Source organism: Mirounga leonina, unplaced genomic scaffold, assembly GCF_011800145.1.
Source record: "Mirounga leonina isolate KUSES-001 unplaced genomic scaffold, KU_Mleo_1.0 Mir_173, whole genome shotgun sequence".
Taxonomy (NCBI): domain Eukaryota; kingdom Metazoa; phylum Chordata; class Mammalia; order Carnivora; family Phocidae; genus Mirounga; species Mirounga leonina.
In genome coordinates this window covers 14,360,725-14,432,813 of record NW_023270447.1, presented here as the reverse complement: position 1 = coordinate 14,432,813, position 72,089 = coordinate 14,360,725, and positions in this window count along the sequence as shown.

The window sequence follows — 72,089 nt, the reverse complement described above, 5'->3', positions numbered from 1 at the left end:
AATAACTTTTCCTGACATTTCATTACATTATAATGATAATATCATAAACAATTTTCAGTTTTTGAGGCTTTTCCAAATCTACATTGACCCCAGTCAAAATAGGTCCTTTTCCATTTTGATTACCTCCTCCTTATTTTCAGAAACCTCAAAAGCCAAGCATCTGCCAGAAGAAGCCCAGAGCGCTTGGGCAAATATGCATTTCCATTAAAAGGAAAAGACAACATAAACTGAGAGAAGCTGCAAAACATATTACATTTAGTCCAGCGGCCCTGCCCTATTTTTCTGGCGCCCTGATGCACAGTGCCTACCTGGTCCTTCCATATTTCTCTGGGACACTGAAGCAGGGCATAATTTTCTGTGTCCCTTCAAGTACAGAATTATTCCCATTACAATGAATTTAATTGCTGAAATAGAAGTGGTAGACAGCCCAGCTGTAATCTGCTATCTTGCTAAAGGAAGCCAGTTTCAGGAATATCTCTCAATGGCTTAGGCATTATATTTCATTCCTCTCCTCCTACCCAGTCCATAGACAGTCTTTCTCCCAAGCTATGCCAAGAGACATTTGTATCACAAGATAGCAGGCTCAGCTGCAGGAATTTGCTACAATACCTTCATTTTTATCATAGCAGTGATTTTACAGCCCCTCTTCTTTTCCTAGAAGTGCATGTACATTTTCAGTGTTGTGCTTAGTTAAAAATAATTGTGGAATGAGCTCAAAGCAAAGAAAGTAGAAGGTGTGATTTGCATGCACAAAATTCTTCTTAGAAGCATCAAAACTCGTGGAGGAAGGCTGTGCTCACTCTATCAAGTGTTTCTCGTCATGCCAGTTCAATAAACTAGAAAATGCAGTCATCTTACTTTCAAAAATAATGAGAGCGACAATAATATATTTTTAAAAAAACAAAACAAAACAAAAGCCCCGGCTCAATTCTCTCTTTGGCTACGTTTGTCAGTTTTCTAACTAGCCTCAGTGGCAATTAGCACAAAGCACTTTCTATTCGGATGAGATATCACTGTGGTGGAAAACACGAGGAAACGTGAAAAGCGTTAAGACAGTGTTGGGCAAGTAGGGTGAACTGCTGCAGAGAGAGCAGCCCAGGCAGCTTGTTATTATGAAATGTCCCTGGGTGCGATAGAACAGTCAAACAAAGGGTATTCCTTTTCTTTCTTAATTAACAACTTGAAGATAAATAATTTTCCTCTTAAGCTCAAATCAGGATCAAGCAAAAACTGCTGTGTCCTTTGACATCCCAAAGCTGCTGCATGAAGCATCTCAGACAGCCATTTTTTTAAACCTCCTTCTGATTTATTAACTTAAGATAAATGGCTTTGCTATCATAACCTGTCAGTGCCATGCAATGAAAAGGAAATCAGTGGTGGTAACCATGTGCAGAGCTGCTCGGCATTGCCAGCCTTAGATACTGGGGTCCAACTTTCTGTAACTCTGCCTCCCTCTACAGTAAACAGCCCACCAGCACGTTCCTCATTCATTAACTTTCTAAAGACATCTGTCTTTGCAGAATCTCTGAGGCAGCCGAACATGATGTAGGAAATAAAAGAATCCTGCCCACCTCATGCACAAAGAGAGAGGGCAAAAAAGCAGTGCTTGGTGGAAGCAGTAGTACTCTGTATGGCAGCTTCAGCAGACTAGCTAGCAAAGATGCCCCTCATGAAGATTCAAGGAAAAGCGTTTCTCTCTCTGTTTTTCAGTTCTTTGAATTCGGCTCATTTCCCTTGAGTATGAGTCACCTCTGGAGGCAGACAATGAGGCACGATTTATTAATAACAGCAATAATAAAGAAGAAGGAAATCCCCCTCCTAAGATAACACTCTATGTCTAGCCTCATACTCTTCTGTCAATAAGCTTGCAATGTATTTACATATAATGACTCATCAACACACCTGCCAGTCTCCTTTTGGATTTAGCAAAAAAAAAAAAAAAACCCTCAGAATCCAGCATGGTACTTAGACAAAAATAGATGATTTTGTTGGGATTTTCATTCAGAAGGTAGATCATTCTATAAGCCCTTGTATGTCATTTGCAATATTTATAACAATATTTATAGGAATACAATCTCAATGTATGTGGGGAGATTTTTTTCACTTACCATAGAATTTGTGGTCTTTTTCTTGTCTGTCATAACTGGATATCATGAAATGTTATCTATAAAAATGGACTGCCAGACTGTGCGCAATTTTTTTTCTTTTATCACCTGCAGTTTCTGAGGTCTTCCCAGCAGGTGGTTAGCCAGAGGCTTTGAGCTTCCCCAAGGTAGTATGTAAAGGGGAAACATGTTCCCTTTTAAGAAAGGTATTCCTTCTTCAGAGATATGGCTGCCATCTACAGTCAATAGCTTCATAGCAAGGGTTTCATAGTCTATGCTCACCTCTGGTGATTTCTCATATTTGTTAGCCAAATGATCCAGAAGGTGAACTTAGAGAGAAACAACCCACTCTGGCTTGTCTGACCTCTGCAATAGTCTATCAACATGATTGACCCTATCTCAGTCTTTTTTTTTTTTTTTTTTTTTTAGAGAGAGAGAGAGAATGGTCGGGGGAGAGGGCAGAGAGAGAGAAAGTGACAGAGTCTTAAGCAGGCTCCTAGCCCAGGGCAGAACCCAATACAGGGCTCGAACTCACAACCCTGAGATCATGACCTGAGCCAAAATCAAAAGTCGGACACTTAACTGACTGTGCCACCCAAGCGCCCCGACCTTATCTCAGTCTTACTGATGCTATTCTTCACATCAAAAAGATGCTGATTGCCATATGTAGCATTTGTTCTAAAGCAGTAAAAGCAGGAAGGACCAAGTTTTACCTGAAGCACTGGTTTTCAGAGATGTCATAATTTTTACTAATGTTGATTGCAATGATGTTTCCTAGATTTGTAATGAGATTTCAATGCTGACAAAATCTCTGTCTTGGGCCCCTACTTCAATCATTAGCATAATGTCCATTTGATGCCTCCATGGTTGACAAGGGCAGTGAAGAAGTTAGTAACCCTGTCAATAGTCACTCGCTTTTTTCTTCAGTCTGTCCCTTTTAGTAGCATAATTAATGACAAGTTACTTGACTCATCTGAGGTCTATATTCCTCTTCTGTTAAACATAGGAAGTGTTTGTGTGGATTGAATGAAGCAGTGTGTGCAAAAATATTTCAAACGCTACACGATGCCTTATAAATGACAGGCATTATAAAGGTTTATTTGAGAAAATTAATTAATGCATTCCTTAGAATTAAGCCAACCACAATACTGATTAATATGCTAAGAATAGCATAATGATAAGCCTCAAGTTAGGAGTACTGCCTTTAGGGTCCCTCTCCCTGGGTTCAAATCTTGGCTCCTTCGGTTCAAATAGGTGACAGTGGACAATTTCCTTAACATCTCTGTGTGTCAGTCTTCTCAGCTATAAGGTGATGCTAATTAAAGCATCTGTCTTAAAGGGCAATTTAGAGACTTAATAGTTGATATATCTGAAGTAGTTAGAATATTTTCTGGCATAGAGTAAGTGCTCATTGAAAGTTAGCTATTAACCTCATCATTGTCATCATCTGAGGTGATATTTGAAGTATGAATACGAATGATGAAGTTATTTATGGGAGAGCATTGATTTCACCCTGGGTTTATTCCTCTATGCTTTCTGGAACAGAGTAGCTGCATGTATTATTACATTACTACTATGTTTATTAACTATTTTTATCCCCACATGAGACACTTGAGGCTTAGACAAGAATGTTGTTAATTGCAACAGAATTCCAGAATATCTTTCTTCTAATAATGTAAATCTCTTTCTTTTCAAAACTCACTAGCTTAAATATGAGCCTCTATAACCCTGTGTTCCCTAGTCAAATTCTATAATTCAGCAAGACCAATCTACAAAGAATTTAGGTATATGGAATCTCCACCTCTGACCATGAAATCTATGGTTAAAACAATGTATCTTGTTTTGGCATTATAGTCTTGATAATGTTCAGTAAATATTATTCCTGAATAATTAACCATCCAGTTTCTTTCAATAGCTATAACTACCCAATTTGGGAATAAGTTAGGACTTCTCCTTAGCCCAAGCTGAATTTAAGCTGGCCAAAATCATGAGCATCTTTTCTTCACTTCTTGACTTTCTTCAAATCAAGGCATACTTTGCTGAAGCTATCTGACATATGTTTATACTCCTCCTGGTACAATAAGATAAAAAAACCAAACTGACTTTAAAATCTTGCTTTTTGAGACTATATAAAGCTCTAAGACATGTTCATGATGTGGCATAAGATGGGAAAAAATCAAGTAAAATAATATTGTAGTACTGTAAAAATCATTTTAATCGAAAAAGTACTTATGATAGACATTAAAATGATAGCAGTGATCAACTGAGTTCCAAGGTCTGAAGCATTTTTATTCTTTTCCTCACACATGACAATAATTTCAAATTTTCCCTTAAAAAATATGAATTACTATTATTATCTGGAACAGAAAACACACAAATGACAACAACCATAATAAAATATTTTTCCAGTTTAGCTGAAAAAAGTAAAGAAAAAAAAATGAAAACTCCACAGGTGAAAAAAGGGTTCTGAAGAGGTTAAGATTTTCAAAGGAACGTTCCTGGGGAAAGTGCAATTTAGGATTTGGAGAAGCTTTCAGGTATTACTTGAATCGAGAAGAGGAAAACATTTAAAAGGAGAAATGGAGACTTGGAGAAGAGACTAAAGTTAACAAGGGTGTAAAAATACCCAGAGACAGACTTGGCTCACCTCAATCTCCCATCTTTTCCTCTTATTACATTCTCTAACCATGCATAATACTACCATGCTTTGCAAAACAAGATTCTTCACTGCCCAGGCTATAAGACCTGTTTCTCTTTGCCTTTAACCTCTAGGACTGGGCCCTGGTTCTGGGTTCCACTTTGCCAGGCCTACCCTACCCCTTCCTTTGTATATTCAGAGGGCCACCCGAGATCACCAGCTCTTCAAAGGCAGAAATAGCTTCTTTATCTTTCTCACTCCCCGCTGGGTTCTCCCAGGTATCCTGAGTATTGGAGAGTTTCAGTTAATAGAAATTCTAAGCCACAGTTGGTGGACCGTACCTATGGAAGCAAAGGTGTAATAAGAACAATGTGAAAGAGAGGGAAGGAGAGCAATGCCATTTCATTAATCCTTCATTAAACGGATTGGTTGATTCCCCACCAGGTACAAAGCACTGCAGTAGGTGGTGTAGGGAATATAAGAGGGATAAGGGCAGTTTTGTTTGGGTAAGACAAAGTAAGTTCCCAGAGGATCAATCTTCTCATAGATAACAACTATAAACTCTGAACAAAAATTGCAAAAAATATGCGAAGGCACTGGAGACTGAACAAAAGTAACAGATTTTGGGGAGGGAGCCAAAACTAAAAATGACACCACATAGGGTACTTTTTCCCATTTCTGCAGTTTTCACCCAAGTGTGGTCTATGGTGGGTGCACATGCTGAAGTTCCGATAGAAACTGGCCATCTTTCTGACCTGAAGAGCACAGAGTCTAGGGCAACTCGTGCTGCTGGCAATTGAGAGTGTATCCTTAAAAGGAGAGAGCTGGAGCAGGAGAGACCCTGATTCTGTGTACAAAACCTGCCACAGCCCCTGACTGTGGCCCCTGACAGGGCCCCTGGGCCCTGCATGCACAGAGTGGATCACAGACAGCCCAGGTAGGGGAAAATTCAAAAGGGCCTCAATTTGAGCTCCTAGCCATATTAGGCAAGACAAAATTAGCAGGTAGAGGAACAGGGCTGTGGCTGTTCCCTTCACATCTCTGTGTAGGCAGAGATGGAGTATGTTCCTTCTCCAAGAAGGGGATGCATTCTAAGAGACACAATCCCAGGGACTGAGCTACAGCAGGTCATCTTAAGGGAGAAGGAATACCTCATTTCTCACTTGAATGTCTGCTTATGTAATGGATTTTCTAATCACACTTCTGTGTGAGCAAGGGAGAAGTTGGAGAGAAAAGACCAGCAACATGAGGGGGCAGTGTGGAGAGGCTATACTCTCTGTGTTTGGCATGAACACATAGATGAGTTGGGTGAATAAATTTCCTGAGGATCAATAGTCAGGCTTGAGCTATTTTGCTGGTACCATGCCCACAAATGCTACTGACAAGCAAGAGACTAAAGTGGGTACACATCGAGTGGTCAAGACTAAGGAGGATGCCAAGAAGAGGCCATGTGGGAGCACATCTTATGCCCCTACAAGGAGCCAGCACTAAATGTCTGTCATGTACCAGGCATCATCAGCCAATTAAAATCTCAGAGGCCTGGGTGGCTCAGTCAGTTAAGCGTCTGACTTTTGATTTTGGCTCAGGTCATGATCTCAGGGTCCTGGGATTGAGCCCCAGTTCAGGCTCCATGCTCAGAGGGGAGTCTGCTCCTCTCCTTCTTCCTCTGCCCGCAACTCCCCACCCTCTGCCAGCACAATTGTGTACATGCACACTCTCTCTCTCTAAAATAAACAAATCTTTAAAAATAAATAAAATAAAATCTCAGAGCAGCATCAGTTAAGAAAAAAGTCTATTTAACCCCCTTCCTTCTTCATCCAACCTTAGCCTCAACTACCTGAGGATTGAAGGCCTTAAGACAGACAAGCAGCAGGAGTATGAGAATAGCCTGTGCTCTGCTCCCTGTTACAAACCCTTGAGCTAGGAGTGAGGCCTGAGCTTTGATGAGAGGAAGAGCTTTTGTGAAGACAAGCAGGCATGTTCAGGAGTTCAAATTATCCTGCAAGCTGTCTTGAGGTTGCCTGATAATAATGAGCTAACAGGTACTGGGGGTTCCCCTCTCCCCTCCCCAAGGAAAAGCTGCCTTCCAACTCAACTTCTCATGGGACCACAGTCTCCAGATGCGGAGAGCTGGCATTTTCCAACATTCCCCTAAACACCTGCTACCAAAGCTAAGCTTGGTGCCTGAGCCCCAGATGTTTATTCACCCCAGTAAAGCCATGTGTACAATTGTCCTATTAGAAGAGAGAACAACAGAGGGTCTCTCTCTTCCTGGAGTAGTCCCACAGTGAATCTAGCAATGCCCTATCTCAAACATGCCTCTTTTTCAGTAGGATACTAAAAAAAAAAAAAAAAAAAAAAAGGGGATATATCCATCTGCTGAAACTTATCTCTGAGTTTCTACCCAAACCAAGACATGGCAAAGGGAGACACAACATAGTACAACAAGTAGTTGGAGACAAAATAAAAGCATCCTACAGGTTACTCCTGTAGATGGGGTCTGCTTGGATGGAGAGCACCTGACTGGGTGCCTATGAAGTTGCCATGGATTGTTTTAGGATTTAAGAAGTCCCAATCAAAGAGATTAAGAAACCTTGAAATTACACATCCACAGGTGAGGGGCTGAAACTTCCATGTAAATGAGTTTTAGTAAAAACAACAGATAACCTTAGGATTATTTTTGTTTCAATGTGCAGGGTGGTTGTGATGGGAATCGGAGGACAGAGGAGTCAGGGCAAGGGAGAATGACTGCCACGGTAAAAAGACCTTGAGGATGTGAATTTGGACAATGTGACCCTGATGGAGAGGACAAGCAGGAGAGGGCTACAAAGACCAAAATCCAGCTGGCTGATTTCACACAGCTCTGCTCAGTTTATCTCCATCCCCAGGCTGTCCCCTGTCCCAAGACAAAGAGAAGCTGTGGGCAAAAGTCTGTTTTACTCTCCATATCCTCAATACTCTCTTTTTAAATGGCTACAATGATCTCAGCAAAAGAATTTACTTAACCATATTAGTAACATCTTCAATGATTCAGTTTTAATATTGTCAGTGAAATAGCTGCAATGAAAACAAATTATGTTTTTCCATTCATAGCTTCATTCATATCTTTTAAAGTGTTAACTTTTATCAGCCTTGTCTTATTTCAAAATTAATTCATGTTTATGGTATAGTATCTAGGAAATTCGAGTGCAGGGCAAGTGCACATTTGTGTAGTTCCCCACGGTGGCTCCAGGATCCAGTTTGGTGCAGCACAGAGGGTGGGAAACCACCCGTGATTTCCTTACTAATCGATAACTACCTTTACTTTTTGAGATCTAGTTTTCCAGTCACATGTGTGTAATACACACACAAATAAGTGCACGTATGTGTGTGTAAAATGTGTTTACATCATTTTACAAAGCATAAAGTCAGAGGAGTCTTATAGGACACCTGTGGGAAACGCCGTATGAGGATGAGACAAAACTTTGGGACCACTGCTCTTACTAGTCCCAACATTTGACCTTTCCACAGCAGCTGAAAAGGGACTTTTGCAAAACACTTATTTAAACCTCCCCTCCTTTTTGGAGTATCCTGTTCTTTTGCTTTTATTTCTGTGTATGAATTAGAGAGAATTAGAGAGAAACATCTCTTTATGTATAAATAAGATTAAAAGTAGTTGTAACTACATTTCAATATGTGCCCTGAATTTTTCCACCTGGGAAAAGTAAGAAAAAAATTAAAATGCCTCCTTCTCTTACTAGACTGTTCACTAAATGGTCTTTAGGCTTTCCTGTAGGCTGTAGATGAGGCCTCTCTAGCATCAGTCTCCAAACACAGACTGAGAAAACACCACCTGGGGGCAGGAATATTCAGGCAGTTGAAGATTTCCCCTTTCAAGGACAGCAGATCATCCCTCTAACTGTCCAGGGAAATAATGAATACACTGTGGTACATTTATACATTTGGATACACCAGTTAAAAAAGACACTTGAGTTCCACTTAGCAACATGGATAAAATCCCAAATGTAGAATTTTAAGACAAAAGGCAAGTTGCAGAACTAGAGAGGTGCAGTATAATACCACGTATATAAAGCTTAAAAACAAAAATGTGAACTATACCTTTTGTGAATACATTCATTTGCAGTAAAAATTTAAAATATGCATCAGAATGATACAGACAAATTCAGGGAGATGCATTAGCTTCGGGAGAAAAGGAAATGACATCACAAGGGGCACAAGACGATTTGAATTCAATCTGTGATGCCTTGGTCCTTAAGCAGAGTCCATATACTCAAAATCATTTTTGGTGCCTGGACTATTACATAATTTAAAAAAAATAGATGATATAATTGACATCTGCAGATACTTGAAGATCTGGCATGCTCATGATGGAAAGTATCCCATGACTTGTGAGCAAAGCTATTATAAAGGCAATTTTTAGGTTATTCTTTGGGAAAACCTAAGAGGGCTATGTAAAAAGTGAACAGAGTCTCCTATTTGGCTAAAGATTGAAATGGAGCTAAGGCTTTCAGGAGTAGCAAACCCCAGTGGAAACAGAGCTTATTTGTTTTTGTTTTAAGAATAAACATTTCTTTTTCCTGTAAAATTCCTAGGATGTATCCTGATAGAGCTTTACATTATTTTACATTAGCATTACTTTCATTATTCTTCCTTCACTGTGTTTCCCTGGAAGCCCTTCAACCCTCCTCAAGTTCAGCTTCTTAGACTGGATTTCCTGCTTCTTCCCTTTCACACTGCCATCTGGCACTGCCCCGCCTCATTGGAAATGCTACTCAGATTCCCTTCCCAGCTGCACTACTGTCCCCGTCTGTGTCAGCTGGAAAGACTCACTGGTACCCCTGTGAGATTCGGAGTTCCCCTGTCTGGAGATACTCAAAAACAGGTAGACGGTTGGGCAGCTAGAGAAGGGAGTCTAGCAGAATCTGGCACAGAGGAACAGACAACCTCTGTGTATTTATTTCTATATTCACCCAGTCCAGAAAAGCTTTGGTGTTTACTTTGTGCAAAGCACCTTACTTGTTCAGTTTCTATAGTTCTAGGCTATGTCTTTGCAAATGTGTCTCTGTTTTCACAAAAATGGGGATCAGGACACAAAGGGAGAAGAAACTTATTTAAGTAAACAACAGGCAGGCAGGCTGGCCGTGGTCTGCAGACCCATCACTTTCAGTCTCGTTGCCAAGAGCACTAGGAGAGTCGCAGGAACATTTTGGAGATAATGGTTAAATTGACAGACTCATAGATGTCTCACCATGGAAGAGACCCTAGAGGTCATCTAATTCAAATACTTCATTTTACAGATGAGGAAACAAAAGGGAGGTTCAGTGGCTAACTGATTGCAGAATCTATTCGCAGATAGAGTATTTCCTTTCCAACCTTGAAGGTTATGTTCCTGAAAATCCCCATGGGAAGGAGAAATTATGTTTGAGGAACTTATGACCTTTAGAGGAAAACAGTTTGGGGAGTAAGATACTGAGTGAATCTGAAAAGTTATATAATTGTTTTACATTTACTAACATGAAATAACACAGATGCCATTGATATTCACTTTATTTTATGCTCAACAAATTTGTAATGATGAGTCCCTTAAAACTGACTTTTATTTACTTTTCAGAATTCTTTATTACCAACTCTGTATTTCCTTTTTGCAAATAATAGTTACAATGGATAATTTTCTGTTTCAAGTCCCATGGTCTTTACCTTCCTGTGCCTTTGATATGGTCATTCTTATGGTCTCTCTTACCTTGACTGCACAACAACCCCATTTCTTCCTGATTCTTCTCCCCCTCTTTTAGCTGTTCCTTCTCTGTTGCACTTTAACTGTAGCTACACACCAAATTATCACCTAGACTTTCACCTCCTCTCACTGTTTGGTTTCCCTATCACTACTTGATAATTAGGGCCTGTCAAACTTTCTGAATCCCTTTCTGATCTGTGTTTTCCCCTCTATTCCTGCTGCTACTGCCTTGATTCAGGATACGATCATCTCTCACCTGGATCACTACAGTAATCTCCTTACTGATTGTTGCTAGTTTTGCCTCTCTCAAATGCATGATCTGCAATGTAGTCTGAGTAACATTTTTCTTAGGACTTCCTACAGCTTTCAGTGGTGCCATACTGCCTACAGAACACTATCCAAACTCTTGTACCCTTTGCTCCAGCTCTCTTAATGTATTGAATCTATTTAATGTTGCCTAATGCACTAGGATTATTGTCATCTTTTTTTTTTTTTTTGGTGACTTTGTCAACAGATGGTTCTTCATCAAATGCCCTTGACTCTGCCCCATTTCTCCTCCCATGCACCACCACCAGATTGGTGAACACCTCTTTTTCTTCAAAGACTCTGCTCAACCATCACCTTTCCTTGAAGGTACCACACACTACTCTCTTTCTGCATACTTCATTGAGAAGAATAGGGCTTTCTACCCAGAAATCTGAAAGCTTCTATCCACAATTCCTATTGTCTCCTTCCCTCTTTACAACTGAATGTGTCTTCTTTTCATCAAAGGCCCGTCCCTCCTTTGTGCTTAGGATTCCATTCCTCTCAACTTCTCAGGAACTTAAAGGCTTCTGTCATACCTTCTCTATGAATTATTCTCTCTGAATCATTCCCACCAGCATATAACATAATCTAGTATAACTGTCCTAAAAATAAAATTAAAAAGTTCTGTATCAATCCATATCTCCTTCCAGCTACCATCCCATTCTTCTATTTCACAATAAAACCCCATAAAACAGTTATATATACACAGTGCCTTCACTTTTTTCACTTCATGCCCACTTTGTAATTCACTTGAAACTAGTATTCATCCTCACAACCCGATTGGTCACTGATAGCCTCCATATTCTGAAACCCACATTTTTACCTCAGAACTTTCAACAACATTCAATAATTGACCTATTCTTCTCTCAAAGTTCTGTCTGTTCTCAGCTTACATGATTCCATATTTTCCCGTTTATTCCCTGCTTCTCTACCCATTCCTTCTAAGTCCTCTTTGCATCTCCTCTATCATATCTCTAAAACTGATTTTTTTTTTAGTACTCTGATCTAAACTCCAAGATGTTATCCATCTTCATGACTTAAAATACTATTTTCAAGCCAACAACGCTTACATTTGTATCTCTAGTTCTAACCTTTCCTCTGACCTCTTGACTGATATAGCTATCTATGTAACACACTTTCATGGTTGCTTCATGGTCAACTCACATAAATATATCCAAGACCCAGTTTTTATTTGCCTCTGAAAACCTCCTTCCATCTTCCCTGTCTTTGGCACCATCAACTACCTGGTTGTTCAGACATGAAACCTGGGAGTCACTCATAATTCCTCCCTGTCTCTCTTCCTCTACATCTAATTGATCACTAAGTCCCATCATCTCTGTCTTCTAAATGTATTTCAAGGTCACCTTCACCATCACAACTTCACTGTCCAAGTTATCATGTTCTTAAACTTCGCTGCTGCAATACCCCCAAACTTATCTCCATGCACACAGAACATAGCCATGCCCATCCCTAATTGATTCTCTACATAACCACAGGAAGTCTTTCTTGAAACACAGATCTCAGCATGACACTCCTCACGTAAAATCTCACTTTGCACTTTGTCTTAAGTCCAGGCTTACTGATGTGGCTATAAGCCTTGCTGGTCAACCTCCTATCCAGATCCCCAAGCTAAGCCTACACAAAAGTTTTCCCTCACTTCCCACACTTTAGACTCACTGACTCCTGATATTTTCTCAAGCAAGTTGGTTTCTTTCTCATCTCAATCCTTCACACAGTGTCTCCTTTGCTTAGAACTCCATTCTCCCTGTTCTCACAAAGGACTTAATATGTCCCTTAGGTCCTGGCTTAATGTCATCTTTTCAGAGAAATCTTCCCTGGTGACTTAACTTTGTCAATTTCCCATTCATTCTTTATCTCTGTGTCCTGTTTGTTTCTGTAATTTATAATTATGTATTTATCTACTCATTTTGTTGCTATTTTTCTTGCTATTTCTTCAACTTGGCTCTGTAGAAGGCTCTGCATAATTGACCAAAATATATCCAGTGCCTGTCAGAGTGCTTGTCACCTAGTAGCACTAAATAATTATTTGTTGAATAACTTAATGATTTTTGCAGTCATATAAGTGTTTTTTTTTTGATTGACTGAAAATAGATTGCCTGAGGTGACATGTAGGATCAAAGAGTGAGGCGCAGAAGATAGCACCACTTTGGGATAAAATTTCACTTCAAAGTCAGCAATACTTCAAGAAACAGTTACCAGCATTCCTGGGACTATTATGCCATTATCTACTCTAGCCTACTTTGGCACATTAGCATCTCTACTTACTGACCTTTTGCATAAGAATAGAATAGAAAGTGGCTTGAAACCATGAATACCTGAAGTTTGACATTTAAAAATTCATTCTCAGAAGAAATAATATCCTGATTACCTTTGATTGTGCTAAAAGATTCTAACATTGTATTTCATTTTGAATACTCTATTAGGTTTCTCCAAAGAAACAGAACATTATATCATATACATATATATAGTATATATATATACTATATATATGTAGTATATATATAGTACATATATATAATATATATACACATACACTATATTACATTTATTCTTTATATATCTTTATTATATATATATATATATTATATATATTTTAAGATTTTATTTATTTTGAGAGAGAGGGTGAGTGGGGGGTGGGCAGCGAGAGACAGAGGGAAAGAGAATCTCAAGCAGACTCTGCACAGAGCACAGAGCCTGAGACCATCACCTGAGCTGAAATCAAGAGTCAGACGTTCAACTGACTGAGCCACCCAGCACCCCATTTTATATATATAATTTTTGTCTTCTTCCATTTCAAGAGCTTTCTTAAATTATATATTTTTTCTTTTTTTTTTTTTTTTTTGGTCTTCTTTTGGGGAAATTTACTAATGCACAAATTGGATTTCCTTTGTCTTCTATACTCCCCATTTTTTCTCTGTGATTATTTTTTAACTTCTTTCCTCATTCCTGTTTCACTTTGCTTTTCTATTTTCTACCCTTATCTCTTAGTCTCTGCAATGTCTATTCACTCATGCTAATAGTCATTTCTGAAGTAATTTTATTTTATTCATTTCTTTCTTGAAATCTACCAGTACCTGCTTTACCTTCTATTTTTGACAGCTGTAGTATAAGCAACACTTCCTTGATATATTTCTGTTTTGTGGTTTTCTTTTATAACAGTAATTGTTTCAGAATAGTTTTAATATTGAGTTATAATTTTCATCTGCTTTGTGGATAATTTTCTTCCTATTGAAATTTCATTTGCAGAAAAGTTTTGCTCATTTTTAAAAAAATTTTTTTGTGTCTTTGTATATGTGCTGTGCTTATTCCTTATTTAATACTTATATTGAATGAGTTGGATTATTCTGGATTTGGTAATAGCTAGAGTTTCTTAGAGAAAGAAGTGACAGTGTATCCCTCAAGCCTTTAGAGGTCAAAGACACCTTTGGTTGCTACAGAGATAGATATTTTCTTTAAAATATGGTTCAATTCTTCTAGAACCACATTTAATTCAGGAGGATTTATTCAGCCAATCCTACATTTGCCTGGTTCCTTCACCAGCTGATGCTCTTTCCCTACCCATATGGGTACAAGCCTTGCTTTCCAAAATTATCCACTCTTTTTTGAAGGTACTTTTATTGATTTACTTATTATATGTTGTTTGTTTTTGCTATAGCATTCCCAGACTTATCTTTGGGCCCACTGGGCACTTTCCTGACCTCTCAATCTGCCTCTTCCACGATTTGGTTCCTGTTAAATCTCAGCCTACTTCTTCCTGCTCGGGATAGAGTTCTCTCCTTTACATAATGTATGTTTTCTGAGGATTTGTGAGATCTGTATCCACTTGGCCTCTCAGCCTACCTCCACCTTCTCACTAGTCTGTCTCGGTGTTCTAGGGCAGTCTGATAGTTCCCTTGGTCTCAATTACTTTGAATGTATATATATATACACATATATACATGTGTATATACATATATACACATACATACATTTTTTTCTGTTTCCTAGTTTCTATGAAAATAGAATTTGTGACCATTTTTGTATGTTCTCTTATTGCTTGTTTGTTTTCTAGGAGGAAACATGGAAATATTCAGAACTAAGCTACTGCCGCTTTCCTGCACAAAAACCGTATGAAAACATTCTGTTGCCATCAGTCTTGCCCCTAACCTTTTCAGTTGCAGTAGCAAAAGTACATATGTAGGCCAATATACCATATGTCAAAATCTTTAAGGGTTATAAATCAAGCTAGTAAAACTATTAAGTAAGACATGTTCTATTCCCCCTCCTTAACAAATACATCTCCATAATGACCTGGATGGCCAGATTCAAATACATTATTTTCAGACTCTGCTGAGTTCTACTCCAGTCCTCATCTTGCTGCCCACTTCACTTCTCTTACCACCTTAAGCTGTGTCTCACCTCATAAGGGCCTCATGATTACTTGTGTGGACATCTCAGCCTTGACTGTCCAAGTTCTCTCCATATCATCTGTAGTCAGCTGTCCCTCGGGTACCGTGCAGACCTGAAGGTGTACCCAACTGCAATGTAACCCTCACTTGGAATGTCCAGGGAAGATGTGAAGGCTTTGAAGGTGGACTCCAGGCAGAAAATTCTGCCCCTGGTTCCTTGGAGCATGTTTTACAAGTGGGTTGGAGCACTTTCCCCTGGCCCTGTGATTTCCTTACCCAGGTGAAAAGAGCATTAGCCACATGAGGCCAGAAGAAGGCTGTTAAAAGTGAGGGTACCATGTATTTTTCCAGTGTTGTATGAATTTCTACAATTAATATTTATTTTGTCATAAAATGCTTATTTCTTTTTTAAAAAGGGGGAGTTCTAAATGAATCAAAGTTGTTGTTTTTCATTTTAAAAAATATTTTCCCACTTTACTATGAGAAATTTAAAAGCTAAGTAGGTGAAAAGTCAGATTACTGATAATTTCCTTCTTTCTCCTTTCCTATAGCTATGGATTTTCTACTTAAATATGTATTATTTTCATAATTTGAAAAGAAATTGTTATTAAAAATGAAAAAAAAGACTTTGAAAATAAATAGTGAAACCCCTAAAAGGGAGTCTAATACTAATATTTACAGGCAAAAAAAAAAAAAAAAAAAAAAAAAAGAATCTCCCTTATTTTCTAGTGTGTGAGAGCATATTTTCCAAATGCTTTTCTCCCAACATACACACACACATACAAACATGCATTTCCATATCTTAAGTGTGTTAAAATGTCCCTTACCAAGACAGCTGATTTGCCCTTGGATCGTAAGCTGTAAGACGTGCCTGGGTGGTGTCTGTAGCTATCGCCCTTATGCAGTGTCTTCTCTGATGTTCAGGTGCATGATCAGGAAACAGAACATCTACAGAGAGCAGCCAACTCCTCCCCACAGGCCTTCTTTCACCTGCCAGGGAATCTACGTGACCATTTCTGTTTGTGTGCATATAATAACCTTCTGCAGTGGGTTCCAGACAGGAAACAATGGGTATGAAGTTATCAATGTCAAAGGAACACTAGGTCCAGGATTCCCCAGAATCAGTCCAAAGTGGGGTTTTCCAGTATTTGATTTATGGCCTTTGCTCACTTTGGGTCCCAGGTTTCTCATTTTGGAAAGCTTTTAGAACTTTTCCTCAGAACATTTCCCCTCTCCACCCTTGGGACTCCTAATTAGATAAAACTGATAGTATTATTAAACTTTTGTTTTGTTAATTCCCAATATTTATATGGAATACAAACAAGATTTGATTTCTTCTGTCTATAACAAATCTGTGATTAGAGTAATATTTCAACTTTTTTTTTTTTTTTGGCTTGGAACTAGGGGTAGGACACCAATTTAATTCATCTCAAGTTCACTATTTTCCAATTTCCCTAATTTACAACTTATTCTTCATGTATAGGACTCCTTTTCTTAAGCCTTTCTGGGGACTCACATGGCAAAAGGCTTAGACAAGAATATTTATGGTTTTATTTATTTATTTATTTTAAGATTTTATTTATTTATTTGACAGAGAGAGACAGCTGGAGAGGGAATACAAGCAGGGGGAGTGGGAGAGGGAGAAGCAGGCCTCCCAAGGAGCAGGGAGGAGCAGGGAGCCCAATGCGGGGCTCGATCCCAGGACCCTGGGATCATGATCTGAGCCAAAGGCAGATGCTTAACGACTGAGCCACACAGGCACCCCTAAGAATATTTATGGTTTTAAATAATTCTTGTAGGTCCTGAATGGAGTTCTGATGAAGACGTCATTTCTCCCTTCTGAGAAGTGCAACTTCAGTTTTGACACTATGTCCTTATGATCTGTAGCTTCATTTCCCTATAATAAGACAACATCATTACCCTCATGGCCAGATAGCTTCTATTCATCCCACAGATATGTCTTCTACTCTGCTAAGTGCTTGGCAAAGCGTCTGAAAGTTTGTTTCGCATGTTGGTATTTCTAATGTGTATTCTCTTGGCTTTGTTTTCTTTTCCTAAGAACAGTTCCTTTAGAAAATGGACCTTCAACTTTTATATTTTTATGTGTGTTTTTTTTACTTTTTCTTTTATATAGTTTTTAAATGTACCTTACATAAAAATTAGGAAGACTATTTAAGCCAAAAAAAAAAAAAGAAAAGAAAAATTCATCTGTAATTCTACTATCCAAGATAATCATTGTACTATCCTCATTTTAGTGCACAATGAAAAATGGAGGGTTTTTTTCTCCTTTCCAAATCCACTGCTATACATAATGGAAGCCTCTCCAAGGATAACCCTATTCATGAGCAATTATTCTAAAGTGTTTCATTTCTAAATATAGAATCTAGATTCTAAGAATTTACTAAATGCAAGGATGACATCATATAAACAGATATCCAAACCTCTTATGCTATATTCGTGAAAGTGCTCATTTCTGTGTTTGAAGATGTATGGCTCTTATCTTTTTATACCATGTTTTGCCTGAATTTTATTTCTCCTTTCTACATGATCCAGCCAGCCATACTGCCTGTGTAAATACAACTCGGGCTTCTTTCTTTTTGATACTCAGAAATCCATCTTCAACATTTTTGATCAGTGTGCAATGCATTAAATACTACAGCAGATGGTGCTTTTTGATGATGTGTTTCTACATGAAGCAACATTTTGTCCTGTATGCTGCATTATCAAAAAATCAAACATGTAATTATGCAAATATGTATGCCTTTATAATAATCAAGTTTTATTGTAAATGGTTGATGCACATCAATTTGATCCTGTAGTGCTGTTTTAAGTGCGGTTTAAGTGGCTTTTCAGTGTACCCAGAGGCAACACAAATGCATCTCTGGAATATTAATAAAATCCTGAATCTTTGAGACCCCAACTGGAATCTCATTGCTTGTACTGATTGAAACAAAATGCTAATCCTTTCCTTTAAAAAAATCCCCTTTGTTATTTAAAACACTGATATTAGTATGATATGAAGGGCCATTTTATTTTAAATTGTATTTTAATGTAGTTGTTAAAATAATGCCTAATCATACTATATTCAGTCTTCACAATGTAAATTTGATGAGACATGAATCCAATCATTTTGCAACAATGAATGCAGTCATGTATTTTAACCAGTCCAGTTTTTCTAATTCCATAAATTTCTATTGCCAGTGGCTGTTTACCGGTTTCACTTTTGGATGCATTAGCTGTCTTTTGTGGGGACATGTATTGTGAATATTCATTGCAGAAACAATTGACTTCTTAAAAAAAAAAAGAAGGGGAATTCTTTAAGTTGAATTCCTATGAGCATTTTCAAGCAGGATTATAACATAGACAGTGGAATTTATTACTGAACAGAATCTGGGTTTTATACATTAGATTGTTTCATTGGTACATAATAGTGCCCGCCCGGCTCTCCCCAAATACAAACACTCTCGCACATTCTGTTGTGGTTAAACTAACCAGATGGACTGTGGGTACTGATAATCTATGATTGTAAATTATTTTTGCTTGTTTTTTCCTCTTGGAGAGAAATAAAAGGATGAGAAACGCGGAATACAAAAGGAAGAGCTTTAAAAGGAATGTAGCTTTTAAAGGGAAGAAAATAACCACATAATGTCCTTTTTCTATTTCCAGTTCTCCTTCTCTTTATATTTGCTTTGTTTATTGGGTTTACTATAATTATGGGTTACGTTTTCAATGGCCGCCACTCCCTGGCAAAATGAAATATGCACTTCTTCCCTTTGGTCTCATGCCTAGCTCCCCCTGCACTATCCTTCGTCTTACCACAGAGCATGCCTTTCTTCCAAATATGTGGATTCATTTGATGTTTTCTGTCTTTTTCACCTATTGTTCATACCCTGCCATTAAATCTCTGGTTATTTTTATTTGCCTTTTGTACAACTTTCTGATTCATAGTCCCTAATGCACCATGGTCTAGATTCACTTTGCCTTCCTTATTTTGATCCCTTTGGGGGTTATTTGTTTGCTGTACAATCTGCTGTGTGCCTTTCTTTGTCAAAATTATGTCATTTCATCTCTTTCAAATTTTTTATCTCCCTTTACCCGTTTCTCTGACTCACCAAAATCAAGATAGTTAGATAGACTGACAGGTAGATTTGGGAAACAGGGATGGAAAGGCATGCTGGACTGGAGACTTGTAATGCTTAGATGTCTATCTATAACCACATGTTGAAATAAAACATCAAGGATTCATATCTGAATATTTAAAATAATTTCAATGCACTCTTTGAGAATCTTTAAGCTTAAAACTTCCCTATAATTTAATTATTCTCATAAATATCAATTATCCATGTCCATTTTGCTTCCTCCAGGCCACATTAGTTCTATTCTTGATGGCTGAAACTGTGCTGTTTGGGAAGTCATTAAAGTGCTATGGATTTTGTTACTTGTTACTGCAGTGGGAGTTTCAGTATAAAAATGACATGGTACACGGACTATTTAAATTGCAAACACACACACACACATACACACACACTTACATTAATGTAGTGGCCATTTGTAAAGGTCAAGGCATGCTCTGGACTGTTTTCATATTCCAATTTACGTGATTTCCCTCCCTGTCCATAAACAGCCCTAGTGATGACTCCTGAATCAAGAGGAACTGAGCCTGCATTTATGTTTGAGTGCCTATTATATCCGGATTTTACTAATCACCATGGTGCGAGTGTGTTAGGGCTGACCTGAAGATCTTATAAAAACTCATATCCCTAAACCATGTGTGACTAAAAAGTTATTTCATTAAGACTTTATAACCTTGTAAGTAACTTTTATATATACATAAGAACAAGAACCAATTAGTTTCTTGGTTTTTTTCCCCAATAACCAGTTTTGTTTTTGCAAGCTGAGATTCATATGTGATCTGAAGTGTATGTTGATGTTTCAATCAGCTTCTTAATCTTTATTAGGAAAATCAATAGTGTCCCTGGCCTTTTGACTACTTTTTAAATATGCAAATGTAACACAATACTTTTTTTCAGCTTTTGAATTTAACTTTGGATGACATGACATTTCAAGCTCAGTTTAGAGATAAAAACACAACAGTAACATACACAACTGCAGCATTGATTTTAATAGAGTAACAAGAAATGTAGTCACATATTCTGCTTAAGTTTCCCCAGCAGAAATTGCTTCTGCATCAGAGCCTATTACAAATGCAATTCACTAAGGTCTTATGGGTGACAAAGCTTTAATTAGCATCACATTGTTTTCTAATGTGATTTTGCCCTTGTAAAAACAGGATTAGGAATCAAAATATACTTTTATAAATGCCAATTTTAATTGCATTACTGATGGTTTGCAGGTCTTTAAGCACCCCACGCAGCTTCTCACATAATACCTCTCTATTTGAAGGATTAAGTGTAAAACACAAAGAAAAGATGGCATTTATTGTCTAATAAAATACTTCTAAATCAGAAGAGGAAATACAGTCATGTATGGTATACAACATTTCATCTGACAGCACCTTCCTAAATCTATGCCCCCACAGCAATTAGTGCCCATAAAATAGGTAATGCTTACTGATGGTCTCCTGTGTTATTCCATAGTAGGGAAATTAGAGCAGCGGTGCACAATGGGTGTGCCTGCTTGAGAACATACCTCAAGACCCGCTAATTTCTTTCTAGGCCCTCCTATTTAGAAGGCACCCGCATTGTTTTTTCTTTTTTTATTTTCATTTAACTTTCTTGTCATCTTTATTTTACTCTTGTATTTGTTGTTTCTATATGTGATCCATTTAAGGAAAGGACCATCTTCTTTTGCTGAGACAATTTTCTAGAAGATAAGTAGGTTTGATCCTTGAATTAAAGATTTGCTTTAGAAATCACGCTCTTTCATCATTCCATCATGTCTCTGTTCTGAGTGCTTAATAGACTTGTGCACACTCACCTGCACCATACACTTTCCACAGGTAGGCAACAACTTTTCCTCACCTTTCAAATAGAGGCAGATCCAAAGACACAGTGGGGTGAAACAATTTATCAAAGGTTAGGCAACATTTTAGTTGGAGAAATATACCAAAGTGTGTGTTTCTATTTCCTAGCCTGCAGCTATCATCACCAGACCACACAAAGATAATAACTGGACATCATATGAAGGGTTCTTGTTTAAAAAAGTCATAACTTTTGTTTGGTTTTTATTTTACTTTTGTGGATGAATGCTGCTTCTAAGTTTTGGTTATTTGGACAGGGGTTAGAACTGAAATGATCTTAATTGAAAGTGACAGTTTTAATTTTGATATGTTGCCTCTGTGCCACAAATGAAATGATTTGGGAAACGGATTCTTATTCTATAGCTGCTCTACAGAGTCATAGCTATTTTTACATAGTCACAAACTATATTGGTGTCCACTTTAGCTATTCGCTTAAATCAGTGGGAGGAGAAGACATTTTATATTGCACTATAAATGTAATTATTTTATTTGTTTGAGTTTTAAAGCCATATAGTTCTTTATATTGTTACTGTTTTTTTCACTAACTTTTTATTTTAAAAATTTTCAAATTAACAGAAAGAATGCAAGAACAGTAAATGAGTTCCATTGTTTTTGAATTTTTGATTTTCTGAGAGAAAAAAACCTACTGGTAGATCAATGTAAATTTTTAAGTTTTTTTCATTTCTCTTTAATTGCTTCTTAATTTCTTATTGATCCACTAACTAAAGGATTATTGTTTGATTCACTGAGTGAGCTGGCAAGATTGTCTGGGTGAAATTAAATCAGTTGATCCAGGCTCTTTTGCGGGAAATTGGGTTGTGCAATTGTAATAGTTCTATGCACTCAATAAGGCGAAGTGAGAAAGGATAGCCCAGGTAGGAACTTCCATAATATGCCTTCTATTTTAATTCATTAGGCAGAGGACCTTGCAAGAGAAACCCACATGGGAATAGCTTTAGGCCACTCCCAAAGCTCAATTGTGGCTCAACTGTCATGAACTTTTATTTCTTTTATTTATTCTTAGATTATGGTATGAAAATAACACAATAGAAAGGCCAGTCATTAAACTGTTCCATATTCCTTGTCCAACTTTAATCCATACTTTTCAATACCAATTTTTGGTTTATTCTCAGCTCTCTCCTTTCTGCCTTCTATTGCTTTCAACTTTAGCCCATCCCTATACTCACTAATTCCTGTTGTTTCTCTCACTTGTATTTCATTCAAATAATGCAGAAACATCTACCTTTTTTTCTGCCTGTCTGAAGAGCGTGAGCACTGTTGAATATCAGCGTAAGTCCTGTGGCCTCTGGAAAGCCCATCCTGATGTTGCTACCCTGTATGTGACACTCCCTTCTATAATTCTTTTGTTGCTTGTATGCTATCTTGTGTATCTGAACATCTTACAAAGCCCGATTATCTCACTATTTCATATACATCTATCTGGTATGCATTAGATTGGTAAACAGCTCCATGTCAGTAGGTCTTCCTCTTTTTATTTTTTGGGTCACCTTCCCCCCCACGCTTTGCACAGAAATAGATCTTATCACACAGGTATGTGGGGAAGTGAGGCATGACTTGAGATCTCAGGTAGAAGGCAGGCAAGCAGATTAGAGAGGACCAGATCCTAACAAGAAAGGGATTCCAGCACAGGGTACGGGGTCAAGGACTCAGCCTAAAAGTACAGCATGAAGAAAGTCAGGATCTGAAGAGTCACATGGGTGATATTTCAGCATCAAGAATGGGTAAGTACTAAGAAGTGTCTGCACCCTCTACGATTATAAGTACATAGGGATCAGCCTCCTGACTGATCTCAGGGTATGGGCAGATCTATACAGCTGCTTGGAATCAGGAGGAAACATCTGCAGTACAGAGGGGAATGAGGGAGCAGGAACGTAACAGTTTCTAACAGGTACATAAATAGTGCTTAATAAATGCTGGTTCATTAATTAAAGTCCATTCAAAAGAGCACTAAGGTAGCTCCTCTGTCCCTGGATGCTAATTTAAGCTATGACAAGTATATAATATTCAAATTAAAATCTACTAAAATATATTTCCCTGAAGTCTACCAACCTAAAGTTTTTTTCCTATTTGCCAAGTTTTCACATATTGTATACTAAGGACCACTGACCAACTATCTTCAGGGACAGGAATAAAAATTTTATATGCAGCTTCTTTCAATGGATTATTCCAGATTTTTTAATTGCCAAATTTCTCTTCTCAACAAACAGCTCTCGCTATCTTTTGTTGATGAGTCTTAAGAATATTCTGGTAGCCACAGTCAATTTATAGTCATGAGAGAGAAGTGTCTTTTAATTATTTGAACAAGCTATGGTCCTATAAATGTGTACTGGCCCCTCTATGTCTCCCTTTCAAATGTTATTGAGTGGTCTTCTTGGTATCTGTATGGCAATATTGTAAACATCTCACACATGTTGCCTGCACTGGAGAACTTTCAGTCAATGTTAGATTCTAAGACCTCTGTCTCTGACATAAAGACAAGTTCTGGCACTCATTTTTATCTCCATTTCTCACCCAGAAGAATAATGGTAGATATAAGTACAGGAAAGAATATTAGCTTGGTTGTTCAGAGTCCTTGATTCTAATTCTCCCTCTACTGCCAACTCTCCCTTTGGTCTTGAACACTTTCCTTCTTCTGTAACCTCTGAACCTCTGGGCCTCAGTTCTCTCATCCGTAACAGAAGGGAGTCAACTAAGGCTCCATGTATTCAATTTTATGTTTCCTTCCCTGGAGAGAATGGAAAATTTTAAGTGTTGTAAATTTTATTTATTTATTTATTTTAAAAAGATTTATTTATTTGAGATAGAGTGAGAGTGAGTGAGCGATTGAGAGAGCACAGGGTGGTGGACAGAGGTAGAGAGAGAAGCAGGCTCTCCGCTGAGCAGGGAGCCCGATGCGGGGCTTGATCCCAGGACCCTGGGATCATGACCTGAGCCGAAGGCAGATGCTTAACCGACTGAGCCACCCAGGCGCCCCGTAAAACTTATTTATTAACACATGGATTCATGAGAAGAAATTAAAGTGCACACAGAATGTATACAAAGGTACTTGATATGTCTTTGTAACTTGCTGGCAGTTTTGATATTGAATAGGAAATTTTTCTCATATAGGTTAGTGGTCTCCTGATGGCTGGATTAGTCCTTGTTATAGAGCATTCATTATTGCCTATTTAATCCTCTACTGTCTGAGGTTATGCTTAATAGGTCTTAATTTTTATTCTCATAACTTAATGACAATGATATTAAGTCAACATTTTGGAGCACTTATTATGTGTCAAGCAGCATTCTAAGTGCTTTATATCTATTTATTCATTTAATCCTGAGAACATGAGTGCTATTATATCTCTATCTCCAGACTAGAATACAAAGGCACATACAGCTAAAAATGTTGCTTGAGATTACTTAGAGAGAAGTTAGAGATTTTCAGTTGGAAACAGGCAGCACAGGTCCAGAATCTATGTTCTTTAATGGTTACACTGTTTTGCCTTTTCTCCTTCAAAGTACTTGAAGAGAAAGCACAACCTCAGCTAATGTTTTCAGAGTAGGTGAAACTTTCCACATATGCTGTATGATCACAAGTTACTTGCAGGGTAGCTGTTAGCACTACAAAACAGTTGGTTAAATTTTCATACTTTACAATGCATACTAGCCAACAGGGACCGAATAAAAATGCTGATGCTCTGAGAATGCCCCCCATTTGGAATTCGAGGGAATGAATCGTAACAATCAACAGGGACACAGAACATCCCCACATCAAAGAGGTGAAGTTAGTCACAAGTGACAATCCAGTGTTAAATAATTAAATTGTTTTAGTTGTTAACTATAAGTGAATGTTGTTTTTAATTGCACTTTAATAATGCCATGCCCTTTATAACCAAAATTAATGTTTTCTGTCACTCTGTTTTTGAAGTATGCGTCAGTTTAATTAAACTATTAATGGTACAGATTTTAAGTACTGTATATTCTTCATTAAACTGTATCGCGTTCAACAAGCATAAACAGGAAAATAGAGTCGGTGAGAAGCAGACTCATGTTGTGCCTGATAAATCACTCATCATCAGATAAGATCATGTGGTGTGCTTATTTAGGTGCTTACTCCCCTGGTAAACAAATCCACTTCCAGGTTATAATAGTCACTGCTCTCGTTTAAAAATAATGGTGATTGTGCCTTTTAAAAACATGGGTGTATTGAGCTTTTGTGAGGCAGACAACCAAAATGCAGGACCTGAAGAACTATGGTGAGAACGGCTTCAGTTCACTTGGGATCATGCGCCCCTGTCTGCCATCTAACTCTGACAATTCAGAGGAGACAGACAGCAAGAGGGGTAAGCTTCCTCTCCTTTACCCCCTCTGGATTGCCTAATTATAGCCGAGTCTCCTGAAAAACACATGAAACCAACCTAACATAAAGCAGCCATTAGTTTTTATTGCCAGAAATGACAATTGATAAAGTAAACACTGTGCACACCCCAAACATCTCCTGGATTCAATTCAAGAGAATCGATTTTGAGTCTGGCTTAAAGATCAGGAAGGACTAGAGCGGGATAATTTCTTGTCTCTTCAGCCCATTGATGACATATGCAAATAGGAAGGGGACCATAATTGGCAAACGCTTAAAGAAGCAGGACAGTAGTGAAATTACACTTCTCTGGCAAGAGGAATGGTGGGGCAACATCTGCTGCCTATAGTTGAAGATGTAACATGTTATAATAGAGACAAGTGTGTCTTTCCTTTGTGTGGCAGATCAATCAATAGCTTTTCATGTGATCTTGTTCACTATTATGTTAGTAATGAAACCCTCGTGTGATGTGACAACTGTGGAATAACATTTGGTCACAAAGCTGGTGTTAACAAGCACAGCTGGCCCTCTGGTAATTAGACTGATTTCTGGTCTCTTCTTTCACAAATTGTCGATAAGTGCAGTAAACAGGCCGTTGATTCTTTTCTGAACAGCTATATTAAGTTTCATATTCTTGGACATTCATCTAGGTTTGTTTGTGGGGGTGAAGCAATAGAAGAGAAAGAAGATTCCATGACAGTTTTTCTTTCTTGGCCAGCCTGTGCATATGTAAATGCATACATGTGTATATGCATCTATCTATAGTGGATAGATAGATGCATATCTATCTCCACTATAGGATTTTGTCAGTAAAATATAAAGGCTTAGTTTTAATTAACTGGCAGTTGGCTGAGAACAAGAGCCAGATAAATGGGGACTTGGTGCAAATCCTTGGGTTTAAGATTCACTAAAAGAAGCAGAGAGATAGACCTTAAATGGAAGACAAAATATATAAAAGCCTAACCATTTCTTTTACACATTTGTACAAGAAGAACTGTATTTGGAACTATAATTAATTTACAAGCTTAGCCCTGAGAAGGAGCTTAAATATATGAATCTAATATCTTCCTTATTATCCATTCTGACAATTCTTTTTGGCCCTAAAGTTTTCTCCTGCTATATGGATTTTCTGCAGAGGGGCAGTAGAAGCTCTTAAATACAGAGCAACATGAAAATCTGATCCATCTATAGACAATCAATGGCTTTTCTCTGAGGACTCCCCCATTGTTAACAAAAGGTGCTAACTGCTTTTAAATGTGAGTGGCACTGAATGCTGGGTGGAAAAGTTTATCCAGATGGGACCCCTGCTTCATGGAAGCTCTGATGTGAGCCGGCAACTCTAAGAAGGCCTGACACACTTTCTGCCAGTAAAAAGACAACTTTAAGTAAATCACCATTATATGATCACGGGAAACATTCGGAAGCCAAAATGAAATGCGGGTAGAATCAGGTCCTTCATGAAGATTCTGTTTTAAGCCCCTCTGTGTTTCAGTCCATCCCTGTCCCAGACATTTGTTTGCTGCCTGGTACACAGATGCTTAGAGATAAAAATACATTTGGTCATGTCAAGCTTTTCTTTTCTTTTTTTTTTTTTTTTTTCCTCCTGGACTTGGAATTTCATTCTCTGACAGGTTTTTAGATATTTTTTGTTGTTGTTAAGTTCTAGTGGATGTTGAAGTATTTCAATCATCTCCCTCCACGGAGATGATTCTTGCTTTAGTCCTCATGTAGCATTTCCTTAGTTTCCCAACTTTTAAGATAGTAGCTGAGAGGCTGGAATGCCATCTCTGGTAATAAATATGACCAGTTAAGAAGCCTTCATGGGAGTCAAACCCAAGCCCCCTGTGTCACCAAGTGACTGGTTAAGAAGCCTTCACGGGAGTCAAACCCAAGCCCACTAAGTATTCTCATACACTTATTACCTCATACAGTGAGATTCCCCAAAGTTTTATGCAAAACATTTCTGTAAACTTTTACTGAGTGGTTAGTCACCTGACAATGAGGGTACAGACATGACAAGACATGGACCCTGGAATCCCTTCACAATGTATATGTATATCGAATCATCATACATACGCTTTCAATATCTGACAATTTTGACACTTATACTTTGATAAGTGGAAAAAAAAAAAGACACAGCCTCTGTCATCACTGTGCTCACAGTCTTAACAGAAGCTTTTCTGTAAGTCATTTTCAGAGGTTTGGCTTCATTCAGAAAGCAATGATGGGATATTGAAGGAATTAAGCCAGGAGAAATATATAGGTATGAAGAATAGTATGGTGGGGAATCCTCAGTATTTGGTACCAAGTTGATGTATTAACTAAACCAATATTTAAAATTCTTTCCATGCTCCCATGTTTTTTAAAAGCAGTGGGGATAGCAAAAAGAAATAAGATGAGGTATTGTCCAAAGCCATATACCTGGTATGGTCTAGGTCAGGCAGAAAGGCACACAAAGACTTTGCCACAGAGCAACAGAAGCTCTGAGGGAAGAAGGGCCAGAGTACAAATAAGTATAGAAGATGTACTTGCTGCTTATCCCTTAAATGTTAATATTCTGGGGTACCCTGAATCCATGCTCCAGTAAGTTGACTTAAACACAGCCCTACATGAAATATTACTTAACCTTCCCAGTAATATTTTGAGGCAGTTGTTATTGTCCAGTGGATGAATAAAATTGAAATGCAGAGGAGGTCATTTACTTGCCCCAATATAGCTAGTAAGGGATAGGTATAAAACGAGGACAAAAGCTTAGACCTAGTTTTGAGACAACTGCAAATCCCTAACTCTTGAAAGGCTAATGAAACAAAAGACACCAATATGCTTGCTGTTTGACTGTGGAATCTAGAGATCATTTATAAATCTGCCAACAATTATAAATCTGACTGTAAAGAGCCTGTGTTGAAGAGTTGAAACTTTACCTTGAAATGTATGGATGTCTTTTGTCCACATCATTCATGGCCCTTTATCTATAGTTGTCCCTCCCATACTCTCCAACTAGTCATTAATAGCTACAATAAGAATCTATCTCATGCTAGGCAGTGTACATTTTCTGATTTATTCCTGATAATTACCCAATGAATTTATTAAAAAGGAAAGCTGAACCTCAGAAACATTGCTCTGGGTTATGTCTCTCTATGGGTTAGAGCCAGAATTCAACCCCAGCCCCTTCTAGTTCTTCTCATACTACTGACCCTCTTAGAATATGAAAAGGTAGCAAGGGACAACAGATTTTATCTCAGGATATTAGCTAGAAATGCTCTGCATGTCCTCTCAGCTGCCATTTGAAGCTCATCCCCACTGTTCCCTAATCTCTGGCTTTGGACATCTGCTCTTTGTCCTTGAATTTGGTGACCACATAGATACCCCCTGTATATGTCTCACTTGTATCTGTTTTCTACACACTCTCTGATATTATCATTTACTCTCTGCAAGACTATCTTTATCAGACTCAAATCAACAGAGCTGGGGTGTTCACATCTTCATGAACATTTCTTGAAAAGGGAGAAAAATTTAGATGCCATATAAAGATGTTAATAAGGTACTGATGAGACTGAAGATGAATTTTTAAAAGAATATTCGTTGCAGCATGGAGAATGAATTGTAGGGAGGCAAAAGTGGACACAGAGAGACCAATTAATGGCTATCGCAATAATGCAGACGAAGAAATGGTCTTAGCTTGCATCAAGGTAGTTCCAGTAAGCAGTAATGATTAAGAACACAGACTCTGGAGTCAGACTGCCCAGGTCTGATTCCCAGCTTTGTCATTCTTTATGTGGCCTTGGGCAAGTTACGTAACTTCTTCACGACTCTGTTCTCTCACTTGAAAAATGAGGTTAGTAATAATAATAGTACCTGCCTCCTAAGGTTATGAATATTAAATGAATTAACATAAACAGAAGTGGCTAGCACATAGTAAGTGCTGTAGAGATGTTAGCTATTATTAGGGCAGTGAAAACTGAGTGAAGAGAAACAAGATGTAAGGAGGTAAAGTATATCTCATTTAGTTGATTTGCTGAAGGAAAAGAAATATTCCTAGCTTTCTATCATGAAGCAATGCTTTCTGAAGTTTTGGTCCCCAAAAGTACAATTTTGTAAGGAGGATAATTGGAATGGGAAGAGCCCTGGGTTTGAGCATGTTGGAAGCATGTGTTTACTTATGGGTTAGCTGAACACACTCACCAGTTAATGTACCCATGTTAATACAAGCCCAAGGCCTTAGAGATTTCTCCCTCATAGTAGAAACCATGAATGTTAGAGCTATGGATTCCTTTTATTTATTGTATCATTTTCATCTTCCAACCGAGGAGGCTGAAATTCAGAAAAATTACTTGCCAAAGTCAAGCTACTAGAAAGAGATGGCATGAACCTTCCCCTGATTCTAGAGCCTACATTGCTTCACTGTGGCCCACTGACCCACAAGCCATAGACTGGTACACAGGTGTCAGACTAAGGGCCTAGAGATAGCAAATGAAGGGAAAGCATCAGGTTAGGGCTGCAAGATGATGAATGATGATGAATATAGTTCAGAGGGTACATTTTAATGGGTACATTTAATGCACAGAAGACTCATTTGGTACTATGGCACTTGGTACTATTATTAATGCATAGAAGACTCATTTGGTACTATGGCACTTGAGGCATTTGATAATTTATTTTATTCTTACCTTCATGCAATATAATTAAATTTATTAGATAAGGCTTATTAGAACTATCCTATCTTCAGAATGGTTTGTGTCATCTGCTCTTTGGGAGTTTTGGTTGTGGTTTTTTTAACTACATGGCATTTAAAGTTAAACATTAAGATGACTGCTTCTCCACAAGTATGTAATGGAGATTTAGAAAAGTCATAGTCGACTATATTCAGAGAAAATAAACTATTTGTTTTAAAAATCAATAAAACTAAGATATATAAAAGATACAAAACGTCATAAACATAAGGCAAATTCTAAGTCCATACAAGATAGCAAGCATGATTCCTTTTTAATTTTTAAAAACTGTTTTATTAAATAACCACAATCTTCTAGATAATCATTGTTTATATCCCTTTCAAGATGTTTTTATCTTGAAACATCTAACTGCCATATTATAAAAATAGATGATGTCATTCCTTTATTTATTCATAGAATAACCTCTGTGTTCTAGGCACTAATCTGGACATTGGGATACAACAGTGAACAAAATCAAGTTCCTGCTCTCATGAAATTTTGGTTCCAGTGAGGACAAATAACTGAATAAATGAGTACTATGATGATACCATATTTCTATATGTATTAGAATAAGGTTCCATAGCAACCACTCTCCTCCCTCTGCAACATGTAACTTAAATCATGTTTTTCTCTTATAATAGCCCAATGTGCCTGATTGGTGAGCACCTTAATTCCTGGGTACATTAAGGGATATTCCTTCCAGGTTTCTGCTCCTATGGTACCATCATAGGCTGGTCAAGCTGGGTCACCATTACATCTAGGTGTCAGCTGGCAAGAAGATGAGACACCAGCCACTTCCCTGCTCATTCTATTGGAGAGACTCTAGACTCTAATGGAGGCAGAGAAGTGTGTGGCTGCACAACCATGTGGTCAGCTTTAATTCTATTACTTTGGAAAGAGAGGAAAGAAAATTTTGATGGACTTCTAGGGGTCTGCATAATTCTGTACCTTATTTTAATTTGATATAGGAAATATTTATGGTAAATTGTCATAAAAGTTTCTTCACAAGCTGAGATTAACCATTCTCCTGGGGCATAGAGTTTGTATCTAACTTTTTATTATTATAGACAGAAGAATCATAATAGTTTGTGGTTATTTTTTTAGATTATTCCTTAAGATATATTCCTAGAAATATAATTATTGACAATACTTGAAAAATTTTGTTATTTGTTATAAATCGTTTTCCAAAAACATTATAGACACATTTCATTTACCCACTGAATTTCTTTCACACTCTTGCTGGAAATGAATATGAAACTTGTTATGCCTTGTTAATATGAAGGAGAAAAACATTATCTCACACTATCTTACTATTTTAATGTGCATTTCTTTGACTGTTATTTAAGTGTGGTTTTCTTCCCCAAATTTTTTAGTTAATTGCATTTTTTTCATTTACTTCTTAGAGTATTTGCATTGAATTGAATACATTTTTATACAAGAAGGACTGATTTTTTGTCATATTTGTTACCAGTATGTGTTCCTCCTAAGTACTTCTAAATACTGTTACCAGAAAATATTAACAATTGGTATATTGATAGTATACATGTTCCAGTAATAACTCTCATTAAAACTTTTGGCTTCTCTGGGTGCCTGGGTGGCTCAGTTGGTTAAGTGTCTGATTTCAGCTCAGGTCAAAAAAACGAACAAATAAAAAAAACCTCTGGCTTCTCTGGTCAATGGTATTCAGCAGTTACCCCTTCTACTGCTTGCCCCTAGAGCTTTCAGGCATACAACTCAACACAAGCCTGAGTGACTATATAGTATACATCCCCAGTCTTTTTAGTGTGACTGAGTCATGGTTTGGGTAAGTGGTATGGAGTTCTGGGAAAAGATGCCTCCTGCTTTTTTCTTTTTCTTCAGAGCATAACCTCAACTATGTAATCTTAGATAATGTTGGTCCATCCTTATTAACTTTACTGTTGAGAGAAATTTGGAAAAGGAAGGTGCAGAGTAGTGTGAGATCATTGTTTTGTTTCCTTCACTTCCTTCCTTTGTTTAGTTGTCTCATTCAGTCTCACCAAAATATCCCAATATCACAATATGCATTACACATTGTGTAATAATACACTATGTATTACACAATGTGTAATAATATCACAATATGTATTAAGATATATATATCTTATATAGAATATTATATAGAATATATGTATGTACATAATATGTATCTTCTTAATATATTTTCATAGTTATTATGAAATATAAGTTCATAGTTATTATTTAAGCATGAAAACACATGAGAATTCTATTTGTCAAAACTATATAATTGCATTTTTTAAAAAACATTTTATTTTTTGTTTTTTTAAAAACATTTTAATTCTAAATGTATCAGTCAGCTTTTGCTAAGTTATATTGTGATAACAAACAACCCTAAATCAGAGTGGTTTTTCAAATTCTCTGAAACAAATAGTTTTGTTAAAAATTAGAAAGAAAGTTAAATATAGATAATTTAAGAATGAATAAAGTCACCTTTCAATAAAACCCACTCTGGGGGCACCTGGATGGTTCAGTCAGTTAAGTGTATGACTCTTGATTTCAGCTCAGGTCATGATCTCAGGGTCGTGAGATCAAGCCCCACATCAGGCTCCATGCTGAGCGTGGAGCCTGCTTGAGATTCCCTCTCACTCCTTCTCCCTCTGCCCCTCCCTGCTCGCACACACTCTCTCTCTTTCTCTCTCTCAAAAAACCCCCAAAAACAAAAAACAAACAAAAATCCCCACCCTGACCACCCTATTTAAAAAAGAAACCACTACCTCCCCTTTACCCATGTTCTTTGCTGATTAATTTTTCTCCATCATACTATTTCTTTCTAGTATACTATATTATATACTTTCTAAAAAATTGTATCTACTCAGTGAATATAAATTCCATGAGGGCAAGATTTTTGTCTGCTTTGTTCACTCATGCATCCACAGTGTCTAGAGCGGTGCCTGAACACTCAAAAAATAATTGTAAATGAATGGGAAAAAATTTCAATGGCTTACAACAACAACAAAATTTCCCTACTCATGTAACATGTCTTTCAAGGACTGGAGGCATCTATGGCCTTCTCATTCTGAGACGCAAGTGACAAAACAGCCCTACTTTTGGAAACACTGGCCTCACTGGAGACGGAAAAATTTATGATAGAACTCAGGACAGCTCTTATACCTTCAGCTGGAAGCACAGATCACTTCCACTAACATTCCTTTGGCCAAGGCAATCGATTTGACCAGACAGTATATCAATGGGGTAGAGAATATATAATCATCCCATAGGGACAGGCAGTAGATATTTGAGACAATAATATGGCCTACCATACTAGTGTCCTTCTCATATTCCTTCCTTACAATATGTATGAAAAGTATCATCTGAAAGCAGAGAAAAATCTTCACAATCTATTTATACTCTCCTGAAAGAACACAGTGCAAAAAAACAAAAACAAAAACAAACAAAAAAAACAAGTGATAATGGGATCTAATCTATGTTTTGGGGGTAACTAAGTGAGAATAATTGCTCTAAAGGAGATCAAATTAGAAGTAAATTTGAGTTCTTCTAACTATGCACTCCCATGTGTCCTTTCTTTCTTGTTCTTATAAGATATTCCATTCATAGGTAGTAACTTTCTGAAGATGTAATAACTATATAATATTGCCTGCTTTAGATACTAACTGAATTCTCAATGCAATCTTCAAAATGAGGATTGGTTATACATGTAACCATTCTATGAGGCTTAAGAAACCCCAAACTAAACATACTGCAAAATTTAATTAAAAAAAAAAAAATACTTTCTATGTGACAAAAGCAAAAACTATCAACCTATCAAAACTATCAATTTTGATCATAACTCAAAATTAAAGTAAGTTTGAATATCAAAAGAGAATACCTGGCACAGTTTCTAACCAAGTAGTAAACAGATTTCCCAAGGGCTTCGAGAATTAGCTGAGCTATTGAGGGGAAGGGCAAACACATGTAGCCAACCTAAAGCACAGATATGAAACTTACCTAGACAGTTTAGTTATGCTCAGTTGATTTTGATGTTGTATAGAATAACCAAATACATACTTACTATTAATTTGACCTGAATGCTTCAGATCCATAGTGGCTATAAATGCCCTTCCATAAACTTATTCACTAACAGTATTATTTAATAAGCCATTTTTCATTTTTACTTTTTCCCTTCTTACTATTTTTCTTTTTTCTTTTTCCCTTGAATTTGTCCCTAGTATAGCAGGAAGTATGCTAGGAGCGAAGAATATATAAAATATGTTCCCTGCCTATAAGGAGTTTATAGTCTGGTAGCACAAACAGGTAAGTAAATCAGCAATTAAGAAGATCCTAAGTGCTTTCATAAAGACATTTATGTGGGAGTAGAGCAGAGGAGCACCAACTCAGTATAGAGCTGACAGGAACTCAAATGTGAAGGATGAACAGGTGGGTTAAGAAATAAGAAGTTATAACACTTAGATGGAACAAGGTGTGCAGAGTTAGAGACATCTGTAGGAGTCCACCCCAGGGCACCTGAAGTATAGGATGTGCACTGTTGAGTATTGGAGGTGGGACTACGACAATGGTTCTCAAGGAGGAGTTGGGGGAGGGCAGAAGGGGAGGAATGTTGCCACCCAAGGAACATTCTGCAATGTCTGGAGACATTTCTGGTTGTCACAACCTGAGGGGCTTGCTACTGGCATCTAGTGGGTAGAAGCCAGAAATGCTCCTAACCATCCTATAAAGCACAGGACAGACCCCTCCCCGCCCCTCCCCCAACCGAAGAATTATTTGGGCCACAATGTCAGTAGTACCAAGGTTGAGAAATCACAGGCTAGAGAATACTAGAAGTCATGATCCTTCTACATATTCCTCTTAAGTTTTTAGAATACAGAATCTAAAAGAAAAACCTTTTAATACCAATGTTCTTCTCAGCATTTGCTTGGCAGAGATGATATTGCTTGAAGAGATAAGTACACTATAAATGCAGTTATCCCATTTTATTGATTCTAGGGCCTACTGAGGAATTTCTAGACTCTGCAAAAATCCTGCTATAGACTTGTTATTTATTTGGGTAAAATTCTGTGATTAATATAACATCTATAGTGGATCAAATCAGTGATTTTGTCTTGAATTCAACAGATAACTGTTTTTTTTCTTGAATTCTAAATGAATAGTGCTGCTCTGTGGTGACACAGAAAAAGCTACCAGGCTCAGTAGACCCTTTAGATTTTATCCCTCAATCTTACCTTCTTTCCTAGCATTGCATGTTTGAATTCTTTCTTCTTCTCTAAAGGAAAGTAGAAAAAAAATCTTCATTCCAGAAATAAAGAAAAAAAACCCATCCATTTTAAGGACAGTCTTAGTGCCCCATATTATCTAATCATTCCTCACCCTTCCACCAAGACAAATTACTGTTTCTCTTGTAGGATTTTTGTCTGAAGTTATGATGCATGTTGAATGCATAAATGAGCCAATTAATTACACTGGAGTTTTGTATCAACCACGAGTTGAGCCTCTTAATCCTCTAGTAGTCTGGTCAAAGGTAAAACTACTCCAAGCTTCTCTGGGTTATATGGATCTAAGTTATATTATTAACACTCCAGAATTATGCTATAGTTATTACATATTACATACAACATACACTATTATATTAATTATACAATCACAAATCTCATAAAGCAAAGAGAATGGAAAACCCCTTACTCCTAGAGTCTGTTTTCTACTCATTGTCAGGATTAACACTGAAACTCTGGGATATTTTAGGTCATCTGAAATCATTCAGTAGAATCATCATTTGTACCTATGCCCGCTCTCTGCCTTGGCTATGATTTCCATCTTTCATATTGAAACTCGAGACAAAATAAGAAGATACATACCATTATGTGTGCAGTTTTCCAGTGTAATTTTCCTTTTCTAGTATAAAGAAAATCCTGTTTTGCCAAACATTCTATTGAAATTGGTTAAATTTACCCCCAATTGTTGTTTGTTGTTTGCTGATTAGTTTTGCTAATGAATTAACTAGTGCAACCGACCACTTGCAGAGCTATTCTCAGTATAATGAATGTAATTATTTAGCACTAAACCAGGACAGCCATCTTTCTTTTTCTGTGACAAGCATAATTCTTTATTCTCCCATTAGCCAGGTGCCCTGGTCTCTGTAAACTAGTTATTGACCTGCTCACTTAAGGAGCTTCACACTCAATGCTTCTTCCCTTATTTAACTCAAGTAAGCTCCTATAATTTCTCCTCACCATACGAGGTTAGCATGTAAAGAGTTCATTGTTCATTTATTGTGAGTAAAGCAAGGCGTCAGGGAGCTATTCTTAGATAGATGCTCAGACTCCTGAGCCCTGCTTACTTGTCCCTGGTTATAATGGATACAAAACCGTATGGGGCTGAGCGAGCATCATGTAAGCTCCGTAGGAAATCTGAGGCAATGAATCATGGAGCCGGACTCCTGCTGAGGACTGTGTGCCTGAACAGACTACAAATAGACAGAAAAGCAGCTTAAGCAAGTGGCTTTCATATGACACGAATGCATATATTAGCCATAAGAGGAAGACTATTTGGATAAGGATGTTTATATAAAAAGGGCAATAATAATTCTTCTACCCAGAGTCTGAGAAAGCAAACTGTTAGAGAAGAACAATGCCCCTTGGGTCCACGTTGACATGTTTCAGCCGTATCTTCTGCCACCATTTAATATCCTTTTTTTAAAAAATGTCACACGATATTGGATCACCTTGGCCTGATTTATTGTGTCAGGGCACATGCAATGAGACATAGTGAGATGTGACTGGCGAAGCCTAAAGTAAAGATTAGATGTCACAAATTAAAGAAAAAGCCACTGCCATCACTCATGATTGAACACCCCTTTGAAACTGAGGAAAAATTAAATTAAAAGAGTTTAAAATTACATAGGAAACAAAGTTGTGTGTATAATGTTTGAGGGGTAGCGTTCTCTTTCTCTCACATTTTCTTTAAATAGCAAGTGCTATAAGTTATACCTGACCTCTTTCTCTAGAAACGTAATTGTGCTGTTAAAAAAAAGAGTAAGTAATAAACACCCCCACCTTGGGGAAACCTTGTTAACATTTTTATTAAATTTTTATGTTTGAATAATGATACTTTAATATATCTTTCTCTTGACTGCAATTCCCAGAGTCCTTTTAAGAGTAACTTGGCTTGACAGCCCAGGAATTTTGAGATAAAGAAAAGACAAATTAGGACCAGGTCTATTGGGGGAAACAAGATTATATTAGAAAGTTTATGGTGTGAAGAGAGCAGGAACAGAAACTATTGGTTTTCTTTCATGGCTGTTTATGTATATGTATGGTAAGTGAGGATAGTCATACAAACATATACATAAACATGTTTACATTTGTCCCCACAAATGGGGGGTGTTTAGCTTAAAAAGTCAAGAGACTTCATAGTAAGTTTTAGGGACCTGTTTTTAGGCAATCTATTCTGTTCCCAAAATATTTTTCTACACCAGTACCACAATATTTTATAATTATAGTTTTATGGTAATAATTTATGGTAAAAATTTATGGTAATAATAATAAGCTTGATATGGCAAATCTTCTCACCTTGTACTTCCTCAAAATTTTCTTGGCTAGTATTGACCTTTGCACTTCCATATGAATTTTAGAAAAAGTTTGTCAAATTCCATGAAAAATTCTGTTTTAAAAATTAGATTTGTATTTAATTAACATATTAACCTAGGGAAATTAAGTCTTATAATATTATTGAGGTTTTCCAGCCATGAACACATAATGATCCAATTGCATTTTCATTAAAACATGGTTTATATCTTACTGATTGTTTGCTATCAGTGAGATATGCTTTGAACTTTTTGTCAGTTTTTATACATGTTCTATTTGTGCATCAGAATAATGCCCACGGTTATATATAAATCTATTAGAATAAGCGGGATAACTAGGCTGTTCAGGTTTCTATACCCTTACAAATATATTTTCTGTATAATCTAATAATTTTTCAGAGTGTTTAATTAAAAAATATGACTAAATTAATCAATTACTCCTTGTAATTCTATCAGTTTATTTCCTAATATATTCTGTGTCTATCTTATTAGGTATTGAAAAGTGTAGAATTTCTATATTTTTCTTGGTGAATTATTCATTTTTCATTATGTTCTGACCTTTTTTATCCCTAATAATATCTTCAATTCTATTTGATATTAGTAGATCTGCCACATCTTTTATTTTCATTGGAATTTGCTTGTTGCATTTTTTCTATCTTTACTTTTAACTTTTTATGCCTATATGTTTTAGGTGTGCCTTATGCAAATAACAAGAAGATTTTTTTTTTAATCTGAAAAAAATCTCTTTTTTAACTGTTAGATTGATTTTATTTATATTGTTTGTTTACTGACATTATCTAGACATGCTTCCATCATCTTATATTTTACTTCTTATTTATCATGTCTTTTGGTGGGGGGAAGGTTATTTTCTTCTTTTCTGGATCCTAGCTATTGTAGATTTATGCTTTTACTTCCTCCTCATCTGATTTAAAAACTACATATTTCATTTCTATTCTTTAGTAGTTAGCCTTCAAATTTTAATACTTTTTTTTTTTTAAAGATTTTTATTTAGTTATTTGACAGAGAGACACAGTGAGAGAGGGAGCACAAGCAGTGGGGGTGGGAGATGGAGAAGCAGGCTTCCCGCAGAGCGGGGAGCCCGATGCGGGGCTAGATCCCAGGACCCTGGGATCATGACCTGAGACGAAGGCAGACACTTAATGACTGAGCCACCCAGGCACCCCCAAATTTTAATACACCTTAATGAGTAACTTTTCTAAATCTAACTGTACTCCTTATCAACTCTCAGACAATGCAAAGGACTTGATACATCAACTTAAAATTCCTTCAGTATTCCAACATGTATTGTTGCTCAATATTTTATTTCCACAATGAACAGTGATTACAATTACTAATTTTATGCCATCAATAATTACTTAGCTATACTTGTGTTTTACCAATTTGCTTACTACTGTTTCTTACACTTCAGTCCTTCCTTTTCAGTTTATTCTTCCCCAAGTACTTCTTTTAGAATCTCTTTCTGTGAGAATCTATGTATGAGATAATACCTAAAAATCTTTGTTAAGAAAGTTTTAAGTTACACTAAGTCTTAAATGAGAACTTAATCATGCAAAGTTTATATTTACAGTTATTTTTCTCTCAGAACCTTAAAATTATTATTCTAACACCTTTTGACTATTGTTGCTTTTTATTTGGTATGCTGCAATTTTACTATGATAGATCTGTATGTGGATTTATTTATTCACTCATTAGTTTATTTATTTAATTCTACTCTGATAATAATGTTTGATATTATATTATGTATCATATATTATATTATAAACAAAAATAAAGTTGGTTCTATGGAAAAAACTATTATATGATGTTCATTATATTTTATTAAATCTGAAAAATTAGGCACAACCTCTTGTGGTAGGTTGATTAATGACCCCCAAAGGGATCCATGTCCTAATCCTCAAAACCTGTTGATGTTACTTTATATGTCAAAAAGAACTTTCATCACATCTATTATCCGTTTCTGTGCTTGCTCTCCCTCTCTTAGCAATTTGTAAAATGTTGTGTAAAATGCTCTTTAACTCTGACTTTTTAATTTCACTGACTATATTGTTCTTTTATAGATGCTCTACCTGAATCTTTTTCATATCTGCTTCCTGTTCCTTTCTAATAGCATTTTATTGTATTTTTTATTTTATATGTCCTTCTTCCACATTTTGTTAAATTTTAAACATAATTTCTTAGTTCCATATCTAAGGTTCATAAGGATTTAATACTAATGTTTAATATGCCTGCTAACTCTCCCTCATTGTTTGTTTCCTTATTTGTTTATAGTGTTGAATTGTGAGGTTATATTCAGCAGGACTTTATCTGTGGGAGTCCTGTGTAGCCTGATTGGAGCACATGTCCCCCAAGTGAATTTGAATGTATATATTACAGATGCCACAGAGGTATCATCAGTTGGAAATAATTTTGCATTACTTTTTCTTATTTTAACTTGGGGAACCCCAAACTCCCATGAATAGACTAAATTTAAATTCCAAATCTTAAAAAGAGTAGGTCCATAGGTAAAAATCTCAGAGGAGACTTTTATCTAGATCCCAGGTGAAAATGGGCAAGTTTCAAGTTTCTTTACACATGCTCTGTGCCATTAGTAGATTTCCCACTCCCCGCTCCAACTTTTTTTTCCTTAAGTGCCCTTCTCAGCCCTGAATTTTTTGGTGAGTCTCAGTTCTCATTCTCTACCTTGAATAGGTCCATAATCTGGCCTCCTATTTCCACCCAGAAGTTAGTCTAAAAATTTGTATACCCAATAGAAAGGCCCTCTTAGCAAAGCTTCAGCATCAGTTCATTTGCTTTCAGCTCTTTTTTGTTTTCTTCTTCATTCCCTGTTGCTAGAGATTTTCCCAGATTTCTAAAGAACTTAGCTTTTACAAGGCTGATTTTTAGATTTTATCATGCATTTGTGCGGTTTTGTAGTAAGAAAGAATTTCATATTGCTTTATTTATAATTTTCCTGGAATTGAAAGTCCAGGAGAGATTTTTTTTTTTTAAGATTTTTTTTTTTTTTTTTTTTTGAGAGAGAGAGAATGAGAGACAGAGAGCATGAGAGGGAGGAGGGTCAGAGGGAGAAGCAGACTCCCCGCCGAGCAGGGAGCCCGATGCGGGACTCGATCCCGGGACTCCAGGATCATGACCTGAGCCGAAGGCAGACGCTTAACCAACTGAGCCGCCCAGGCCCCCCCAGGAGAGATTTTTTAAGGTAATATTTTAAATCAAACCCATCTTGAGACAAAGCCACTTTTTTCTTGCTTACATTGGGAGTATTCAAGCAGAGTTGGATATGCCATTTATGTAGATGTTCAAAAAGCTTTTCCTTTGAGGGAAGTTGGAGATCATTTATAAGCTCACCCTATGTCTGTGATTTAGTTTTTCATACTCAATCACTAATCTGGAAACTTCAGTTTTCTTTTGTAGATGTTCTTGATTTAACTTAATTTAAAGGCTGATTTTCTTTAATGAAGATGGCTATTAGCTATAGTTTTCTTCACACAGTATTGTCAATATCCTAGTAACCATAGATCTCCTATTTTAGAAATAATAATCTAAAGCATAAAGTTGTTAGTTTGTGGGATTAATATAAATTATCTGTGATTGAAACATGATATTTAATGAAATTTGATTCAGTCTCTGAGCTATTTAAGCTTATTTTTTTCCTTTGTTACTTTTTGCTCTCTTTTCCTAATAAAAGAATTGGGATGTTAATTGTAATCTGTGTGGATACTAAAGGAAAAATGATAATAATCATATAATTTGCCACTGTCTATTAAATGATTACTGTGGTCAGATATTCCTATAAATATTCCATATATATTATCTAATTCATTCTTAGAATAATCTTATAATATTCATATACTTTCACCTATTTTTTAGATTAGAAAACTAAAGCTTTTTTACTTCCCCAAGTTCATCCTGTAGATAAGCAATGGATCCAGGATTTGAATATAGGTCTATCTGACTTAAAAATATGTGCTCTTCTTCCTATGGGAGCATCTAGCCTACAGAGAAAAGACATATAGAAAGATAATAATTTCTAGTAAGTATATAATAGTGTGTAATAAAGAATTTGACCTTGTCTAAAAAGAGGTCTGACTTTTGTCCTTGGCTGGGAGGTAATCTCTAAGCCTTTGGAATGTCATATTTGATAGGGGTGTCTTTGTTTGCCTGAGGTCATGCTGCATAGTCTAGCAGTATGATTTCAGGTAGAAGCTGACAATGCCAGAAAAACCAACAGACAATATGGCTTAATGTTGGAGCTTTGGGTCACCTGGAGATCCACCATATTGGCAATCGATCAATCAATCAATGATAGCTAGGTGATGGAGCACCAATTAAAACTCTGGACTTTGAAAAAAAAAAAAAAAAGAACAAAACTCTGGACTCTGGAGCTCCGGGAAGCTTCCTAGATTGGTAAAACTCCATGCATATTGTCATACACTGATGTCAGAAAAGTAATGTGTCCTGACTCCAAGACAAAAGAAGCTCTGTTTCTGATATTTTCCTGGATTCTGTCCTCTGCACTTCTTCCTTTGGCTGATTCCAATTTGTATCTTTTCTCTGTAATAAACCATAACCACAAGTATAACAGCTTTCATTGAGTTCTGTAGCACTTCTGGAGAATTATTGAAATTCCTGGTGGTTAGGGGAACCCCCAGAATATGCAGGTAGTGTCAGAATTCAGTGGGGTCTTGTGTGGACTGTGTTCCTTCTACTTGTATAGTTAGTTAACCCTAAGCAGATAGAGAGTTACAGAAAGTGGGCTGTAGAAACATGGAAAACTGAGAGGGAAGAAATGTCTGAGCAAGTCCGAAAATCCTGAGTTTACCCAGAAGTTAAGGAAAGAACATTATTCTAGGAAAAATGAACAAAGGCAAGGAATCAGAAAACAAATATCATATTTCACGTATACACCATGTAAGTGCTATCAAAATAAAACAGAACAAATAAAGCTACCAATTAAATTATCATATGCCACTAATTGTAAGATATACCCTCATATTAGAGATGTTAAAAATATCTTAAAATCAGGGGTGCCTGGGTGGCTCAGTCGTTAAGCATCTGCCTTTGGCTCAGGTCATGATCCCAGGGTCCTGGGATCAAGCCCTGCATCGGGCTCCCTGCTCCACAGGAAGCCTGTTTCTCCCTCTCCCACACCCCCTTGCTTGTGTTCCCTCTCCTGCTGTGTCTCTCTCTCTCAAATAAATAAATAAAATCTTTAAAAAAAAAACTTAAAATCAATAAAATATGGTAGACTACTTAGGAACTGGTGCCAAACTAAGTGTGGCCAATACACTAGATATTTCAAGGCCAGGAGTAAAGGGGAAAATATAGATTGGGGGAGGGGGGTTAAGCAAGAAATGATGTTAGGGAAGTAACTTAGAGGCAGACTGTGAAATTTAGGTGAAACATAAATATTCACTATATGCTATTCCTTCTGATAAGAGCCTTACCTAAAGTATGTCTTTCAATGGTCAGAATGACTTAAAGTATATTATACATATAGAGAAACGGAAGCTCAGAGAAGCTACAAAGTTAACCAAGGTCAGAGGCCTATTATGTTGGAAGGCTGACTTTGAAGCAAGTGTTTCTGATTTGAAAATACATAGTAAAGTGTTTAGATTTTACGTGTAGCAGGGGCCATAAGGAGGATAATGACATTTTATTTGGGAATATAACTCTGGTAATACTGGGAAAAGACTGGCCACAAAGTCTGAGCTGATGTTTTGTGGTCATAAGCTAAGGAAAGATGGAAGTTTCAGTGTCAAAGGAACATTTAGGGAAGGAACAAGGATGACTCTGAGGTATCTAGATTAGAAATTTATGACTACCAGAGTCACAAAACATTTGGAGGGAAAGTGAATTATGACTTAAAATTCAAATTTATTTTCAGTTCCAGGCACTTGCTAAATATCTCAATTGGGCTACCCCATATAGCTGACAGGGTCAATTGATGCACATTATATGTCTGAATACATACAAGTTTAGAATACCCAGATGAATGAAAGCACTCAAGGACATCATATATAGATAGAGAAAATGATTAAGGCCAGATCCCTAAAGAACCCCAACATATAAGGAGCAACCAGAAGAAACAACTAGATCTATCACTAAAGAAGTAGAAAGAAGACTGTCCTGCTGTCTTGTAAGAAAAGAGAAGTTAGCATTGCAGCAGAGAAGGGATGTAGGACAAGAATTACAATTAGAACATTAAAACTGGCAACCATAGTTACTATTTGAAGACCATGACAAGGTAAGTTGGTTGATGAAGACCAAAACTACATTGTAATGAGTTAAAAAGAGACTGTTAGTTTTTGCTGTGCTTTAAAACAACAACCATTTGGGGCGCCTGGGTGGCTCAGGCTGCCAAGCAGCCTACTCTTGATTTTGGCTCAGGGCATGATCTCTAGGTCCTGGGATAGAGCCCCTTGTCCGGCTCCATGCTCAGCGTGGAGTCAGTTTGAGGATTCTCTCTCTCCTTCTGCCCCCTCCCCTGCTCACTCTCTCTCTCTCTCTCCCTTTCTCTTTAAAATAAATAATCTTAAAAAAAAATAAGCCAACGACCATCAGTTAACTCACAATTCTGTGGGACAGTAATTTAGGCCAGGCTCAGGTGGGTGATTTTTCAGGACTCAGTTGGACCTACTCTTGGTATTTTTAGTCAGCTGCCAGTTAGCTTCTGGTGGTTGTCTGGCTGTCAGCTGGAGTGCTAATGGTACTTGGACCATGTGTCTCTCATCACCCAGCAGGCTAGTTCAGATTTGCTCACGTCGCAGCTCTGAAGGAATCCAAGAGAGTGAGCAGAAGCTTGACAGGGCTCTTGAGATCAAGGCACGGACTGACATACTATCACCATTTTCCCCCTGATTGGTCAAAGCCAATCACAAGGGTAGCCAGATTTAACAGGGGAGAAAATAGACTTACCTCCTGATGGGAGAAATGGCAAACATACTTCAAAAGGATGTAGAAATAAAGAAGTGTGGCCATTTTTACAGTCTACCACGAAGAACAAGATGAGGAAGAGCAAACAGAAAAAAATACCTATCCTTGTCGATAAAGTGATGATAAGAAAATAATACAAAACACCTTAATGAAAAAGGAGGCATAACAGGTTTTTATTCCGGAAGCAGGAAAATAGCCTTTATTGCTAGGAGATGCTAGTTGTATCTCCAACTCTTTTGGTGCTATTGCTCATCATCTGTATCCGTCTTGATTTCAGTTGCAAGTCACTGCCAACACCATCCGTCCCCAAGTTTGGAAATGCTTGAACATGGATATTGATTTGAAGACAAATCAGAATGAGGCATTTAATCTGATCTGGTAAGATTTGTTTCTGTCAAATGTCATTTTCCAATTAGCTACTGGAGTAATCTTTCTAAGCTGCCTTTTCTAACTACATTGGCTCAGGTCCTTACAGAAGCAGACACCAAAAGAAAATTATAATTCCAAGAGAATTATCAGGGAAATGCTCAACCTAGGATTTTCTACATACAATTTAATAAATTATCACAGGAATATAAGTTGTGCTTTATCAGCCTTGGGCAACATTTCAGTCTGATCACTGTAGACATCTAAACTAGCTGTTGGCACAAAAATCACCAGCTATAAGTCTTGATATTTGAGAACACTACTTTGCGAACTGATCAATGGTGCAGTATAAGAGTCCTAGAGCAACAAGAATCCAGTTCTTTCTTCATATGGCTAGTTACTATTCAAGTACAGGGTTTTGTTTATGATGTCATTATAGAGCATCATTCTCTGGTAAGAGAATTTAATGATACTTGTTGTGATACAAATTTAATGCTACTTATTGAAGAATGACAAATTTGTATCATCAAGAGGATGAGATCTCTCACATAGGCCAACACCATAATATTGCTAATAATAACAGCAACGATAATAACAACAATGGCTAAAGTTATAAGTGTTATAAATGAATATTATGTGCTTTGCTTCAGTACTCATCAAGCAGAAGGAAGTGGTGGTCTCATCATGCTGTAAGATGATTGTTAATTTTTAATACTGTTAATGTTTATTAGTGACAGATGACTGGCTTAAAGTGTCTTATGAATAATAAACTAGGTGGGTGTCTAGTGTCTGTCACAAATGTGCGTTCAAGGCCAATGGAGTTGCCCTTTATTTGGCTTTGGAGACCTTGCATACATAGATGATAACAGAATATACCTTCAGGAATTAGGACCAACTTTTCACATTTTAGCACTGATAACAGTGGGGGAATTCTTGGCACTTTTTCAAGCCTCTGAGATTCTACTGAAGTCCTGAGATGTAGGAAAGTTCATCTCTGATGTTTTAGCAAATAGAAAACTGCTGGAAAATGTTTCTCTTGTTCCCTGGCCCTGTTGAATTCATAACACTTAAACACCTGTGTCCATCAAATAGAACACACCAGGATCACAGCTAGAGCTGTTCTTGACTTTGCAATTTCATTGACTGACAGTTTAATATCTATTTATTTTCACATCTGACACCAGTAAAGACAGGCTGGCATCATGAATGTCAAGACATTATGCTGACAACTGTATTTTTTTTTTTTTTTTTATCGTTTGGGGGGATAGAGGAAGGTTCAATGTTCCCAAGGAAAGTATTCTTTTCAAGCACTGCGGCTCCAATAAAGACCAAATTATAGTTCAGATATAATTGGCAGTAACTATTGATAGGTTACCTGTACATGTTTATATAGGAACGAGTACATTCAATTTGAGATTTGCTAGTAAACTAACTGTTACTGTTATACTCTGGAATGAAATGTGTAATTATACTATTTAAATAGCTGAAACAGCTGCCATTATTGTGGACCGTGTAAACAGTGTTTTCCATGCTAAAATTGAATGTTTAGAATATGGTCCCTTATTTTCAGCAGCTCTTGTTTAGTCTCTGAAATACAAACAAGAGGTCTAGCTCCATTCCAGTTCCACAGTATTAGAACGACACTCTAGATAAGAAGCATTCACAAAATGAAAATGAGATGGATTTTTAAAATCTTAAGCAAGACCACAAGTGTTGCTCAAAATTAACCACAAAGTCGAGAACATAACGTTCACATTGGGAACTGTGTAAAATACATTTTCCTTTCCATATGCTGAAGCAGCTCAGGAGAAAGGCCCTTTGTCTCTCTCATTTACACCTGCTATCTAAACAGAAAATAACTCAATTTTACTGTACCTCTATGTATGGCTGGGGAAATATTATGATGATGCTGCAATCACTGAACTTTTCAGTCTGCTATCCTGAGAATTTTCTCATGGCTAGAGGTAAGGTCTGATAATTCACAGAACCAGTTTCACTGTGCAACCGTTAAGGAGCTGCTTTATAATCAGGCAGTACTGAATGGACTGACTTTATTGCCTTTATAGTTTAGGATTGAAGTATACTATTACATCTTACAATTCTCCTCCCTGATGTCATTTTGCCAAGTACTCTAAGAATGAAATATGCTCTCTAAACTGAAATTTTGTTCAGAGTGCATTCATTCAGAAATTAGGCCTGAGATTGATTGTGGATTTTCACAAAATCACATTAATTTCAGTTCTTGGCAATTACAGTATAATTAGTGTTATTGATGTAGCAGCCTCATAAATAAATATTTTGTAGCCATATAGAGGGCTTTTGTTTGTTTCTTGTTTTATGTGTTTGTTTAGGCATCATTTATGGCTGAAATTAGGCCTGGGTGTCTTCGCTCTTACTGCGGAGGGAAGCATACAGGGAGGGGTAAAGAGAAGGGAGGAATCAGAATCCTCTCCTCCAATTTACTGAATCCATTTCAATGGCACATTCATATAATCTCAATTCTGATTCCCTCTACCCTGAGTTCTCCATATCCCACGTCTCCAGCCCACAATTTCCTTTTGTCTATTAATATCAACCGTCTTCTTTGGCCCCTATGCCATTATGATCTCAGATGCAATATTCTTAAGTCTTTCCTCCACACCTGTTTTGCTTTCACATCATCTCTTCATATTTTATAAATCTGTCTTGATTTGCAAGGTGCACTGGCTTTGGAATCAGGAACACTGGACTTGAGTCCAGCCTCTGCCACTAATATATACATGTTAATCGAGCAAATATTCATTTCTAAAATGAGAGTAATATTCATTTATTCATTCAGCAAATGTTTATTGAATAATGACTACGTGTCAGGCACTATTTCAGATACCAGGACACAGCAATGAAAACAAACCAGCTAAGGCCTCTCCCTCATGGGCCTTGCATTTTAAAGTTATCTGCCCTTAAAGGATCAAATAGAAAATATATGCGATGTAATGTTCAACGATTCATTAGTTGCATATAACACCCAGTGCTCATCACTACATCAAAAACTAATGATGTACTATATGTTGGCTAATTGAACATAATGAAAAAAAAAAAACAAAATATATGTGAAAGTTTGTTATAAACTATAACATATATCTCTAATGTATTTTATGCCAACGATAACAGGAAAACAACTGTTTTTGCTTTTGTTTTGCCTAGCCTAGAAAAAAATCAGCTTGCCATTGTATAAGGCCTAGTTTCCTAAAGTTGGTGAAAAGGAAAAGAAATAGAAATATTTGCAAAAATGGAATGTAAATGAAGTTACTGTGGGAAAAGAGGAAAATGGAGACAAAGTAGAAAAAAAAAATGATCAAACTGACAGTATTGAGTGCACCCACACACAAAATATATGGTGTTTAAGGAGAGGGGTCAATGCTGATTTACTGACCAGGACAGAAGAATGCAGCAGTTAGAGCCAAGACTGGGAGTGTAGAGATACTGGGTATCTATTTCCCCTTCTGTTGCAGGATCTGTATGATCTTAGATTAGTCACTCTACCTGTCTGGGCTATATTTTCCAAGTCTAGGAAAAGAGAAGGTGGACTCCCTGATTTCCAAAAATGTCTTTAAGCTGTTGCCTTCTGTGACTCTAAAGCAGGAGTTTGTGTCTTTGAGTTTAGTCTTCACCTAGAACCCTTCAAAATGTTTGCCCCAAGTGAGACTCCGCATACTTTTTCTGTAATAGAGGAAGTATTTGGTCCACTTTTTTTTTTTAAAGTTGTGGTAAAATACACAAAATTTATCACCTTAGACATATTTAAGAATACAGTTCAGTAGGGTTAAGTACATTCTTATTGTTATGCCTATTTCACTTTTTTTTTTTTTTTAAGATTCATTTATCTTCTTTTAGAGAGAGAGAGAGTATGGTGGGGAGGGGCGGAGGGAGAGGGAGAGAATCTCAAGCAGATTCCCTGCTGAGAGTTTAGCCAGCCTCAGGGCTCAATCTCATGACCCTGAGACCGTGACATGAGCTGGAATCAAGAGTCTAAATGATTGAGCCACCCAGGTGCCCCACCTATTTCACTTTTGAGTATTAAAATTAAATGGCCAAGGGTATTGTCTCTTCATTTAAAATTGATAGACATTTAAGCTAATGAATACTCAATCTTTGGATTTTTTAGGAAAGTATATTTTATCTAGCTATATATATATGTTAAAACTATATATAGCTAGATAAAATACTAATAATCAGTATTAGTTTTGATTAAGGAAACAACCTCAAACACTAAATTTCTAGGGGTGCTCGGGTGGTGTAGTCAGATGAGCACCCAGCTCTTGGTTTCGGCTCAGGTCATATCTCAGGGTCGCGAGATCAAGCCCTGCACAGGCTCTGCGCTGAGCACGGAGTCTGCTTAGAACTCTCTCTCCCTCTCCCACTCTCTCTGCCCTTTTCCCCACTCACTCCCTCTGTCTCTCTTTCAAATAAATAAATAAACCTTTTTAAAAACACACTAAATTTCTATAGTCACTAAATGTAATTCAAATTACTTTCATATATTAGTCCTAAAAGTTTCTTGACATTTTTTCCTGTTTTCTGAGATTCTATAAAGGCATGGGCGGGGGAGGGGGGGTAGGGTAGGGTAGTTTTAAAATTCCACCCAGACTTAACAGTGAATTTTACAAGTAAATAGGAACAAATGGACTCTCATATTTGTGATATGCAACAAAGAAAACCTAAGCCTTTTCTGACTCCATGTCACATCTCCTGCCCCCCAAAAAATCCCAAATGACAAACAATTCTCCTCTAATTATGAATATAAAGAGACATCATATTCCAGAAATAACAGATTTTAGGTAAATAGTACTTTCACATTCTAAGCCCTGTGGGAAAATACTTTACCGGATGGAGGAGCACTTACATGGGTGACAATCAAGTGACCAAACATTAACCCCACCCCTGCTGTCTGCTCTCTCAGTGAATAGTGACCGCACTTGCTCCTTTCCACAGCAGATTCTGTCATTTTCTAGGCTCAGCCCTTCAGACCACACTCAGGGGTCTCCACCAGCCATGAGCCTTGACATGCTGTTACCACCCAGCCCACCTGATATTACACGGAGTATTCCCAGTAGAATGGGGAGGAAGATGAGACCATCATATGATCATACTGCCATTGTTTATATTCCCATTAAAAAAAGAACAGTTTTAAGGGCTAATGTGATTTTCCATTATTACATCACCCTTAATAACATTGCTATTTTGCTGAAAAGAGATAAGCAAAGAGAATGGACAATGAGGCAAAGCCATAAAGCAGGTATTCTATTTGGGCACTCAAAAATACTGCCAGGCAGTATTTGCCAACTTCTGACAACTTAAAAGGGCTACTTCTTTGGATATGAGGTTTGTAGGGTTTCTCATTAACTCTTCCTGCCATAGCCAATGTTTAATGTGAGTGGTATAACAGACAATACTCCAAGAGTGACAAGCTCTTTCCAAAGTAGCAGCAAAAATTAATGAAAGGACCTTAGCATGTCTTTGTGTGAAAAACCCACATTGCCTTTTCAAACAATAACTCAGTTCAAATAAACTGAAGGCATTCTTAAATCACCACCTTTGGTTTTAATTTGGGGAATGGAAAATTTGCCACCAGGCTATCATTACTTTTTTAAATGACACCCATCACTGGGTCATATTTATGAATATTTCATTTGTCCATGTGAACACAATTCTTAACACTGCAATAATATAATAATAGTGATTCTTCATTTACAAAGCATTTAAATGTTCAAGGTACTTCTACCCATATGAGGTATTATACTACCTATAAGGTGCTATTAAACTAGCAGTCAAATAATAAATATCGCAAATACAGCCATTTGGAAGGTGAAAAGTTCTGTAATACCCTTATAAATTCAAAATGTCTCATTTACTAATCAAATGTCTCAAATACGATCATTGCCTAGTACTGATAATGAAGACACTAGTAGTTCTAAAAACCTACAGGAGAGATTCATCTGCTTTTCTTCTGACAGATTCTAAATTTAGCTCTCAAAAGTAATTACCAAAATCTTGTTCCTCTTAAGTATTTTACTTGTGTTACGTCTCTGAAGGTGGCTCGTGGTCATGGGGCACCTGGGTGGCTCAGTCATTAAACGTCTGCCTTTGGCTCAGGTCATGATCCCAGGGTCCTGGGATCGAGCCCCGCATCAGGCTCCCTGCTCCGCGGGAAGCCTGCTTCTCTCTCTCCCACTCCCCTTGCTTGTGTTCCCTCTCTTGCTGCGTCTATCTCTGTCAAATAAATAAAATATTAAAAAAAAAAAAAAGGTGGCTCATGGTCTCAGCATTATGGAGTCCATTCAAGCCACTCAGATGGTAGACATAACAACAAATATTCTTCAAAATTAACAGGACACTTGTTCTGTAATTAGCTTTTGGATTGCAAAGTCTTATAAAAGGGAATCTGCTGACAACTGAGCACCACCTCAGTATTTTTTGGCACTAATTAAATTACACATTTTGCTTGATTATTTCAAATGGTTTCCTTCTTTTCAGGAGACATTGCTTCATCATACTGCTTAGCCATAACTGGTTGCTTGGATCGAGCACCAATACACTGCATTCATTTTCACAGTTGATGTGGAGTGTGAAAGGTAAGAAAGCCTTTGTGTGTAATTTTAAACATCCAACACACAGGTAAAGAGTCTGCACCGTGGTGTGATATCTGTTGTTGGATGTAAAAAGGGTCTCAACTACAGAGCCATCTGAAAGAAAGCTTCTTTCCCAAAGAAAATATTTCACAAGAAAAAATGCTTATCTCCAACTTACTGGGCTAACAGAAAAACAAGCATTTAAATACAGAAGCCAGCAAGCAATTGGAAATACTTAGATATACATGAAATTTTGATCCTCTTACATGATGTAATCCTTAATTCAATTCTTAATTGTGTTTGGTAGGTATTGTCTTTCTGGGCTATGATTTCTAATAAAATAGGCTTGTTTCTTCCTTTGAGGCCAAATGCACAATATTATGTGGATGGTAGTACAAAACCAAAGACATTTTCTTTTTAAAAAATAAGCAAATATACTTATCAAAGTTTTAGCCTTAGATACCCTGAACTACTGAGTTCATATTTTCACCTCCAAATAATGAAGAATACCATTTCTGCAAAGTAAAAAGTAATGAAAGACCTTGGGTGATTTTATTCAAACAACATATTTTTGCCAAAAATTTTGTCCTCATATACTTCCTGCAGCTATAAAGGGAGCATCAGGGGCGCCTGGGTGGCTCAGTCGTTAAGCGTCTGCCTTCAGCTCAGGTCATGATCCCAGGGTCCTGGGATCGAGCCCCACATCGGGCTCCCTGCTCGGCGGGAAGCCTGCTTCTTCCTCTCCCACTCCCCCTGCTTGTGTTCCCTCTCTTGCTGTGCCTCTCTCTCTGTCAAATAAATAAATAAAATCTTTAGAAAAAAAAAAAGGGAGCATCAAAAAAATGAGTATATCTTTCTTTGCAATTACCAAAGGGCTGCATTTTCAATTCGTGTGCATATGTGTATGTGCGTGTGTTTGAAAGTCATGCTCATGTGCTCTATAGCTTCCCAAAGTCAAGGAAGAAAAACATTCATAGAAATCACAGAAAATCAGAGAGAAGGAAAAAGTTCCGGATCTTTTCCAGTTGAGGAATTGGCTTTATATTGTTAAATAATATGGCCAAAGTTAGCAGCAGATTCACTCAAACATTATGATCCTGAGTGGCCCACTTGTATGTTTTCCATCACATCATTCTCTCCTTACAGACAGCTTCTTTAAAATAAAGTTTGTTTTGGGGAATGTGGGTGGCTCAGTCGTTAAGTGTCTGCCTTCAGCTCAGGTCATGACCCCAGTGTCCTGGGATCAAGCCTGACATCTGGGCTCCCTGCCCGGTGGGAAGCCTGCTTCTCCCTCTCCCACTCCCCTGCTTGTGTTCCCTCTCTCTCGAGTTCTCTCTCTCTGTCAAATAAATAAAATAAAATCTTTAAAATAAAGTTTGTTTTAATGTTCATTAAATTAATACCATCATAATGTTTAAAACACAGAGTCAAATAATAATGGAAAACAACATTTCTCTTGCCTCACCCCCTCCTCACCCCCAGTATTGCTTTCCAGGGACTCCATATATGACCATTTCTGGTTTTGTCCTCCTGGTGTTATACCTCTCCCCTACCCCTCTCAACAGAACACTCATACTGACATTTTTTACTTAACTACTTTAAACATTGTCTCTTACACCTTGGGCTGTGATGGATGAGAATTTAATGCATTTATACCACTTCCCACTTTCTCTCTCCTCAATCATGCAAGATATTTAAAACATTCTTCTCCATTGGTTATCTTTGTAATTTCAAACAGTTTTTAAACCTTCTTTCCTTATCCCATAGCAGTAGCTCTTCATTCTCAGCTTTTAAAATAATGGCATTAACCTTCCTACACTCTCCATCCTCAGTAACTTCCTAAGAATGTGAGGCATCAAAATTTCTATGTCCCTGCATGTGTGAAAAGATGTTTATTGTTCTCTCACACTTAATGGATAGTTTGATTGGATCTGTGTAATTCTAGGGTGGGGAGAAGTGAAGCAAAGGAACTCTTGTTTAGCTCCATTTTCCTGAATTTTGCTTATCAGAAGCCTATTACCAGTTTGATATTTTTTTTATAGTTTTTTTTTTTAAGATTTTATTTATTTATTTGACAGAGAGAGACACAGTGAGAGAGGGAACACAAGCAGGGAGAGCAGGAGAGAGGGAGGAGCAGGCTCTCCACAGAGCAAGGAGCCCGATGTGGGACTTGATCCCAGAACCCTGGGACCATGACCTGAGCCAAAGGCAGACACCTAACGACTGAGCCACCCAGGTGCCCTGATAATATTTCTTTACAGATGATCTCATGGTTCTCTCTGGAAGCTTTTAGGATCTTCTCCTCCTCACTGTTTATAAAGTTTTAAAATCATGGGTTTGGGATTAGGTCTTTCTACATTAATTGTGCCAAACACTCAATATATCCTTTTACTCTGAAGACATGAATGCTTCTGCTCAAGGAAAATCTCTTGCATTATTCCTTTGATAACTTTTTTGTTCACAAATTACTCCATTCTCTCTTTTGGTAACTTTTATTAATCAGATCATTAAACATATTAGATTGATCTTCTATGCCTCTGACCTATATTTTATGCTTCCCTTTCTCATTCTATGTCCCAGGGCACTGACATGTATTTAAATCCTAACACTTCTGTTGAATTTGGTATATCAATGTCATATTTTTATTCTCCAAGAAATCTCTCATTCTCTGATCATTTCTTTGCCTAATGTCTCATACCTCTTTTTTTGTTTGTTTGGTTTGCAATTGCTTTTCAAATTTCTTTGAGTTCTAATTAAAAGTATTATTTTGTGGAGGTTTTATTACTTTTTTTAAGGGGCATTTTGGGGGGGGGGTGGATGTTTATTTTCTCTTTGTGACTTTTTCCGTGGCCAGCTTTCCTAAAATGATTATCCGTGACCTCATTCTGAACAATTAAGTTTAAAAACACTGCTTATGAGCACTATATTTATGGGCAGAATTTGATGACTGTCTGGGCCCACTGTAACCCTGGGACCCCCCCCAAATGCCATGGCTTTTTCTGGTGTTCCAATGTTCACCTTAGACACCCTTATTCTCATCAGATAGCTCATTTAATTTCTTTTGAGAAGAAATTTCCAATCTTCTGCCTGGGAAAAACATCTATCTACCAGGCATTCCATGCAATGCATGGACATGGTGCTGGTGATGGAGTTCAAATGCTCTGTAGACAGACTTTAATTAACACCTCTGCTTTCTGGTTTACTTCCCTTCACACCTAGTATTTCAGAGTCTTGAGTTTCTTTGGGGAACCCTCTCTGGGCCAGTTCTCTCTTCTGTTACCAATCCCTCAGCTGCTTTTTTTTTCCTCCCAGAATTTTTTTTTTGCCATGTCTCCTCTGAGAATTTCCTTCTCATATGGGGATTTGAGGGGGGCGAGACAGGTTGGAGAGGAAAAACTCACGTGATCAATCCATATTTTTGAACCAAAAGCTATCTGAAGTACATCCTAATCCTAGGTGTCTCCCCTCAAAACGTCCCCCCCTTAAAGAGTAGGCACCATGGACTATATAACCATTAATGAGTGTAGGATGCAGCCATTTAGGGTGTGCTCCTTGAACGCATATAAACATTTCCATAAAAAGACTAATCTACCCACTAATCCCAATCAACCACCCACTGCAAAGTGATAGAAATAAAATGACAGGTATTTAATGCCACTAAAATGGCTTAATCCCACAGTGTCTTGTTGGATAATGCTCTGCTCAAAGTAATTCTGATTGTGCCTGTTGTTATTATGCTGTTAATATTACTAAATTTAATATCAATACCCACAGAGAGACAATGGTTACTTTTCATGGAAACTCCATGGTTCCAATTTGTTCCAATTGGATATTAAATAACTCACAAAAATAATTCATAACAAAGGGCAGGAAGAAATAATTTATGTATCATAAATTGGATATGTTATGATGAAAGCTAAAAACAACTAAGTACGTTTAACATTTATGAAAGAAAGCTGTGTCCTGAAATTCAACTAGTTTGACTAAATTCAGTTAAAACAACAACAAAAAACACAGGTGGAGATGAGGGGATGGGAATGAAAATGTGCAAATTTCTAGGTGTCTGTCTCCAAATAAACAGATTTGACTGAAGTATCTCTTTTCAAGCAGTTGTTTATCTAAAAATAATCTTCCCTTTAAGAAGACCTCCATATATAGTTGTTCTGTAGGAAGCCCCGGGGGCAAAGAGAAGACCTTTACTTAAGTGAAAAGCTAGCCTGAGAATTGCCTCTAGGCAAAAGCCATTATACACTTCTCTTCCATCCTTTAGATAAGCCAAAAGCAAAGCTTCCCACTGATACAAATCAGCTCACAACTTGGCTCTCATTAGCTCTAAACCTATGGAAATCTTTAGAAGCTTGGTTCACCCCACCAAGCTCATTAGGTGTTTAAAATTAGGCATTCTTTTCCTAAGGAGCAACAGGAATTCCTGTAGCACAGGTATATATATATAATGTCCCCCCAGGCTTTGTTAGGTTAACAAAGTGCACTGAAAGTGCTCACTAGGCCTCCTTGGCTGTACTTGTTAGTTCAGATTTCACACTTAGCACTAAAATAGAGCAGTGATTGGTATACACAAATCCATTTAGATTCTAGGGACTGGATATCTTACCTATTTTCATATACTTTTAATCCTAAATGTATCCATTTGTTTACTTCCTATTTCTGAGAGTGTTTGGGGTGGGGCCACATTCAGTCACTCGTGTCAAGTATTCTAAAATCATGTAGAAAAATATTCCTGCAAGGGATAAAGGATTCAGGAATATACCTCCAGCTGAATTCTGCTTTATAACAAGGCCTATACTTTTCAACTTCCATGAGACTAGAAAGTGAAATTGCCTGTGTTCTTTTGATGTAATTATAGCCATTAGGTGTCCAAAGTCTTTTTATTTCTGTCAAATTAAGGCAGATATCCAAAGCACTGAGCTTGCCGAAATGGTTTTGCCTAATGTGTTCCATATGACTTGTAAGATTCTGGGAAGCAATGGGGGCAACTGGGGAGGCCAGATGTGTGTGTCTTAGGTATTTAATGCCACTTAAAGATGTCTTAAAGAAAAACCCTAGCTGGCAGACCCACAGCTCTGGATCATGGGTCAGCCAGTGTCTGCAACCTTGATAACTCCCAGTTGCTTTGCTCCCACTACTTCCCAAATTATCAAGACAATGTAGAAAAGCATTTCTCCTCATTATAAAACAATGCTGTGGTACATAAAATGTCAGTTGGCTGTCCCATAACCTCATATGCTACAGGTGCAAATCTTGAAGAGGGCATAGAGTTTAACCTTCCTTTAGCATGGAAAAGAAGCAATTACTTAGCTGTTAAGAAAAATCCTAATATCATTACCAGATAACCCTAATAGCCACCTGGATATCCAGCTATTATTTTAAATGGATTTAAAATACATTTTAAAATCTCAAATTCAAATCATATGGAAATAATAACATAAGTTATCATAAAGGTGTTTTGAGATAATGCTAAATGTCAATTTAGCATATTTTCCTATATTGGCTTTCTAGAATGAATGAATAGCTTCTTTTATGAGGTAAATGTCCTTTGGTCAAATGAAAGGGACAATCATATTTAAAGGCCAGTTAATATAGTGAGGTAGATGTAGTCACTGGTGTTCAAATCTCACTATATTATCTTTAAACAAGAGTGCCCACTATTTTGACTAAAGCTATCCCCAACAGCTTGGGCTGTTTATTTCCTTTGTTCTCATGTTTTCATACCATGTTGATCTTCTAGTATTTCTTTTTTTAGCTCCAAACATTTTTGTCTAGTGTATCTCACAATCTAGTGACAATAATCTAACTATCTTTTTTTGGTACAGTGAGGCCTACCACCACATATATTTCAATGGCAACCCTTTTTGTAATTCAAAAGAACTGCATTCCAGAACTGAATTCTTTTTTCAGAAAGAGAAGAATTCTCTTAGAATCAGGGAACTAAGCCTTCTTAAAAAAACAGAAAATCTGACAATTCAGACATGCTTCCAGTCCTAGGACCATGTTTCTTTTCTCAAGACTTTTCCTGTGTGAAGACACCATAACAACCATTTAAACTGAACAAACCTTCCTGCTTACAAAACAAGATTCCATTATAGTAAAAAGAAATTTGCGGGGCGCCTGGGTGGCTCAGTCATTAAGAGTCTGCCTTCGGCTCCCTGCTCATGATCCCAGGGTCCTGGGATCGAGCCCCACATCGGGCTCCCTGCTCCGCGGGAAGCCAGCTTCTCCCTCTCCCACTCCCCCTGCTTGTGTTCCCTCTCTCACTGTGTCTCTGTCAACTAAATAAAAAATCTTAAAAAGAAAAAAAAAGAAATTTGCTTCCCCCCCACCCCACCTCTACCCTTAAATCGGTGCATACCCACGTATACAGATAGGCATGCATAACTTTGACTAATTGTTACCCTGAATTAGCCACAAAACAACTCTATGGATTTACATAATTGGTCTCTTTTGGGAAAAATATTTCAATAATTCTAGTTTTTGAACTGGAAATAAAATGTAGTTATTTTTTAACTATTTTACAACTAAAACCATGAAGAAATAGTTACTAAGAATTTATTTAGGCCTCTCCCCGATGTAAACCTCTCTATGAGAGTAACAACCACCATGACAGTTGAGTTATTAGTAAAGTAAAAAATTTGAGTACAGTGGTCATTTGCTCAAGAAATTTTAAGGCCTAATTTTTCTGTGTTTAAATATCTGCATTTATGGTATGTCATCTCAATGACTGTCCCAATTCACAGGTGCTACCAGAACGAAAAGAAACCTGAAGCTAGGGGTCACAATGTGTTTTTTTAATCTTCCATCAAAAGTCAACAGAAATATTTAAAAACAACAAAATTCATCATACTTATATGTGATATTCTCCTCCATGACTACTCTTTCAAAATTGACACTCAAGTACAGGAATATATTTTAAATTTGCAGTCTTTGAATAATCTAATCCAAGTTGTAGTATAGTTTCTCAAACAAGCATTAATAGGAGTTGGTAAAAGGCTTTGTTTCACTGGTGGTTACGGTTTTAGAAAGCTACCATAACTGATAGGTATTCATAGGTAAAATAAACAGTAAAAACTTTTTTTCAAGAAACAAGTAAGAATTGCACTAAAAAGAAAAACTGGCTTTGGGCCGATGAGGCAGACATACCCTGAGGTGACCCCAATGAGACACATGTTTGACTAATCTCCTCCCCTTTAAGTATAGGCGGAACCTGGGCCTTGCTTCTAGCCAATAATATATAGCAAAGGTGGAAGGATTTTTCAAATGTAGTTAAGGTCCCAAATGAGTTGATTCCAAAAAGAAGATTATCCTGTGTGATCCCGACTTAATCAGATGAAAGTCCTTAAGAGAGGGACTGAGTCTCCCTGACTTCAGAGACTCTCTCCTGCTTTGAAGAAGTAAGCCACCATGAGTTGTACAGCTGCAAAGAAATACATTCTGCCAGCAACCATGTGAACTTGGAAGAAGATGCCAGGCCTCAGGTGACAACACAGCCCCAGCTGACATCTGGAGTGTAGACTGATTAAGACCCTGAAGCAAAGAACACAACTAAATCATGCCTGGATATGTGACCTACAGACTCTGTAAGATAATACATGTGTATTATTTTGAGTTTGTGGTAATTTGTTACACAGCAAAAGAAAACCGATACAGCTCAGCAACAGAGTATTTTCACATGTGGGGTGCCTGGGTGGCTCAGGCAGTTAAGCGTCTGCCTTCAGCTCAGGTCATGATCCCAGGGTCCTGGGACCTAGCCCCGCATTGGGCTCCCTGCTCAGTGGGGAGCCTGCTTCTCCCTCTTCCACTCCCTCTGCCCCTGCTTGTGTGCTTGTTCTCACTCATTCTCTCTCAAATAAATAAAATCTTAAAAAAAAAAGGAGAAAAGAATATTTTCATATGGATCAAATGTGGGAGGACAATTTGTATTATACTTATAAATGACTGTGGGAATGGGAATGGATTTAGGAATTTTTATTTGGGAGTTTAAGTGATTTTGGGGTTTTTAATTTGGGAATTCCTCCTCAAACTTCTGAACCTTTAGCCTTGCTTAAAATTGATGAAATAAGGACAGATAGAACACATTTCCCAAACTGATGCTTAAGGAACACTATGGTATCTTACAACCTCATCCACCTTACCCTTACCTTTATCAAAATGACTCATGAAGGAGGAGTTCATGGCCAAATATTTTTGGCAGACATTGTATAGATCCCACTTACCACCACTACTTTCTCCACCAGCACCACCACTGGTACCCTATCCTTGCAGGTTTGCAATGCAAAAGTTTCTCAGTCTATAGTAATAAAACTCATCTTTTTCAAAACCTATGTGACCATCAAACTGTATAACAGAGTTCAGTAGAACACACTTTAGAAAGCAGTGTGACAGGGAGTTCCAGTGAGCAGAGGCTATGCTAACAGGAACTGGAATGACATGAGTGAGGTTCACCATTACCCTCGAAAGTAATGAGTGTTTGGCAAAGAGGTTGTCTAGGATGGAGAATGGCTCAAATGGAGGCCGGCAGTAGGAAACAAGTTATTTCAGATGGCAGAGGGTTTCAGGACATTGCCATTTATAACTCCTTCATAAGAGGGCAACTATTTATCTTTTTTTTTTTTTTTAATTTCACTTCAGTGTGAGACTGGATGAGCTGTTAAATGTGAGTTGGTAACAAAAAAGAAACCAGACTAGTGGGGATGATGAGGTTGGATCTTGTTTCTTACCATTTTATTTTGACCTAGGACTAGCAAACCCACCCCTGAAGAGAACAGTGAGATTTTTGACCTTCAGTGCCCTCAGACATGTTTCTCTACTGTGCCTCCACAAGATGCCCTGTATTGTTATCCTATCCTTAGATGTCACATCCTCCTACTCTATTCCTAGTCTCAGAAATTTCTTTTCCTTGGTAGGTCTTTTCTTTCAGATCTTTAACCTCTTCCTGTCTGAACTGACCTATTATGCAGTCCTAGCTCTCAGCCAATCATTATTCTTGTTTGAAAAGTAATCAGATATCTTCGTTAATACCTATTAAAAAGTACCATTGGGGGGCACCTGAGTGGCTCAGTTGGTTAAGCGACTGCCTTCAGCTCAGGTCATGATCCTGGAGTCCCGGGATCGAGTCCCGCATCGGGCTCCCTGTTCAGCGGGGAGTCTGCTTCTCCCTCTGACCCTCCCCCATCTCATGCTCTCTCTCTCTCTCTCATCATTCTCTCTCTCAAATAAATAAATTAAAAAAAAATCTTTAAAAAAAAAAAGTACCATTGGCCTTCTTAACTCCAATCATGGCTGCCTAGCCACAAAGCAATAAGTGAAGAGAATTATGGATTAGGGTCAAATACAAAACCAAAGTATTTTTAATAGAAAAAAACCTAAATTTCACTATGAAAAGAAAAATTAATGCTCACAGGCCAAGAATCTCTTTCTATTCCTATTTTGTCTATCCTTTCTTGATACTTACAGACCTTTTATTCTGCCCATCAGAACCATTACATCAACCACACTCCATAATATATGCTTAATACACCAGAATCCCTCTGTACTTACTGGACCCAGAATACTATGAGATTAGGTATTGCAGTTGCCCAGCAGCATCATACTTTTTTCATGTGCATTTGTGTCACTGCTGTGGCCTTATCAACAGAACGGTAGATGACTACCCAACACTATAATTAGCAAGGAAAGGATGGAACTACTGTAGTCCTACAGAGGACAGTTAGTCAAGGGATGGAACCTTGAAATTAGGCTGGCTCTCTACTTTAGATCTGTATAATATACAATGTTATTCAGGCAGACAAATTGCATCAAGTGTCATAACACCAAACACCACTTTCATAGATACACGTGTTGTGCAACATAAATAATTTTCTCTGATTAAGTAGGGAAAGAAGGATTTGTCTGGTTAGCTAGATGAATGGACATTTGTTTGTGGTTAGCTAATGAAGCTTGCAAATAACTTGTATAGCAAGTTTAGGGTGTGAAGCCATTATCTGTACTTGTCAACAGGACTGGCACAGGGTGAGGTGAGTGAGATGAATGAGGCACTTGTCTCTGTGGAAATTTAAAGGCAGAGGGTGCCAATAGTCAAAATAAACCTATTCCAGTACAGCATTTTTTTTTTAAATTTTATTTATTTATTTGACAGAGAGAGAGATAGTGAGAGCAGGAACACAAGCAGGGGGAGTGGGAGAGGGAGAAGCAGGCCTCCCACCAAGCAGGGAGCCTGATGCGGGACTTGATCCCAGGACCCTGGGATCACGACCCGAGCCAAAGGCAGACGCCCAACGACTGAGCCACCCAGGCGCCCTCCAGTACAGCATTTTTAAAAGTCTAATGCAAAAAGTCATGATAAAGTATCAAATGGTTAATAAAGACAGAATTAACAATGCTGTGCCAAGCCATATTAGAGCCTATAGCCAAAGGAAAAATCAGCAATACTAATCTGTCTTTACTTAAAATTTTGATATTTTGTTCATCATAGATTTTTTCCCCATATTTTACTTTTTTTTTAAATATTGCCTTTGGCATTTCTCTAAATTTTGTGCCTAAAGCAAGTCCCTCACTTGCCTCACTCTAGTGCTGGCCTTTCATTAGATCTATTTTTTTAATGTTCTGGCTAACTCCTAGAAAATATTTTCTCATTCCTTTTAGTCTCTCATAGTTTGGGGTCAAAAGTCCATACCAGACATTTATGGTCAATTGGTTTTTAACAAGGATTCAATGGAGAAATAATAGTCTTTTCAACATATAATACTGAAAGTTGGATATCTTCCTTACACATATGTGAAAATTAACTCAAAATGGATCATAGGCCTAAATTAAGAGCGAGAAGAACTCTTAGATGAAGACACAGGAGTAAATTTTGTAGCCTTTAGTTAAGTAGAGCCCTCTTAGATTTGACACCAAAAACAAAAGTGACAAAAGAATAGATAAAATAGACTCCGTCATAATTAGAAATGTTTGTGCTTCAAAGGAAACTATCAAGAAAGTAAAAAGGCAACCTGCAAAAAGGGAGAAAATATTTGCAAATCATATTTAATAAGGGACTAGGATCTAGAATATACAAAGAACTTTCACAACTCAACAATAAAAATGTAAATAACCCAATTTAAAAATTGGCAAATGATATGAACAGACATACAAAGAAGCTAAATGAATGGTCAATAGCACATGAAAAAGATGCTCAACATCACTGGTCATTAGGAAAATATAAATCAAACCACAATGAGATGCCACTTCATACTCACTAGGATGCTATAATCAAAAAGACAGAAAATGTTGGCAAGAATGTAGAGAAAGTGGATGAAAATGTTGCAGCCATGTTGGAAACATTTGGCAGTTCCTCAAAAATGATAAACATAGAGTTACCATATGACCCAGAAATTCTGGAAGAAGAGAAGTGAAAACATATATACATACAAAAACTTGTACACAAATATTCAAAGTAGTATTACTGGAACAGCCAAAACGTGGAAATAGTTTAAATAATTTAGATTTCTTCATCTCACCCTCACAGAATTCAGCATTCATTAATACCAAACCAAGACAGTTAAAAGCACAAAATGCTAGTATAACCACAGTGGGGTGGAGGCGTGGGGCACTTAAAAGATACAAATCCCTCCCAACATTTTATCCCTTGAATTTCCAGAATATATTTAAGACATGGAGAGGCTTATAAACAATATTGTAAGAGGAAGCATTGACAAAATGGGGAAAACAATGAAGAGCTATGGGGAGTGGGAATATGACCACTGCCTTCCAATTTTATAGGGTACTGAAGAGGGAGCTGAGTTTTCTTTGCAGCTGTAGGAAAACCGGTATCAAAAAGTAAATATTATCAATGTCAGTTTTTGTTTTGCCTCATTATGAAGAAGAACCCTTAGCAATCAATAGATTGAACAGAACCTCCTTGAGGCCTCCCATTCCCAGGCACTGGAAATGTTCACCCTGAAACTGATAAACTCTGTTTCTTAAATAATGTTGAGGGTAGCGGGGCTCCTGAGTGGCTCAGTCATTAAATAATGTTGAGGGGTATTAAAATCTATTCCACCTGAGATTCCATAATTCATTTTATCATGCAGTGATATCACTCATTTAGGTTAATTAATATTCTTTTATAAAGTGTAAAAAATAACCACTTCTTACTCATTAAACCATAATATTTATTAGGTTTTAATTTTTTTAATTTTAATATCCAAATAAAATAGACTGTTCTGAGGAGTTATGATAGATTTTGTTTTCTTTTGTTTTAGAGGATGGAGAGAAAGATTGGAGCATGAAGTAGAATAACTTTAGAAGCCGAACTGGGAGCCTCTTAGGTCAATCAGAAACCAACATAAAGTCAACAGACTTTGGGGGGGGTGGCAGAGAAGAGGGGTGGGAGATCACCATTCTCAAAAATTACCTACCTTTCTCAGAGGATAGGGACAAGATCCAAAAAGAACTTTCCTCTACCACTAATTATCCAACCTTTAATGCATGCTGGCTGTGTCATGGAAGTCTCAATGCTATTTCTCTTAGTCAAGAAAGGATAGCTTAGAGAGGTCCCATTAGGTCTCTGCTGGAAACCATATACATTTTTTTAAAAAGATCTTTATCATTCACTTCTTTACTGGAGATACTAAGCAAGATGAAGTATGAGAATTCATCTAATAAATTACATGGTGTATAAGTACCAAATCATTGCTAGCTATTACCTATCTTAATTCATTTTTTTAAGGTGCACTCAATAGGTAAGGAAGTTTTAGAATGGAGAACATCTTCCATCCATTTCCATAAGCTATAAAGAAAACAGCTGTGGGCAGATCTGGGGTTGCATTTGAGATATTGTTTAAGGAAAAAAAGCAAAGTCCAAATGTCAGAGCTCCAACAAGGTTGCTGCTTTGCAGCACAACATAAGGAAAAACAGAACTAAGAAACATCTATATTCATTATCCCTCTATAACCACCATGCCACATATTCCAAAATGGCTCCACAGAAAATATGCCAAAGAAGACAGCTGAAACATTCATTGGTAAGTTATTGGCTTTGTATAAAATACATTTAAGGGGAGCTACAAATGTAAAGGCAGATGTGTAATATATGGCTGGCACAGTTTTTATTTTCTTATACATCTTGCTACTGTCTGGGGGCAATGCTCTAGCGACTACTGAAATATAATAGCTGCTTTCTCTCTCAGTACACAATTTGACAGCATTTATTCTTTCCTTCAGTGAACATAATTACTTCACATATGGAACCTGTGATAGCCTACAGGCATCTGAGAGAAACCAGAATCATGCAATCTGTCCCCTTTGTGAGCTTAATTTACATTCACAAGTGTCATTTTATTAGGGCTGGCATCATGTAGGATAAAAATTACAGGTCAGCTATGGCATGTCACTGGGAGTGTGCTTAAGTCAATAATGTGGTATTATTACATTTGGGATAATTTTACAAGGGAGATCTCACAGGAGGAATGTGACCCTTATTTCTTAGTTTCTACATTACCTACAAGGTAATTCATTTAGAAATGAATAATTTAGCCTGCTGTAAATATTTGTGCTGAGTGTCCTACACTTCAATATAACTTTGCAGCATCATCTACAATCTTAATGGACATGGAAGATTTACCTCGCTAACTATTTCAAGGGGGCATGTTCAAATTTGTGTAACCAAAATATCATCAGTCAGAAGCCTGTGCCCTTTATTTTGGCCTGCTTGAGAGTAGAAATTAAGAAGATTGTGTTACTGACCCTTTCCATCAGAAGTAAAACAACACTGTTGGTTTAATACATGTTCCTGGGAATGGGAAGTGTAAGGCAAGTTGTAGGCATTACAGTTGGTGATTGTTTCTCTGTTTGATCAGCAAGATAGATGGTCTTGAGGTAATGCTTCCTATTTGGCTCCCTTCTCTGTTGATGAGGTCAGAAATAAATTTTAACGTGAGAAATTAGACATGGTCAGTCAAGTCTAAACCATGATTTCTTCATGATGCCATATTCTTTTATGAAATATATGGCCTAATAAATAACAAAACATAATTCTCAGATGTAAGGATGGTGCAGGCTAAGAGTGAGAACCAAGCCAGAACAAGCCTTCAAGACAGTTGCTGAAAACTCTCAGTTTCATCCTACTAGGGAATGTTCAAGGTATAAGGATCAGTGTAAAACCAAACCTGAATCTACAGAAAGGCAAAGTTAAGGACTAGAGTTCAGATATTGAACAGAAAACAGAATCACTGAAGGCCAGGCAGGCAAGAGAAAAACATCATCGCAAAGGTCTGGATAAGCAGGGTATAAGAGTCATGCAAATAAGGATAAGTATCTGGAAATAGGTTTGTTTACCAAAATACTCTTTTTTAAGACTGATTTTAAAAAAAGACTGACTTAGGTGTCACTGAATTTTAAAATTGCCTTATTTTCTTAAATACATTTACTTTAAATGTTTTTAATCAAATTAGTCCATAAATATGATTAGAAAATCCAATGGCAGCTAATTTTGAGAAACTATTATCCCCATATCCCATACCTTCACATCTTTATTTAGAAGCAACTCCTTTTAAAACCTTCAGTTTTAGTTATAGCCATAACCTACATATTACTTAAATGTATGCCCATGCTGATATTTTTTTCCAGCTCTATTGAGGTAGAATTTTAAAAAGTTGTAAAACAGTCAAAGTATACAACATAATCATTTGATATGTGTAAACATTGTAAAGGATTACTCCTTCAAGTTAATTAATACATCCAGGGCTTCACATATTTATCTTTTGTGTTGGACATTTATATGTTTTCTTTGGAAAAGTGTCTATTTAGGTCCTTTGACCATTTTTTAAATGGGTTGTTTTTATGCTATTGAGTTTTAAGAGTTCCTTGATATTAACACCTGATTAGATACGTGGTTTGCAAATAATTTCTCCCATTCCATTGATTGCCCTTTCAGTTGTGGTTTTTTTTGGGGGGGGGGGCTGGTTTTCTTTGCTGTAAAGAAGCTTTTTGGTTTGATGTAGTTCCACTTGTTTATTTTTGCTTTTGTTGCTCTTGCTTTTGGTGTCAAAATCAAAAACATCATTGCCAAGACCATTGTCAAGGAGCTTATCACCTACGTTTCTTCTAGGACTCTTATGGTTTCAGGTCTTACATCCAAGACTTTAATCCATTTTGAGTTGTTTTTTTTTTAAGATTTTATTTATTCATTTGAGAGAGAAAGACAGAGATAGCGACAGAGAGCAGGAGCAAGGAGGAGAGGGAGAAGCAGGCTCCCTGCTGAGCAGGCAGCCCAATGTGGGACTTGATCCCAGGACTCTGGGATTATAACCTGAGATGAAGGCAGACGCTTAACCAACTGAGCCACCCAGGTGTTCCTTGAGTTGATTTTTTTATGTATGATGTATGATGTAATATAGTGGTCCAGTTTTATTTTTTGGCATACGGCTCTCCAGTTTCCCAGTACCATTTATTGAAGAGACTATCCTTTCCCCATTGTATATTCTTGGCTCCTTTGTGGTAAATTAATTGACGGAATAAGTGTGGGTTTATTTCTGAGCTGTCCTATTCTGTTCCATTGATCTAGGAGTCTGTTTTTATGCCAATAATACCATACTGTTTTGGATACTATATAGTTTGAAATCAGGAAGTGTGATGCCTCCAGTTCTGTTCTTTCTCAAGATTGCTTTAGCTATTCAGGGTCTTTTGTGGTTCCATACAAATTTTAGGATTCTTTGATCTATGTGTCTCTTTTTATGCCAATACCATACTGTTTTGATTACTATAGCTTTGTAATATAGTTTGAAATCAGGATGTTAGCTCTGGGCTTATCATATATGGCCTTTATTATGTTCTCTTTCTGATAATTCATTATTAGTATATAGAAACACTACTGTTTTGTAAATTGATTTTGTATCCTGCAAATTTATTGAATTTATTAGTTCTAAAAGTGTTTTAGTGGAGTCTTTAGGGTTTCCTATGTATTATATTATCTCATCTGCAAATAGTGTTAGTTTACTTCTTCCTTTTTGATTTGGATGCCACTTGGAATTTTCCTTGAATAATTCCTCTAGCTGGGACTTCCAATACTATGTTGAATAAAAGTGGCAAGAATGGGCATTCTTGTCTTCTTCCTGATCTGAGAAAGAAAACTTTCAAGCTTTTTCTCCACTAATAGGATGTTAGCTGTGGGCTTGTCATATAAGGCCTTTATTATGTTTACATATGTTCCCTCTATACCCACTTTGTTAAGAATTTTTATCATGAATGGATGTTGACACTCTAAATTTTTAAACCATATTTTTATACAGTTGAGAGGATAGCATGCATATTTTGGTTCTTTTCAATTATGTTTCTGAAAATTCTATACATATGATTATTATAAATATTGTTTACCCATCCTCCACTTGTGGAACACTTAGTCTGTTTACACTTTTTTTGCTGTTATAAATAATGCTACTATTATTTTCTAAGATTAGAGTCAATAAACAATTTTCAAATGAGTAAGTGTAACTTGAAAGTTTGGATACTATAAGGAAGAAAATAATTTCACAAATGGGCGCATAAAATTACAGCTATCACAACAGAAGAAACATACATGTCCTGTGCCATTGTTAGAGGACAACTTTATTTCTACCTTATCTGCTTGAGAGTTTCATTTGATGCTATTTACTTAGATCCAATCAGGTGAATCTTTGGTTTGTGCCTCATTCAAATTCTTCTTTAGAGGTGGGTAAGGTATGCTTTTCAACAGATCACATTCCACAGGTTAACAGAATAGCCTTGTTGCAATTATTTTTATTAGGAACAATTATAACCTTTCTCTAGTGTTGTACCTTGTGAAGAAGGTAAAACAGGTATTATTGTCATCTGCACATTCCAGAAATGTAGAGAGCTTATGGTTACTTGCCCCCAGGTCATCCAACTATTAAGTGACAGAATATGCAAATTACATAATTAGCCACATCATGCAAATTATACACAAATACACACATGCAAAAACCAACTGACATCCTTAACTGCATTTCTAAATAAAGATTTAATGTTTATATAAATCCAGTTTACACAAAAGTGAACTAACATCCTAATTTATACCTTTAAATCAGGATTTCAAGTTTATTTAAATTTAGTTTATCTGAAAGCTAATGAACATGCTGAACTACATCTTCAAATCAAAATTTTAGATTTATATAGTTTTAGTTACATTTTAGAATTGATGATTCCACTCAGAGGTCTGTAGACAACACCCCCTTTAAAATTCTGAAGGACTTCTATGGTTACCATGATAACCTTTCTTAAATTTAGGAAGAAAAACTTGCTAAGGAAAATTATATATTATGTATGGTAAAAAGTATACAGTATATATTGACTAAGAAAGTCTATGATATATAAAAAGTACAAAATATAATACATTAAATGATACTTACATTTAAAGTTATACATTATAAAATTGCTAGTCAAAATATATACATACATGATTTTCTAAACCTCAAAAATGAGAATTATGAACATACACTTTTGTGCATGCAGTTTCTTGTTTTCTTTTTATTTCTAAGAACAGATTTGGCTTGTATACTGTTTAAGCTATTCTTTCACCCTGGAACCTTCAGAAAGGCTCTTTTCAACCCCCCTCCCCAATTTGGGTAGATTTTTAAAAACTTTTTAATTTTGAAATAATTATAGATTTACAAGGAATTATAAAGACAGTACAGAGAGATCTTGTATAACAAGTTTCCCCAATAATTACCATTTATTTAACTATGCTATAATGTCCGAACTCAGAAAATGACATTCATACAATGTATGCATATAGTTCCATGCCATTTTATCATATATGTAGATTCAAGCAAACATCACTGCGATCAAGATATAGAACTATCCCATCACTAGCCCTTGCAGTCATATCCACTCCTCCCTTCACCATCCCTAACCTCTGAGTGATTTGTTCTCCATCTCTATAATTTTTCATTTTAAGAATGTTATATCAATAATGGAGTCATATTGTGACCTTTTACATGAGCTTTTTTTCACTGAGCATAATGGCCTTGTGATGCATTTGATTTGTATATCATTCTTATCATTAAATAGTATTTTATGGTATGAACACATCACAATTTGTTTAACCATCTGGGTGGATGCTTTTAACTAAGGGTCTGAACTAGACTCAGAAATGGAAGCATGAGGAAGAATCTTTACCTACAAGGCATCCTTCTGGTACTCAGGGGTTTTTCTCATGAAGGAAGTAACTGAAGAGGGGAGAAGGTAAAAGTTAAGTGTGATTAATGCAGTTTTCAAATTGAACTTAACAATGCTATAGAAAAGAGATTTCTGGAAGATGGCTTAGGTCCTGATTTTCTGTTTGAATATTTTGTTCTTAGAAGTCAAATTTTACACAAGTACCAGTGTCCAAAGAACTAAAATTAAACCAATCAAGCCAAAGCGCAAAGCAATAACCAACTCACAGATCTAAAACCAAATCTATCTTAAAAATTTTGGTAGCTCATCACTAAATATATAAGTTCTAATAAAGCTATCAGAATAATTTATTTTTAATCAGTGACTTTCTAGAGCAATATAATCTTGATCAAAAATGTGAAAGAAAAGTAAAATTAATTACATCTGCACCCCTGGCTTTCCCTGTTGTGCTCATTTTCAGTCATATTTCCCTATAGTTTTGTATGAAATTTGGTTTGGCAACTAAAAATCCTAGTCATTGCTCTCCTGATTAAGTAAATCTCATCCTCTGATTTTCATTCTGATTGCTAGCAGGTTTATGGAGTTAATTATCATTTTTATTGCTATTTATAACTTGAAAGACTAGTATGAAAATCTCTAGTGGAACAATTAAGACTTGTTTGTCATGAGAATTGTGGAATATATCTTATTTTCAAAGTAAGGTTTTTCTATTTTTATTAATTATTTTAAAAATAACTTACTTGATGTAAATGTGAAAATGTGTCCATATTATACTACATCAATGATGGGTAGAACTGCATTTTTGTGATTCTAAGTAAGAATTCATATAATAAAGGCTTGCTACTAACATTTAAAGAGCTCTTAGAAATCAATAAAACTCAGGTGCCCCAAAAAACACCTGCTTTACAAATAAAGAAATATAAATGATTAATAAACATTTTAAATGTTCAATCTCAATAGTAATAAAGAAGATAGTCAAAATAACATTAAGATAATATACCACATTTTCAAAGATTTTTTTCTTCTGTTTTTAGTTACAATATCAAGTGTTGGAAAGTATTCAGGGAAATAATCACTCATGCTCAGCTGAAACGTAATTTGGCAATGTGTGTCCAAACCCTGAAAATTTAGCAAACCCTTTACCCTGCAATTTTATCATAAGGAAATGATACTGGATATGTTAAACATTTATGTACAACATTATCACTACATTTTTAATATGAAAAATTAAGGAAAACCTATGACTAAGGACTGGAGGTAGGTTAAATAAATTATGGTATACTTATATATAAAAATCCTATGCACTAATTAAAAACTTATGTTCTGAAGAAAACATAATTGATGTGAATACACACACACACATATTTTTAAAGATTTTATTTATTTATTTGACACAGAGAGAGAGACAGCTAGAGAGGGAACACAAGCAGGGGAGTGGGAGAGGGAGAAGCTGGCTCCTGGCTGAGCAGGGAGCCTGATGCAGGGCTCGATCCCAGGACTCTGGGATCATGACCTGAGCCGAAGGCAGACACTTAATGACCGAGCCACCCAGGTGCCCCTATATATATTTTTTTAAATAAAAGTAATTTATATAGCAGTTTTAGTTTGGGATGCCTGTAAGTGCATGTGTCTCCACGTTTTGTTCATGCTAACTATTGTTTCATGCTGACTATTCACAGAACATAAGAAAAAAAAAACACCACTGCGAGATAATATGCCAGAATAATAGCAGCTATGGTATTTCAGGTATTTTTTCTAACTTATTGTACTTATTTTTTTAATTTATACAACCATTATGTATTACTATCATAATCAGTATTAGAAAAAAACAATAAAAGTTATTTTAAGAAGCCAGAGAAAGATATTTCTTAGTGAATTTGACAAGAATGATAACTCTAAGATGAAACTATTATTGCACACACTATGAATCCTTATAAAGAGCGCAACTTAAATTAACTAAAGAAAAATAATACTGTTGATCCTAGAATGGTGACTAGAAACATGACTCATGTATTCATTACGTTAAACACAAATGTGAAGACTTGCAGCATAGAAGAACTCAGTGGTTCTCAGACTTTTTTTATTTCATTGGGAATGAAAGTCTCTCTCTCCTTATTCTCTATGTTCTAACATGTGATTCATCTAGCAGATCCCTCTACAACCACTTATGTCTTTGACTTAA